At 41.5% G+C, this 65,192-nt stretch overlaps 1 long non-coding RNA gene across 1 annotated transcript; it reads right to left on the bottom strand.

Moving 5' to 3' along the window:
* Positions 1-22,199: 22,199 nt before the first annotated feature.
* Positions 22,200-34,180, bottom strand: LOC138987813 (uncharacterized). The gene is made up of 3 exons (XR_011464107.1): positions 34,009-34,180; positions 24,962-25,074; positions 22,200-22,277 (listed from the first exon to the last, which is right to left on the bottom strand). It is a non-coding gene; the product is annotated as an uncharacterized lncRNA (long non-coding RNA).
* Positions 34,181-65,192: the final 31,012 nt, after the last annotated feature.

The raw sequence follows: 65,192 nt of genomic DNA, 5'->3' as shown, positions 1-65,192 counted from the left end.
ATACATATGTATGTAAATACACAGGAAAGGGTCTAAAAAATACACATCAAACTCTCATAGCAATCACTGCTGAGAAAGAGGTGGTTTAGGAAAAGGATACATTTTAAAGAACCTTCCTGAGAACCTTCTGAAAAACAAATATCGTGTATTAACATATATATGGAATCTAGAAGAACCAACCTATTTGCAGGGCAGGAACAGAGATGCAGACAGAGAGAATGGACTTGTAGACACAGCATGGGAAGGAGAGAGTGGGGCAAATTGAGAAAGTAGTGAGAGTCAATTCCTAGGTAGGTCGGTAAGAAGTCCAGGGAGCTCAGATCCCCAGGAGAGGGGGGCCTGGGGTTCTTGAGGAGATAGGGCTCTGGAATTCTCAGGGAGGAGGAAAGGACAAACATCTTTTTCCTCTACATTCTTTAGTCTTAGTCACATAAAACATTTTTTTCTTTAAGCCCCGAACTGATGATTACACAACAAACAACTCAGTTCAAACTCTACTAGGGATTATATAACAATGTATCCTGCTTGAGGACAGTTTCTCCTTCCTGAAACCCTTCTGACTAATCCTGTTATCTTAAAATGTACATTATGGGAGTGGGTCTGGTAAAATATTTACAACCTTGAGACATTCTTTTGATTTATTGTAATAACCAGTTTTAAAAGTATATAATTCCCTTGCTAAAGTCTAGCGAGGGGGGCACTGTCCATCCCCCTTCTGATGTCTATGTCAGAAGCTTTCTCTGTTCCTTTTCTTACTTTAATAAAACTCTGCTACACAAAAGCTCTTGAGTGATCAAGCCTGGTCCCTGGTCCCGAAGCTAAATCTTCTTTGGAGATCACAAATCAGACACCATTCACTGTAAGCTATCAGTAGCATTGACATATATACACTACCATGGTAAAATAGATGGTTCCTGGGAAGCTTCTGTATAACAAAGGGAGCTCAGCTGGGTGCTCTGTGATGACCAAGAGGGTTGGGGTCAGGGTGGAATGGGAGGGAGGCTTAAGAGGGAATGGTAGGTGTTAGTCACTCAGTCCTGTCCAACTCTCTGCAACCCCAGGGTCTATCCATCGAATTCTCCAGGCAAGAATATTGGAATGGATTGCCATTCTCTTCTTCAAGGGATCTTCCTGACCTAGAGATCGAACCCATGTCTCCTGCATTGCAGGCAAATTTTTTACCATCTGAGAATATACATATACTTATAGCTGTCTCTGGTGGCTCAGAGGATAAAGCATCTGCCTGCAATGCAGGAGACCTAGGTTCGATCCCTGGGTTGGGAAGATCCCCTGGAGAAGGAAATGGCAACCCACTCCAGTATTCTTGCCTGGAAAATCCCATGGACAGAGGAGCCTGGCGGGCTACAGTCCACAGGGTCGAAAAGAGTTGGACATGACTGAGCGACTTCACTCACTCATAGCTGTCTCACATCGTTGTACAGCAGAAACCAACACAACATAATGAAGCAATTAACAGTCAGTCAGTTCAATTGCTCAGTCATGTTTGACTCTTTGTGACCCCGTAGACTGCAGGATGACAGGCCTCCCTGTCCATCACCAACTCCCAGAGCCTACTCAAACTCATGTCCATTGAGTTGGTGATGCCATTCAACCATCTCATCCTCTGTCTGCCCCTTCTCCTCCTGCCTTCACTCTTTCCCAGCATCAGGGTCTTTGCAAATGAGTCAGTCCTTCATATCCGGTGGCCAAAGTACTGGAGTTTCAGCTTTGGCATCAGTCCTTCCAATGAATAGTCGGGACTGATTTCCTTTAGGATGGACTGGTTGGATCTCCTTGCAGTCCAAGGGACTCTCAAGAGTCTTCTCCAACACCACAGTTGAAAAGCATCAATTCTTCGGTGCTCAGCTTTCTTTATAGTCCAACTCTCACATCCATACAGGACACTGGATAAGCAATTATATTCCAATTTAAATTCCATATAAGCAATTATATTCAATTTTAAAAGTAAATTTTTAAAAAATTAAGTTATATTAAAAATAAAAGTACTTTTTCCTGTTGCTCTATGTCCTTACTTCTGTATTGCTTAAATTCTTAAGAACATACAATAATTTATGGATTGCTTTTTTAAAATTTTACTTTTCATTAAAAACTAAAAGCTGCATAAGTGAGAAAACTGAACATTGAAAGAGAATATGAGCTAGACGATCTGTAAATTTTTTCTCACTCAAAGGGAGGAAAAAAAAATTTTTTTTCTCTATAATCCAATCAATTTTTGGCTTCTAGAAAGGAAACAAAATCACTCAGAGAGATGTTTTGTTTGTGCACTGTGAAGTCAAGTGGGCCTTAGAAAGCATCACTACAAACTAAGTTAGTGGAGGTGATGGAATTCCAGTTGAGCTATTTCAAATCCTGAAAGATGATGCTGTGAAAGTGCTACACTCAATATGCCAACAAATTTGGAAAACTCAGCAGTGGCCACAGGACTGGAAAAGGTCAGTTTTCATTCCAATCCCAAAGAAAGGCAATGCCAAAGAATGCTCAAACTACCGCACATTTGCACTCATCTCACACGCTAGCAAAGTAATGCTCAAAATTCTCCAAGCCAGGCTTCAACAGTATGTGAACCGTGAACTTCCAGATGTTCAAGCTGGATTTAGAAAAGCCAGAGGAACCAGAGATCAACTTGCCAACATCCACTGGATTGTTGAAAAGCAATAGAGTTGTTGAAAAGCAAGAGAGTTCCAGAAAAACATCTACTTCTGCTTTATTGACTATGCCAAAGCCTTTGACTGTGTTGTGTGGATCACTAAACTGGAAAATTCTTAAAGACATGTGAATACTAGACCACCTGACCTGCCTCCTGAGAAATCTGTGTGAAGGTCAAGAAGCAACAGTGAGAACTGGACATGGAACAACAGACTGGTTCCAAATTGGGAATTTGTCACCCTGCTTATTTAACTTATATGCAGAGTACATCATGTGAAATGCCAGGCTGGATGAAGAACAAGCTGTAATCAAGATTGCTGGGAGAAATATTAATAACCTCAGATATGCAGATGACACCACCCTTATGGCAGAAAGTGAAGAAGAATTAAAGAGCTTCTTGATGAAAGTGAAAATGGAGGATGAAAAAGTTGGCTTAAGGCTCAACATTCAGAAAACGAAGATCATGGCATCTGATCCCATCACTTTAGGCAAATAGATGGGGAAACAATGGAAACAGTGACAGACTTTATTTTGGGGGGCTCCAAAATCACTACAGATGATGACTGCAGCCATGAAATTAAAAGATGCTTGTTCCTTGGAAGGAAAGCTATGACCAACCTAGACAGCATATCAAAAAGCAGAGACATTACTTTGCCAACAAAGGTCTGTCTAGTCAAAGCCATGGTTTTTCCAGTAGTCATGTATGGATGTGAGAGTTGGACTATAAAGAAGGCTGAGCACCAAAGAATTGATGCTTTTGAACTGTGGTGTTGGAGAAGATTCTTGAGAGTCCCTTGGACTGCAAGGAGATCCAACCAGTCCATCCTAAAGGAATGGTTGGAATGGTTCAGTCCTGAATACTCATTGGAAGGACTGATGCCAAAGCTGAAACCAGTACTTTGGCCACCTGATGCAAAGAACTGACTCATTGGAAAAGACCCTGATGCTGGGAAAGATTGAAGGCAGGAGGAGAAGGGGCCGACAGAGGATGAGACGGTTGGATGGCATCACTGACTCGATGGACATGAATTTGAGTAAGCTCCAGGAGTTGGTGATGGACAAGGAAGCCTGTCATGCTGCAGTCCATGGGGTTGCAAAGAGTTGGACACAGCTGAGCAACTGAACTGAACTTGTCATGTCTTTAAAATTGAAATCCTTTGTAAAGTCCTATCTCGCTTGTTAACAAGCTTCATTAAGAATGTTAGACTACCCAGCATTAATCTCCACATACCCCAGCCTTCCTAACTGGGCAACTCAGAGACTAGCTTATTTATTGTGTGAAATGTTCATTGTAAGTGCATTCTCTTATGCTCACATTGCCAGCACACATAAGCACTTTCATGTAAGTTCAATCTGCCTCGGATGAAATCATCCTTTACTTTTAAAACCATGAGTATATGATCAATGATGTTACCAAATCCAAAGATCACTGAGGAAAGGAAAAAAAAAGAATAGTTATACTAAAAATATATATATAGTTCAAAACATAGCTTTTATAGAAAGTATTTCTATATTCTGAGCACTCTTTATAATGTAAGAAAATTTTCTGTATTAAATAAATAAGAGAGTAGGGATCTTGTTTCTTTTATTTTATAATTCTTATGGAAACTTCTTTATTTTACTATATATATAAACACTTGAAACTATAAAATAGTGTCGCTTCAATTCCATTTATTAAGAGCTGAACTAGGAATGAAACTGGGATCTGGATTCCAAAACGATGAGTTAGTCATGCTTCCTCCCCGCAAAAAGCTTGTAATATGGTAAGAAACACAGAAGTAAAAGTGGGTGAATTTAATCAAATGGGTAACCAACTTTAAAAAGATAGAAATGTAATGAGACAGAGAAAATTGTGTTTTCCTGGAACTCTCTCAAGGTTAACATGTGAGGTTGGAGGACAGACTTGGAGAGAATAAAGGAGATCAGGGAAAGAAGGAGATGAGAACCAGAGGGAGACAGGTGATGGATTATTCACCACCCCTCCACCCACACTGTGGTCTTATCCAGTGGTGTGTGTGGCTGGAGGTGTTAACTCCTAGTGGTCCTGCCTTTTATTCTCCTCTCTGGGCCCTCAGCCTCTCCTCCAAACCTGTGTGGGCAAAGTGTCAGGAGAGAGAGATATTGTAGATGCAGGTTGTTTTTTTTTTTTTTTTTTTTTTTTGAAGTATAGTTGATTGACAATGTTGTGTTACTGTCTGCCATACAACAAAGTGATTCAGTTATACATATATATGCTTTTTTTTTTTTACATTCTTTTTCATTATGGTTTATCACCAGATATTGGATGTAGTTCCCTATACTATATGGGCTATTGAATGGGCTTCCCTGGTGGCTCAGATGGTAAAGAATCTGCCTGCAATTTGGGAGATCTGGGTTTGATCTCTGGTAAGAAAGATCTAGAGACGGGAATGGCAACCCACTCAAGTATTCTTGCCTGGAGAATTCCATGGACAGAGGAGCCTTGTGGACTACAGTTCATGGAGTCACAAAGAGTTGGACATGACTGAGCGACTAACACTTTCACTTTACTTTTCTTGCTATACAGTAAGACCTTGTTGTTTAGCCATTTTATATACAATAGTTTGTATCTACTGACCCCAAACTCCCACTCCATCACCCCCAATCCCCTCCCCCTTGGCAACCACAAGTCTGATCTCTATGTCTGTAAGTCTCTTTCGACTTCATAGGTAAGTTTATTTGTGTCATATTTTACATTCCACATATAAGTGATATTATATGATATGTGTTTTTTCTGACTTACTTCACTTAGTTTAATGATCTCTAGTTCCATCCATGTTGCTGGAAATAGCATGATTTCATTCTTTTTTATGGCTGAGTAGCATTCCATTGTATATATATACCACATTTTCTCTATCAATCAATGAACATTTAGGTTGCTTCCATGACTTGGCTATTGTGAATAGTCCTGCTATGAACATAGGGGTGTACGTATCTTTTGGAATTACAGTTTTGTCTGGATATATACCCAGGAGTGGGATTGCTGGATCACATGACAACTCTATTTTTAGTTTTTTGAGGAACCTCCATACTGTTTTCCATAATGGCTGCACCAATTTACATTCCCACCAACAGTACAGGAGAATTCTCTTTTCTTCACACCCTCTCCAGCATTTGTTATTTAGACTTCATGTATGGATGTGAGAGCTGGACTGTTAAGAAGGCTAAGCACCGAAGAATTGATGCTTTTGAACTGTGGTGTTGGAGAAGACTCTTGAGAGTCCCTTGGACTGCAAGGAGATCCAACCAGTCCATTCTGAAGGAGATCAGCCCTGGGATTTCTTTGGAGGAAATGATGCTAAAGCTGAAACTCCAGTACTTTGGACACCTCATGCAAAGAGTTGACTCATTGGAAAAGACTCTGATGCTGGGAGGGATTGGGGGCAGGAGGAGAAGGGGACGACAGAGGATGAGATGGCTGGATGGCATCACTGACTCGATGGACGTGAGTCTGAGTGAACTCCGGGAGTTGGTGATGGACAGGGAGGCCTGGCGTGCTGGGATTCATGGGTGTCACAAAGAGTCAGACACGACTGAGCGACTGAACTAAACTGAACTGAAGTGATAGCCATTCTGACCAGTGTGAGGTGGTATCTCACTGTAGTTTCAATTTGTATTTCTCCAATAACTAGCAATGTTGAGAATCTTTTCATGTGCCTGTTGGCCATCTGTATGCCTTCTTTGGAGAAATGTTTACTTAGTTCTTCTGCTCATTTATCTATTGAGTCATTCATTTGTTTTGTTGTTGTTGAGTTGTACGAACTGTTTGTATATTTTAGAAATTAAGCCCTTGTTGGTTACACGGTTTGCAAATATTTTCTCCCATTCTGCAGATTGTCTTTTCTTTTTGATTATGGTCTCTTTTGCTGGGAAGCACTTTTATTTTAATCAATCCTGCAAAGGAACTGCAAACTGAGTGAGTTGCTTGTTAAGGCCAGAAACACACTGAAATCCATAATGTGTAGACAAAATACTTAAAAAAAAAAAAAAAAAAAAGCGTTGTTAAATTCGTGGATTTCCACTATACTCTCTCTTCCTTGAGAGGCTGGCACTTCTCTACTGAACTCCAGACCTACATCCCTCATCACCAGAGTCAATCTCCTCATCTTTGCCCAGCAAACCTGCCTTCCTATCTTAGCAGATCAAACACCATCAGCTACTTTACGTTCACCAGAAACAGTGAAGTTAGTCTTTACTCCTCTACAGTGAGTCCCTGTCTGATTAAGTCTACCTACTGAGCATCTTTCAAATGCAACTCTGTAATCTTGGTGCTCCCGGTCACTGCCTTAGTTCAGATCCTTAGCATAGCCCCCTTCCTTCCACAGTAGCTCTCTGTGGTGTCTCAGCTCCAGTCTCATCAGCCTTTAGCTGTTCATCTTTCTATTGCTGCCAATGACCTTTCTAAAATGGTCATTGGATTATGTTATATTACAATTCTTCAGTGCTATCATCCACCAACACAAAGTTCAAACTTTTTAACATGGTGAACAAAGTGTGTGATGATCTTTTTCTGCCAGGTTTTTCAGTCTTGTCTCCCATCAATCCCTACATGCAAATCCTATCCTTGACATGTATTCTGAGTCTGAGAGCCACGTGTACTTTTGCTAGGTCAAATGCTATAGTGAACCCTAGAGACACAAGAGTGAGCCAAGAGAGGATGGCCCAGTCCTCCTGGAACTTAGAGTGCCCTTGCAGGACCCCAAGGAGAGGGAAGCACCCTCTCCTTGCCCTCTGCACCTCTACACCTGCTTTTTACCTGCCCCACATCCTGGCTTGTCAGAGGCATAGCCTCGCTGGCACAGCCAATGACTGACTGTGTGAGAGAATTACTTAACCCCTCCAGGCCTCATCTATAACATGACTAGGTAGCCCACGTGATCTTTAAAATTTCTCCCAATTTTTGCAAGTTATAAATCTAAAGAATACTTCTAAATTTCCAAATTAGAGAAGAAAGAGTTCTCAGAAATGTCCCAACAAATAGTGATGTTTAAACTCTTGTAAACAGCACTGTGAACATGTTGAAACTGCCAAGTTTTCTTTTGCCATAAAAGAAGGGATCCAGATTTCAAGCAAGATATGTTCTCCACTGACTCTTAAGCTGCAACACCTAATTAAGGTGTAGCTTTATCTAACTAACGCCCTTTGTAAATTAGAAAACACTAAAGAAAATGTTTCTGTCATTCCTCTGTGCCTGTGCTATTTTTCCATGAAGTCATTATATAAGTGCCTTCCCTGAATTTCAAGGGAAAGGAAGATGACCTTGCCTCTGAAAAGCTGTTTCTTTTGTGTCTAACGAAAGGAAAGTGGGCCTTTGGCATTTTTTTGCTGGATACCTCAAATCCAAATTTATACCACTGAATTACAAATAAGTCTCCTGGAATAGGATCAGACAGTGCCAAACTGTCTTCAACCCAAAATAAAGCTAGCTTTGATGTATTTTTAACCTAGGTTCATAAATTAACTTTCAGAGAAAAACCCATATTTCAAGCTGAAATAAAACTGTGAAACACATATAATTAACCAAATCATGGACAGTTTTCATTTTGATTCTTTCACTAGACTTTTAAAGGGAAAATGTTATCAGATGAGTTTTTAAATGTATTATTATTGTGCTGGTATCAATTTCCCAGTTTTGATATTGAACTAGGGTTATATGTTTACTTCAATAGCTAAGGGAAGTTGGATGAAGGATACATGTGACTCTCTTTACAATTTTTGCAACTTCCTATGAGTTTATAAGGGGCTTCCCTGGTGGCTCAGATGGTAAAGAATCTGCCTGCAATGCAGGAGACTGGGTTTAATCCCTAGGTCGGAAAGATCCACTGGAGAAGGGAATGGCAGCCCATTCCAGTATTTTTGCCTGGAGAATTCTACGGACAGACCCTAGGGTCACAAACAGTCAGACACGACTGAGCAACTATATAGGATAGGATGAGTTTATAATTATTTCAAAATAAAAGCCAGGGTCCACCTAATGAATTAATGAATCTAATCAGGGATCCCCAATGGTTGTTAACATCACAAAAGACAGATAATTGAGTATCATACATCTCCTAGTAGAAGCATAAGTCCATCCATGAATAGTGAGTGAAAGTCACTCAGTCATGTCCAACTCTCTGTGACCTCATGGATATACAGTCTGTGGAATTCTCCAGGCCAGAATACTGGAGTGGGTAGCCGTTCCCTTCTCCAAGGGATCTTCCCAATCCAGGATGGAACCCAGGTCTCCTGCACTGCAGGCAGATTCTTTAAGAGCTGAGCCACCAGGGAAGCCCAAGAATACTGGAGTGGGTAGCCTATCCATTTCTAGCAGATCTTCCCAACCCAGAAATCAAACCAGGGTCTCCTGTATTGCAGATGAATTCTTTACCAGATTGTTTACTCATCCATGAATGAGTCTTACCAAAGGAGCCATGAATGTAATCCAATCTCCATCCAATGACCAATTTGTAGGAAAATAAACAGCAGAAGAATAGACTGAGAGATATCACAAGGAGGTACAATCAGCAAGATCCAGATAACGGGAAAATCTACAGAACAAATGATCTTATTTCTTCAACAAATAAGTTGCAAAGAGAGACAACAGAGACAGAGGTGGGGAAAATCTGGGGATAAGAGCCTTAAAGACACATCAACCAGCCTCAATGCATGAGCCTTATTTAGATTCTGCTTTGAACAAACTGTTAAGACTAAAAATCCTATTGGATTTAAGAACTGATTAGGCATTTTAACACTCATTGAATATCTTATCATTTTTTAATATTAACTTAAAAAAAAGTCCACATTTTATATGTATAAAACTTTTATTGAAGTTTATTAATGGCATCTTCCTGAGTGTTTAAGTGTTTTTGTATGGAGGGTGCAGTCCCTGAATTGTGGTAACTAGATGCAATAATGGAGAAGGCACTGGCGACCCACTCCAGTACTCTTGCCTGGAAACTCCCATGGACGGAGGAACCTGGTAGGCTGCAGTCCATGGGGTCGCTAAGAGTCGGATATGACTGAGCGACTTCACTTTCATTTTTCACTTTCATGCATTGGAGAAGGAAATGGCAACCCACTCCAGTGTTCATGCCGGGAGTATCCCAGGGACAGCAGAGCCTGATGGGCTGCCATCTATGGGGTCGCACAGAGTCAGACACGACTTAGCAGCAGCAGCAGCAGACACAATAACGACCTAAAGCCCTGGCCTGCAGGGAGCACCTGGTCACCATGAGGAAAAGAAAGCAGGAAGGTTGAGAATCAGACACTGATTTAAATTTGTCTTCCTCTTCCAGTGAGTTTCCACAACTCTCCAATTGAAATATTAAACACTTGGCAAAGCTAAATACCAGACAGGTTTCTTTCATCAGCCTGGGTGGTTCCAGGTGTGCAGGAGTGAAGAATACCCAAATAGAAAACACTCTGCTCCATTAGTCTGAGATGTGGTTGAGAAGAAACTTCGATTACCACTCCTGTTCTTAAGTGTTTATTATCTGGACAAATTATCACTTCCACCTAAGTCTCCTACAGTTCTCAGAAAAAAAAAAAAAAAAATAGTGAGTGTTTTCGGATCAGATCAGATCAGTCGCTCAGTCATGTCCGACTCTTTGTGACCCCATGAATCGCAGCACACCAGGCCTCCCAGTCCATCACCAACTCCCGGAGTTCACTCAGACTCACATCCATCGAGTCAGTGATGCCATCCAGCCATCTCATCCTCTGTCGTCCCCTTCTCCTCCTGCCCCCAATCCCTCCCAGCATCAGTCTTTTCCAATGAGTCAACTCTTCGCATGAGGTGGCCAAAGTACTGGAGTTTCAGCTTCAGCATCATTCCTTAGGGCAGTGCTAACTAAATTTTAATTTTAGAAGTCTCAATATGTTAAGTATGTTTTGTTCAGGAATTTTTCAGCAAGACTTTGTTGACAACTACCTCTTTCACAAATACTTCTCTGTGTGATACTTGATGTCCTTTGGGAATTTGAGAGTAGAGATGAAAGTTTACTAAACCTAGTTCTCAGGAAATAGCTGAGATTTTATGAACACACCAAGACTTCCCAAGGAGAAACTGAATTGGGGTGATGTCCCTAATCCTTCCTTTTAATGGGGCTGCTCAGCTGTAATAAAGGATGGGAGATCCCTTGGGATGGCAGCCAGAGAGAGAAAAGGAGGTGGCTCTTATGGTTGGTTTTTTAAATCTCAGAGACAGAGGTATATAGATTTATATGGAATTCATGCATTTGCCCCCACTCCAGTACTCCTGCCTGGAAAATCCCATGGATGAAGGGGCCTGGTAGGCTGCAGTCCATGGGGTCCCTAAGAGTCGGACACAACTGAGCCACTTCACTTTCACTTTTCACTTTCATGCATTGGAGGAGGAAATGGCAACCCACTCCAGAATTCTTGCCTGGAGAATCCCAGGGACAGGGGAGCCTGGTGGGCTTCCATCTATGGGGTCACACAGAGTCAGACACGACAGAAGCGACTTAGCAGCAGCAGCAGCAGCATGCATTTGCATATAAACCCAAATATCAGTCTCTGTCACCCACCCCACACACCCCCACATTCCCCCCTGCCCTGCTCAAAAGGAACCTCCCTCCAGTATGATTTTCCTTTCATCAGCTCCTGCATGAAATTTGAGCTGCAGCTTCTCTGTACCTAAAATTTTAAATGTTTACCTTTAACATTTTAAGTCCTTAATCCTTCTAGAATTGGTTTCTGTCTATTATACAAGTAGTAATCCATTTTTTTTCAATAGAGACAGCCAATTTCCTAACACTTTCTATTGAATGCTGCATTTTTCACTGCAGATCTGAAATATGTCATATATCCTTCCACGTACAAATGGGTCTATTTCTGGACTCTCTTTTCTGCTTCATTAACCTGTTTATCTCTCCATGCACCAATTCCACATTATCGAAATACTACACATTGCACAAGATTTATAGTAGAATCTGTTTCCCATCTCATTATTCTTCAGCAATATATTAGCCATTTTTAATTCTTTGCTTCTCAACTTAAATTTAAGAGTAAGTTTTTCAAGGTCACCATGAACTCCTTTTAGGTTTTTTACTGGAATTTTATTGAACCTAATTGATCGATTTGGGGATAAATTGCTTTTTAATGTTATTCCTTCTATTCTTGAAAATAATATGACTCCTCGTTTTTAAATGTCTTCCAGTAAATTTTTATTATTTTCCCCATAACAGTCCCACGTATCTTTGGTGAGGTTCATATCTAGGAACATTTTATTTTGTTAGCTAATATAAATGTTAGACATTAAAACTCTGTTTTTTTAACTATTTGCTGTTGATGTATAGAAACACATATGATTTTTGTATAAAAGTTTTGTAACCAGCAATCTTATAAAATTCTCTTATTAACTCTAATAATTTTCTATAGGTTCTTAGAGGCTAAACAATCATATCATTTGAAAATAATTACAATTTCCCTAAGCCCTTTCAAGTTCTGTATTTTCTTTTTCTTGGCTTGTTATTTGGATAAGATATCTAGTACAAAGTTGAACAGAAATGTAATAGCATAATTCTTGCCTTTTAAACAGAATGTTTTTAACCATTCATCATTAAATATTGTGTCAGTTCTTCACCAGATCCACCCCTTCATAGCCTGCTCTGTGATGCCAAGGCTGGGAACCTATAAATACATACTACATTTCCCAGACACCAACTTTTTGTTAGATTCTGCCAATGAGAGATTGGAAGGCAAAAGAAGGGAAGACAGAACTTCCTGATTTCTAGTTCCTGTTGACATTCGTCCTATAGATGACAGCTTCAGCTACTAAGACTTTTGACAACCCAAGCACTAAACCCCAGGATGCCTCCTCAGTGAGGAAAACAGTAGTTCTGCAGCACCACCTCTGAATCACTGACCATACGGGCCCCTTATGGGCCGGAAGGTGGCCTTACTTAGAGATATTAAGATATGCAAGTGTATTAAATGAGTTGAGAATATTCCTTCTTTTTCTATTTCTAAAATAGTCTAAATGTGATTAATAATATTTTACTTGAATGTTCAGTAGAACTTGCCAGTAAAGCCATCTGGCCTAGTGTTTTCTTTCAGGGACAATGTTGAACTACTGATTTAATTTCTTAAATCATTATAAGACCATTTAGGTTTTCTATTTTTTTTATAGAAAGAAAGACTCTTTTGAGAATTTGTGTTTTTCAAAAAATGTGTTCATTTCAACTAAAACATTTATAGACAAAATGTTTTTCATCATAGTCTTGAATTTTCTTTTTAATCTCTACATCATCTGTGGTGATAGTCTCTTTTTTTCTTCCAAATATTTTTTTTGTGCCTTCTCTCCTTTTTTAATATTCTTCTCAGAGGTTTGTCATTTTACTAATCCTTCAAAAATACAATTTTGTCTCTTTTGATACTTTCTATGATATCTTTGTTTTCTATCTACTGTATTTTTATAGCAGATATCTACATGCTATCTGCTATATTTTTACAGCATGTGTGCATTCATGACTATACTTTTTTTCACAGTACTGTTTTGGCTTCATCTTACAAATTGTTTGCTTTATGTTATTGTTTAGCATTGTTTTTATTATAATTTCTTCTTTAATCCATAAACTTTAGATTTGTGTTTTTTAAATTTTACAAAATTGTGGGTACAATATTCTACCTATGTCCTTTAGACCAAGATTGTCAATTACATTGCTAAAATCTGCAATTTTGATTTTTTTATCTGCTTAATTTATTAATTACTGGGAAAGAGAGGTTAAAATCTCCAACTCAGTTACCAGATATGCCTGGCAGCTCGACCTCTTGTCTCTTTGCCTTTCTGTCAATTTTGCTTTATATATTTTAAAGTATGTTGTTAATGTATATCAGCTGAGAATTTTCATATCTCCATGGCAAACTGAACGTTTATCATTGTGTGGCAACACTCCATCTCTAATAATAAATACTCTTTATCTTAAAGTCTCTTTTGTCTTACTCGATATAGTATATCATCTTATCCTGATTTGTGAACTTTATTATAGTTATCAATCTACATAAGGAGTTGAAAATGGTAGCCATATCCCAGTCTCTTTGATCAAGAGGCCAAAATGACTCCAGCACCTTTTTCTTTCCTTGCTAAAGCATGATAGCATCCAAATAAGTATGGGTGGTTTTTCCTTGCAAGTACTTTCAAATAATCACCTTTGCCCCCATGGCAACAAGGCAGACTCCTCCTCCAGGCTTCCATTCGTGGCCCTATGGCAATATAGATGCCTATATCCACTATATGACAAATATAGGCACTGCTCCTTTATTGCTGGTGGCCAAATTATCACTTTCTGAAAGCTGCATTGGATGAGGTTCCATCTGCTCTGGGTAACAAGGCCCCTAAAAGGGTCCTATATGTATAGTTGTCTTTTTTATCAATTAAAGCATACAAATAACCTCTTCCAAATATCTTAAGTTGAAACAGTATCCTTTTACTAACTCATCTATCAAGATTATTATCAACATAAATCTACTAATCTTACCGAATAAGATGGCTGCTGCTGCTGCTAAGTCGCTTCAGTCGTGTCCGACTCTGTTCGACCCCATAGATGGCAGCCCACCAGGCTCCCCCTCCCTGGGATTCTCCAGGCAAGAATTCTGGAGTGGGTTGCCATTTCCTCCTCCAATGCATGAAAGTGAAAAGTGAAAGTGAAGTCACTCAGTCGTGTCCAACTTGTAGCGACCCCATGGACTGCAGCCCACCAGGCTCCTCCATCCATGGGATTTTCCAGGCAAAAGTACTAGAGTGGGGTGCCATTGCCTTCTCCGAAGATGGCTACCATACCTAACTAAATGTTAGAAGATAGTTAACTGTAAATCGCTTTGGATATCAAAAAGCTTTCTTCTAATCATGTGTCTTTCATGATGACCTGCAGTGAGTGTAAGGTATAGCAGAGATGACACAATGAAGGGGGAAAGTATGCTTCAGAACAAAGTCTCAGTTCTCTGATTTGGCAGCTGTGTGACCGTGGGCATGTTAAGTAATCTCCCTTTCCTAGTTCTTCATCTGTAAGATGAGGATAAAAAGATATACCTGAAGGGACTTCCCTGGTGGTCCAGTGGTTAAGGCTCTGCACTTCCACTACAGGGGGCCTCAGGTTTGATCCCTGGTTGAGAAACTAAGATCCCACATCCACATACCACACATATCTCAAAAGGCTGATAATGGACCAGCTCCACCCCTTGCCTGTCGTTACTGAAATAAGTCCAGATTATGCCTAAGCAGAACAGCACGGAGTTAAAATCCAGTGAAGTCTTGCCGTGCTCACAGGACTGAACTATTAGCTGAAACTTGAATCATCAAGTTTTAAGTTAAAAAACCAAAAGGCACTGCTGATATTCCTCAATGCTAAATAAACTCCACACTCACATTTTTGAATTGATAAAGCTAAAAAAACTAATAGCTATGACATGGCCTGAAATCTTGGCAACTTTAAGTTAGGATTCAGAAGATGTTAGAGAGCAGCACCTGCTGGCAAACTGAGATACTGCAGCCCACTGGGTCTTCCAGTGAAAGTGAGGCCAGTGAAAATCCTTTGTCCCAAAAGTGGCCCTACATTCATACAGAGGGGCAATCCTCCCGCCCGTCTCTCGATCATCCCTCAATAACCAAGACCTGCCTGTCTGCCTCCCAAACAGCTCTCAGGGTCTTCCACCTTCCACACTTGGTCCCCATGCTCACCACCCCAGTCCAAGCTGCCACCATTACCTCCTGGATTCCAGGAACAACCTCCTCAGTGATTTCCCAGATTTCAGTCTGTTTTCCACCGGAAATAGTCCTTTTTGTGTGGTCTTTTTTACACAGCACCATTATGATCCTGTCACTCCCTACCCAGCAATTTCTTATTGAAGAGGTTAATCTTTTACTGAGTTACCAGATTTTTCTCTTCACCATGGTTGTCCATCCCTCCAGCACCATCTCTCCACACAGCTTCCCTCCACTCTCTGCTCCAGCCACAGTGAATGTCCCTCAGTTCTGGTCAGCTCATACACACACCCTGTATCCTGCTCTTCCCTCCACAACCTATTATCCCCTTTACCTTAAATCTCTTCATCCCCATCCCACTCGCCTACCTCTTACTCACCCTTCCCTTAACTTTCATTCCCGTGGGAGGACTTTTTTGACCTCTCTAGAACGGATCAGGTTCACTTGCTCTAAATTTGAAACTTGTTCACCTATTAAACCTGCTGTGTAATTGTCAGCCACCCCGTCTAAAATGTAAGCTTTGCGAGGACAAAACACATTACTGTTCTGTTCACCATGGTAACCTCAGCACATGGTATAGTGCCTTAGCAAAAACTTAATAAATAGTTGTTAAGGTGTTGAATTGAATTGAAATCTAGTATATATTCAATTGAACTACAAAAATAGCCTTTCTAAGGTCAAAATGGTCAAATATTGGCAATTATATATGTTCAACCTAATAAATGCTGGGAGAAGAAAGGAGCCTTTGGAGTTACTGAAAAAAAATCAATAAATGTCTTTCTAAAATGGTACTTTTTAGATTTTCACTGAAATCCATATCCTGGGCCATATCTGTGTGCATGCTCTGCGTCTTCAGTCGTGTCCCACTCTTTGCGACCTTATGGACTATAGTCCACAAGCCTCCTCTGTCCATGGGATTTTCCAGGCAAGAATACTGGAGTGGGTTGCCATGCCCTCCTCCAGGGGACCTCCCTGATCCAAGGACTGAACCAGCATCTGCTGCACCGTAAGCAGATTCTTTACCACTGAGCCATGGGGGAAGCCCATCCTGGGCCATATACACAATTAGAAATCCATGAATTCGGAAAGTGACCTTCAAAAGGAAAAACCAAACATCTGTGCTAGCCCTTAAAAACGCAACTACCAAAAGTTCATTTTCTGACCTTCGTGAGTATTTTGGCTAAAAATAACTTTCTGACCTCACTGTGCCAAAGTGCTGATGATAATTGGCCATGTGCACGAAGGAGTTAAATCTAGAACATTTCTCATTCTGCCAAATGCTCATTGCAGCTGTTACCTTATCCGTCATTCAACATGTCTCCCAAATGGACATCGTCATTCATCCTGTCCAGCCCCAGACCATTTCCTTCATCTGAACAGGCAATTCAAAAGAAGCAAGCCTCTGGTTAAATAAATGCATCTGTATTTCCTCTAGAATTTGTTCATACTTTCAGATAAACAAGCTCAGTGAGAGAGAACAGGGTAACAGGCTCCAGGACAAAAGGAAGTCTGTCAGACAGATGTTGCTTTGTGCAGCCGACCATGCCTTAAAAGCTTCACATAAGACTAACAGAAGGCAGAGGGCCAGGGTAGAAGGGAAATTTTTTTTAGCCTATTTAGTGCTTTCTCTACTTTTAAATGAAGAGGGAGCCTGGTCCAATTTCCAGGTACAATGGATTCCTCACAAACTTTCAGTGATTTGGATACTTTTAAGTATTATAGTCCCTATTTTAAATTCCAAATTTTAAATTATTTATTCTTGCTAAAATATACTGGCTTTCTACTTCTGTTTATTACTGTTATGGCTGAAAACAGATTTTCTTACTTAACCTCCATTCCCTGTGTCTTACTGGTCCCCAAATAATTATAGTTTATGCTAAAACTTATCCCACTTTCTTCCCAAGGGAAGGATGTAGAAAAAAAGAAAGAAGAGCAAGACAAAGCCTTGGGGGTCACCAACATTTAGAGTCTGGTTAGAGATGGAAAGGCCAGTAAAGGAGATGGAAAAGTAACAGCCAAAGTAAATCATTAAATTGTCCTAATTAATAGCATAAAAATGATACAATCTAAATGTCACAAAATGCCATATATTAAATCAAGAATGGAATACCTATGTAACTGAAATCCATGAAGACATTAAAATGATTATGAAGACCTGTGTTTATTGATTTTGGAGGATAGTTATGAGACATTAAATGAAAAAGTGAGTCTCAAAACAGCATATATAGTATGATTTCACTTTTTTAAGTTAAAAAATCTGGAAAGATAAATGCCAAAATGATAGTGATAGATTTTTGCAAATGTTCTGTTTCTGGTTTTCCTACAAAGAACATGTTACATGAATAAATAAGAAATAAGAAATTTCTTTTATTTATTAATTGGGGTAAGGATTGAAAGGGCTTCCCTGGTGGCTCAATGATAAAGAATTCCTCTGCCAGTGCAGGAGACTCGGGTTCAGTCCCTGAGTAAAGAAGATTCCATAGGGAAGGAAATGGCAACCCCCTCCAGTATTCTTGCCTAGGAAATCCCATGTTCGAGACTGGTGAACTATAATCCATGCATGCATGCTCAGGCACTTCAGTCATATCCAACTCTTTGCAACGCTATAGACTAGCCCACCAGGCTCCTCTGTCCAACTGGAATGGGTTGCCATACCCTCGTCCAGGGGATCTTCCCGACCCAGGGATCAAACCTGAGTCTCCTGTACTGCAGGGGGATTCTTTACCCACTGAGCCACCTGGTAAGCCCTGGACTATAGCCCATGGGGTCGCAAAAGAGTCGGACATGACTTAGTGACTAAACACCAACAGCAAAGGATAGAAAAGGTGCTATGTGCCTGCAAAGTTAAGGGCTTGTCCATCAATGCCCTTACATTTCAACCATGGAAGTTTAGCCTTGATTAGTCTTAATCTCCCTCACTGAGCCTTACATTTTGTAGGTTGCAGTAGAAGTAACTAAAGTTAGGAAAGTTGGTAAAAATTTAAAATGCAACTATGTCATCTAAGAGAATAATATTTTATACTGGCATTTTTCAAATATTTTTAGCCACAGAAGTTTTATTCAAATTCAATATTTTGGGAAATCCAAAAGCAGGCTAAAATAGACCCAGAGGGAGGGTATGGGGAGGGAGGAGGGAAGAGGGTTCAGGATGGGGAACACAGGTATACCTGTGGCGGATTCATTTCGATATTTGGCAAAACTAATACAATATTGTAAAGTTTAAAAATAAAATAAAATTTAAAAAATAAATAAATAAAATAAAATAGAACTACTGCAATTGAGGGGAGTAAGGAGAAAGTAGACCCCAACCAGTTTGAGTTCCCATGGGAAGAATAATAATATCACAATAGTAATAGAGAGGCAGCATCCTGTAAGGAACAGACCATATATCCAGGAGCAGATTGCCTGGGCTCCAATTCTGGCCCTACCACTAACCAGCTCTGTATGTTTAAGCACTTACTATGTGCCAGGCAATGCGCCAAGTGCTTTGTATGTATTGTCTCCGTTAATTATCAGAGGACACAGAGAGGTTGATTAAATTATTCTAGATCCCACAGAAGAGCAGGAACCTGAACTGGCGTCTAATTTCAGAGCCCATGCTCTTTTGTCCCGTTTTTATTGAAGTATAGTTGATTTACAATGTTGTGTTAATTTCTGGTATACAGCAAAGTGATTCAGTTGTACCTTCATATTCTTTTTCTTCTCCAGTATGGTTTACTACAGGATATTGTATATAGTTCACTGTGCTACACAGTAGGACCTTGTTGTTTTATCTGTTTTATATGTAGTCGTTTGTATCCGCTAATTCCAAATTCGTAATTTATCCTTCCCTACCTCCTTTCCCATTTGGTAAGCGTAAGTTTGTTTACTATGCCTGTGAGTCTGCTTTTGTAAATAAGTTCACTTTTAGATTCCACTTATGAGTGATATCATATGGTATCTGCCTTTCTCTGTCTAACTTACTTCACTTAGTATGATAATCTCTAGGTTCATCCATGAGGCTTCCCTGGTAGCCCAGCTGGTAAAGAATCTGCCTGCAATGCAGGAGACACCAGTTCAATTCCTGGGTCAGGAAGTTCTCCTAGAGAAGGGATAGGCTACCCACTCCAGTATTCTTCGGCTTTCCTGGTGGTTCAGACAGTAAAGAATCCTCCTGCAATGCAAGAGACCTGGGTTCGATGCCTGGGTTGGGAAGATCCCCTGGAGGAGGGCATGGCAACCCACTCCAGTATTCTTGCCTAGAGAATCCCCAGGGACAGAGCAGACTGCCAGGCTACAGTCCACGGGGTCACAAAGAGTCAGACACGACTGAGAGACTAAGCACAGTACACAGGTTCATTCATGTTGCTGCAGATGGCATTATTTCATTCTTTTGTAGGCATTGAACTGCTTAGTTCATGGTAACAGGACAGTTACAACCATTTCCAAAGCTGCTAGCTTTTCTGTAGTTATACAGAGCAGTCGTTTTAAGTAAAAGAAAAGACCCGGAGAGGGAGCAGGACAAAAACAGGTTGTCTCCTCATAGTATTTTCATCTGTAGAAGGGCTCCAAGTAGACTTATATCAACTTCATAAATCCTGAGAAAATGAAGTTTCATTATTGCTGTATTTAATTAAGCTCTCTTACAAGTTCCCATCTCCCTTCTAAGCAGAAGGAGGGAACGAGACATTTTAGTTCAAGCCTATAATCTCAGTCCAATGCTCAAATCTAAACAAAGTCCTTAGATCATTTGATGTCTTTAGGATAAATATTCTGCACTTTCCAGGTGGCACTAGTGGTAAAGAACATGCTTGCCAATACAGGAGACATAAGAGACACGGGTTTGATCCCTGGGTTGGGAAGATCCCCTGTAGAAGGGCATCGCAACCCACTCCAATAGTCTTGCCTGGAGAATCCCATGGACACAGGAGTCTGGCAGGCTATGGTCCATGGGATCACAAAAAGTCAGTACATGACTGAAGCAACTTAGCATGCACAGGATAAATATTCAGATGTTCAGATGTCCTTGCTTCTTCTCTTCACCAAAATGATGTTCAAGGAAGAGGAGGAATCCTTGGTTCCAGACAGTGTCCCCTGCTTCAAAATGCCCAGCCTGGACTTGTTCCTGAACTGATAACCTTCAGGAAGCAGACAGCCACTGGAGGGTTCTAGTGTCTCCTGCAGAAGACCCTAGCTGAGCAGTTCCATGATGGCCTGGTGGTTCTCCCTGGTTGACTCACATGAGCTCTGCCACATCCTTCCTCTGGCTGCCGGTCTATGTGGCCAAAGGGGGCTCGCCTTCCTCTTGTCGTGCCAGATGCCAAGGCAGGGCCTATGACTCTCATTCGATTTGGCCTCCTTCCCCATCAGGTCGGGGGAGGCACATGGACCCTTCTCAGTCTCCTCCATACCACATAACTTGATACAGGAAATGCCTGGGAGAAGGAGATAATCCAGTCACGTTCCAGAGTCCCAAGACTAAAATGAACCATCACCCTCCATCCTGGTAGGTAATGACCCAACACACCCATCTCCCACCTGCCTCCTTTTTTTCTTTCCACAATCCCTAAAGCCAGAAGAGGTGAATTTTTATTTACCTCCCTTTCCTCACTTGCTAGGACTTGCCATCATCGCTTTATTCTCCTCCTCCCAGATTGCAGGCTCATGGCTAAGCCTTCCTGGAGAACAGAATTCAAGACAGGAAAAGATCATCTTTACCAACTAACATAAACCAAATTTGAAGTTTTATCGTAAAGATGAACCTCATTTTTCTGAGAAGAAAAGATCTCTACCAAATTCTCAGAGAGCTCTCTTAAAACCAGGCAAGGAATGATTTAGGGGTATCCTTGTATAAAGTCAACACAAATGGCATTTGAATTTGTACATAATTTGGATGCATAAGTATATCTATAGCAACAAGGTGTGCAAAACTTGTGAATCCCCTGACTCGGACCACAGGAGAACAGGATGTGACTATTATGGTAATGAGCTCATTAATATCATGAATACAATTAACAAATGAGGTTGATTATCACTGGCAAGCATTCATTACAAAGAGATAAGCTGCTGTGCTCAACCACACAAGTAACTACTTTGCTGTGTTTGTCCGGAAGCATTCTTTTCATCTTTGCTCATTTATTACCGTTAAATGGATAAATGGCTGGGAATGTGGGCTCAGCTCATTACTTATATATATTACCTTGATTATAATTTGACCTCATGCACATTTCAGTTAGAAGAACCCTACAAAATATCACGTCTATTTATAATACAGCCGCACCTACCAAGTCTACAGAGAAACAACATCCTAATTGGAAAGAATAAAGGTTACCTTTGAGCGTAAACTGCACATTCATTAAGTCATCGATTTTATTCCTTTCTAATTATTGGTGGTTGTGCATCTCCTAGTAACTGAGATAAAGCTGTTTTTCCTCCTAACAACTCCTGAGAAATGGAAACCCTAAAGATCAGATAAGTGGATTGGGAGGATGTAGTTTTAACATGCAGTTTATTGGGGCCGTCGAAAATTAAGAAATATGTAGGATTCAAACTCTAACTTCCTTAAGTTCTGTGGCCAAAGGTCTGTTTTTACATCACTTCTTCTCTATCTGTGTCATTAGAGATACATCTTCTTTGAAGTTCAGAGTAAAATAATATTGTTGCCAATACACCCAAAATTAAATGTGCATGCATGTATGCTAAGTCTCTTCAGTCTTACCCAACACTTTGCGACCCTATGGACTGTAGCCCTCCAGGCTCCTCTGTCCATGGGATTCTCCAGGCAAGAATATGGAGTGGGTTGCCATGCCCTCCTCCAGGAATCTTCCCGACCCAAGGATCGAACCCGTTTCTCTTTATGCCTCCTGCATGGGCAGGCAGGTTCTTTACTACCAGCATCACCTGAGAAGCCCTAAAATTAAATACACATCTTGTCAATGGCAGTTTTTCTTGCTACCCATCTATAAGAAGTGAAGACATGGTTCACAGCTGTGGGTCTTGAACTCTTTGAAGAAAAGAATAAAGTTCATCTCCACTGGGAAACTTCCCGATCACCAACCCTCAGCACCATCCTCTCTCACAGTAACCTAAGTTGTCTCCCTGCTCATCTCATCCTGCCTCCCATTCACTGAATCACCCGTTGTATTAGTCTGCTCAGGCTGTCATCACAAAATATCACAGGCTGGGTGGCTTAAATGACAGACAGATACTTTCTCACAATTCTGGAGGCTGAAAGACAAAGACAAGGGTGCCAGCATGGCTGGGTTCTGGGAGAGCTCTCTCCTCAGGTGGCGGATGGCTGACTTCTTGCCATGTCCTCCAGTGGTGAAGAGACACCTCTGATGTCTCTTCCTCTTCTTATAATGGCACCAGTTCTATCAGATCAAGGTCCCACCCTTGTGCCCTCATTTAAACGATCACCTCCTTACAGGCCCTGTATCCAATGCAGTCACACAAGGCCTGGGACTTCCATATGTGAATGGGAGGGGGATACGATTCAGCTCATACCTCCCGTGGCCTGGCATCCTCAATTACAATCTATACCCTGTGTGGGGAGATTGGCTGGTAGGTAGCAAGGCTCAGCCAACTCACCATTTTTGTCATTTGGCTCCTGAAATAACTTCTCCAGGTGGCCCCTTGCAGAGACCAAGACATAAATTTCGCAGGGAAACTGTAAGGGTTGATGGAGTATGGAAGGTGTCAGTTAGCCAAAAGATTTAGCCGTGATTATCTGAGCAAAAAAATGGCTCTGACTGTGCTCTGACTGTGGAAGGATGAACACAGGGTTACACTTCAGAGTGGATTGTCACCTGCATCCTCAGATCTGAGAAGCACTGGAAACGTCTTCTAAAAACGTTTCTCTCGTTGGCCTGATGCTTTCACCATTAGAGATGCATTCCATTGGCTTAAGGAAAAGAGGCCCAATGTAGCTCTCAGTTAATAGAACACGGAAGGAGAAGAGACTGTTTCTTAATTGGTTTTTCTTTGTTTGTTTGTTTTTATTGTAAGAGCTTCTAGGGAAGGAACAGCATTTTGCTCACTTTGAGCTCTTACTTCACCTACCATGGTGACTTGCACAAAAATGGTGCTCATTAAATATGTCTTGAGTGACTGCATATTACCCTGAAGGAATTGAATTTCTTTCACTTCCACAAGCCAAGTGCTGAGTAGAAACTATTCTCTTCATTGTTCTCTATGTCTCTGAATATATTTGCCCATTTCATTTGCACTTCCTGAGCCAAACTGAGTGTGATGCCACAAAGGTCAAGCAATAAAACAACCTAAGCAGTCACATATTAATACTCACTTATTCCTAGACTTCTCCCCCACTTTGTGAGTATGTTAAATAGAACACAAGTTAGTTCCTACTTGGTGTGCATCTGTATAACAGGAAGTCATTGTGGGCCACAGGATAATCACAACCAATATGCCATTCACGTTGCAAATAAATCTACTCTTAAGCATTCTAACCACTGATTCATTTATTGTATTTTCTGGTTGTTTTTATATCGGACAGCTAAAGTTTCTGCCTTCTTCAGTTTGTGGCATTAGAAAAATATTTGTTTTGAAATTGCATCTCTTAGCTAGAGGAGTTGGCACTAAAAGAATGGACAAGTTAACATGGCCAGAAGAAGGCCTTGCCCCGCAAAGGCACAGACTCCGTGTTTCTGACAAGGATGGGGCAGCAGGAGAAGGTGTCAGGCCATGGCCAAGGTGAGGCAATGCTCAGTGACTTGGACCCACATTGAGCTCTTCTCTAAATGCTAGTTTTTGACCCATCTGGTTGAGAAGAAGAAACAGAATCTCCCTCAAATTAGCATAAGAAAAGCAGCTCTGTTCAAAAGGTATATCTCTTGGGGAATCCAAGGACAAAAAATAGGAAAATTGGAAAATCAGGACAAAAATAAAAACAAACCTCAGAGGACAAAACCAGAGCTTGTTGGGGACCCTCTGCAGCACAAGTTCCCTGACCTTTACACCAACACCACAGTAAAAATGTCTGGGCTCTTCTGTCTGTCTCTGTGACTTAGTCCCTTCAATTGCTAAGTGTGGCCCTGGAACATACATCATTGCATCACCTGAACTTGTCAGAATACAGAATCTCAGGCCCCACCCCAGCCCTACTTAACCAGCATCTGCCTTTTAGCAAGATCCTTGGACGAGGAGAGAGAGATACATAGAGAGATAGAGAAACGATATAATAGGCGGGGTCCTTGGCAATGGACTGACCACCCCTGAGGCAAGAGGTCACACTTGATTGAATTATCTTTAGGGTATATAAACCAAAGGCCATGAGCAAGAAGAAAAGTGAGGGATGTCAAGCAAATTGGCTTACCTGCGTATTTGAAATGTGTTTCTGAGCTCAGCGGAGCCTGAGTACATTTTGAGTGTTTCGCCCCTGCAAGAGTCTCTACGGTGGGCTGTTACCACATTTGTGCCCATTTCCTGAATTAGGCATCCTTGTTTCTCAGGTGACAAGCAATGTCAAGTGTCATTAGCAGAGTGAATGTTTGTGAGCACTGCTGTCCCACCAGAAGAATGCACTCAACGCACACAGAAAATGAAAGAGAAAAGGGAGCTCTTTATAATTCTCACCACTTCAGCGATGCAGTAATGAGCTCTCACCGCCTCTCTTCTTTTCTAAAATCCGAATCCTTCCAAAGCAGGATGTGCACTGATGCTTTCATCTTGGGTGGTGGTTTCTATACCTGCAGGTACAGAACAGAGCTCCATGTCATTTTCTCCTCAGGATTTAAACCTAACGTGAGGAGGCAAGCCTGTGGGTAGCTAATTAATAGATTTTTTTTTTTTTTTTTACAATTGCATGTATCTGGAATTTTCTGATTAAATTTCTGAGCCAATTAAAAATGAGACCAAAAGATTAATAAGCATTTTCTTCCTGCCTTGTGGAGTTGAAAACTGGCTGGGGAAGCCCCCAGGCAAACTCCTGAGTTGGGAGACACACCATAATAGAGTGGAAGGCTGTGGGCACAAGGGTTCAAAATAGGCACCGTTTCTCCCCTTTCTCTCTCTCTCTTCCTCTCCCTCCCCTCTCTCCCACTCAATAAAGCGCTAATCTCTCTGTATCTGTGCTCTAGTTTTCAGCACACAGAAGCTTTTTTCTTATCTACTAACAGCCAGAAATACAGAACCCTCCCGGCGCCCCAGGATCACAGGATTTCTACTATACCCCAAAAGTCCATTTTCCGTGTCCTGCCAGTCAACACATTCAATGGGTCCTGCTCCCTGGGGACAGACAGCCTGCAACCTGCCCTATCCTCCTGGGGCTCCTGCCCTGAGCACACCCTCTCTTCTTATCAGAAGAGGCATTGGCAACTCACTTTTGTTAAGAATGTTCAGAAGCAACCATGTGCTAAAGGGAGTTTAGGACCTAACAGAGGCTCTCTCTGTGATGTCATTTTTATAAATATAAGGAGTCAGAGGGAAGAGAGCTTCAAAGAAAAAATGTACTAAAATGATGCCCAGAACAGCATCTGCAGGTTAATACTTTTTCAAACCGTGTGGTTCTAGTGGGTGTTTCCAACACGTCCCAAGAGGAGGGCGCCTGCCCCAAGATGGGCCAATCATAAAGTCTCAACCCTATCACTGGGATTGGCCCAGGAATAGACATGTGACCCAAGTCAAGCCTATCAGAATTTTACTCTGGATTTTTTTCAAACCTGAGAGGTGGAAAGAGTCTTTCCTCTCATCTTGGAAATGTAAATATGCCAGGTTGGAACTACAGCAACTGCAACCCCAGGCACATGAGAAGCCAGTCTGAGCAGATGCTCAAAGGTGATGCTCAAAGAAGCCAAGACAAGCAATGAAGAGCAGGAGAGCCCTTACATGCCCAAGTCCCTGGTGCCAGTTTTCCCCAATGCCCACTCTGGCCCTGCCCTTGTCTACTTTCCCTAGTTCAAGTTCAGTTTCTTTCATTTGCCACCAGGAGAGCACTAGCTAATAGGTCCAGGACCTCCACTGCTGCTATAGATGCTCTCACTGAAACCTGCTCCCTCCCTTTTAAAACAGAAATGCTACCTTATGAACAGGCAGAATTGCTAGAATTGTAAAGATTCACATCACAATGCAACCAGAAGATTTAAAGGGATAAGAAAAGATGAAGAAAAAACAAAGACAACTGTCCAAGCATTTTATGTCAGGATCTAATTGCCATTTTACACAAGTCTCTATCATTAATGGAATATTCCTAGATTTTTCTATTTATATGGATTGCACACAGCACACTCACACTCACATCAACAGAGAGCATTCAGTAGTGAAAGTGTGTTTTAGTCATTCAGTTCCGTCTGACTCCTTGCAACCCCATGGACTGTAGCCCACCAGGTTCCTCTGTCTGTGGGATTTCCCAGGCAAGAATACTGGAGTGGGTTGCCATGCCCTCCTTCAGGGACTCTTCCTGACCCAGGGATTGAACTCAGGTCTCCTGCGTTGCAGGCGAATTCTTTGCCATTAGGTCCTTGCCAACGCAGAGTATAGAGGACTGAACTGAACATCCCTTGAGTTCAACAGAGACGGTGAGTCAGCAGAGAACATGTGACTTTGGTGACCAGTCACTTAACTCTGGGACTCTGTTTCCTCATCTGAAAAAGGACTTTAATAAAGAAGGAAATTGGGGGTGAGGCAGCTGTTAGAACTAATAAACAGGGACTTCCTTGGCAGCCAGTGGTTAAAACTCCACACTTCCACTGCAGGGCTGCAGGTTCAATCCCTGATCAAAGAACTAAGATCCCACACATGTTGCATGGTCCAGCCAAAAAATAAAAAAATTAAAAATAATAAAGTAAATTTAGAAAGAACTAATAAACTCAGCAAATAGCTGGATATAAAGTTAACACACAAAAATCGGTTGCCATTTCTGTACACTAACAGTGACCAATCTAAAAAGGGAATTATAAAAATAATTTTATTTAAAATATTATCAAAAAATAAAATAGGAATTGATCAAGTAGGTAAAAGATTTGTACGATGAAAACTACATAATATTGCTGAAAGGAATTACAGAAGACATGAATAAATGAAAATATCCTTTGGATGTGATAACTTCATGGACTGGAAAACTTAATGTTGGAAAACTTAATTTTAACAAAAATGTCAGTATTACCCAAAGCAATCCACAGACTCAATGCAGTCCCTATCAAAATCCTAAAGATATATTTTTAAGAAATAGAAAAATCCATCCTAAAATTTATATGGAATCTCAAGGGAGAGTAAACCAAGGTTCATGCATTCTCAGGTCAACTCCAAGTCAGAACAAGCCCTTTGACAAAAATTTCTCAGGGACCTACAGCAAAGATGTCTAGGACTGTTTAATCCCAAGCAGGCATCACAATTTATTGTAAAACCAAATTTATTAAAACAGGATAGCACTGGCCTAAGACTCAAGATAAATCCATAGTTTCGAGTAGAAAACTATGAAAAAAATCTTAAATAAAAGTTAATGTAGAGACTTCCCTGGTGGTCCAGTGGTTGAGAGTCTGCCTGCCAATTCAGGGGACACAGTTTGATCTCAGTTCCGGGAGGATGCCACATGCCATGGAGCAGCTACGCCCGTGTGTCAGAGCTACTGAGCCCATGTGCTACAGCTACGGAGGCTGACAAACCTAGACCCCATGCTCCGCAGCAAGAAAAGCCACTGCGAAGAGAATCCAGTGCGCAGCAGTGAAGACCCTGTGTGGCCAAAAATAAAACCAAATAAATACAAATAATTTTTTTAAAAAAAGAATTAATGTGGCTTATTCCATAGACTTAGGTATAAATTCAGTTACAGCTCTTCTACTTGTCTAACTAATTGCTCAAGTTTCCCACCTTAGTAAGAAATTAGTAAGAAATTCATAATCTTCAGATTTTCCTTCATTCCAGCCAAATTGCTCAGGAACTGCAAGGGCCTATAGCATCCAAGAGAATTGGGGTTCAGTCTGCCACCCTCATCCTAGCAGAATGGGAACTGGGTCTAATCAAGTCACTGTTTCCATTGTTTCTCATTGTAATACAGTAGTCTTACTGAAAAAAGGATTCTATATATTTTGCCAGCTGTTGCTAGCCCACTGCTACAGTAAGATTTTTGTGGATCCAGGTTTCTGCATAGGCAGCTTCTTCAAGGAATACTCTTTGTGCTAAGTTCAGTCAAGAGCACCAAACTTCTTGGGGCTCTCAAGATTGCAGTTCCTAGTGGTCTGTTTTCTCCATTCCCCTTAGAGCCACCTTCCAGGGTACCAGATAAACACTTAATAGAGTAGAAGGAGGCCAAAGTAGGTAGTAAATACTAAAAGACTTTTGCTGGCTTTTGTCCCCAATTTCTAGGAGATGACCTCCTAAATCTTCAGAATTTCCTGATGATAGGAGTGTCTTTGGTATTCATGGTGGGCCCATCAGACCACACATCATTGTTTATGCTAACAAAGTGATTCCCGTGGACCTCTAAGGTGACTGAGAATAGGGGCTGGCCATACCAGAAAGAACCAACTGTGTGATTAGAGGGCTGTGCTTTAAAACACATGCTATTAGCCCAATCTCTAGGTAGGGAAGGGAGACTGGAGATTTAGCCACATGCCAGTGATTAAATCAACCATACCTATGTATGACACCTTGATAAAAACACCAAAGCATGGTGAGAAATGGCCATGGGACCTCTGAATTTGCAGCTGGCGCTTGAAACTGAGGGCACTCTTATAGATGACTGTGCTTTTCCCTCAAATAAATAGAGGACTTAGAAGTAACGCAGGCAAGAAAATGTGGCAGTAAAGATGGACAGTAGTGGACAGGTTCAAGAGACAGAGTGAAATCAATAGGACTTAATGATGGATATTGTCATACACAATCCTAAAATGCAAATTTTTAAAAAACAATGAGCTATCAATCTTACTGTTACAGAAGAATTTTTAAATAGGAATTATAAAAACATGATTTTTTAAATCATAACCAAATAATACCTATATGTATCACTGCATAATAAGGATAAGGAAAAGCAAATAACTCTAATCTTTATTTTCATGTGCACTATTTCACACAAATCACATCAGTCAGGGACTAATAGATATAACCTCAGGGAAAGCAAACTATAAACCATAATAGAGATTTCTTATTTTTTAAGTCATTAACATTATAATCTCGTGTCATCTATCATAAGACTTGTCACTATCATACAAGCCTCAGAACTGTGCCTAATTGACTGAGTAGAAAATAGCTTTAAATTTCTATCTCCCTTTTTCTGTGGTTGAAATTTAAATCAGGCCAGTATTACAGTGCTCATCAATGAGTTTGCCCAAAGGAAAAACCTTAAGAGAAGGTTATATAATGAAAGAGCTAGCGCAAGAGCCACTGCACAGCACCACCTACAAATGAAACCTGTAACAGAGGCTCAAGAGCTTACTTTGTACTGTGAAGTTGGAAAAAATTGAGAACATAAGGTCTTTAAACTGCAAAGGTCCTGGGACTCCCCGTGGTGGTCCAGTGGCTAAGACTCCACTCTCCCAGTGCAGGGGGCCTGGGTTCAACCTCTAGTCAAGGAACTTGATCCCACATGAGCAACTGAAGATCTCGCATGCTACCACATGCCACAATGGAGACTGAAGATCCTGCATGCCACAAGTGAGACCCCACGACAGCCAAAGAAGTAAATAAATATTTTTAAAAACACTCTACTTCTGTCAAAATAAAATCAAAGCTAATAGTCCTCAATGGCTTTGAGAATCAACTGGCCAAAGAGGCAGATTGTCACATGTGTCCATATCCCATGGATACAATCAACAGGAAAGACTGGAAAGGTAGGCACTTGAGAAATTGTTTCTCCACAATTAGGGGTATGGAGAACTGCAGGGAAAATGAAATGTTCCCTGTGCAGCTTTCTTTAAACATCTTTATTTCTGTCCCTGAGCAACCCGGATGTCTGCAAACCACACCAGCCCATGAGGTCACAGTAACAACACCCACATATTGCTGTTTCCTAGCCTAGTGCTATTAGGCTATGCAGCTGCCACTTCAAAGCCTCTCCCATTCTGAGACTCTCCGCGTGTTGTTATGCTCAGACAAAAGTCTGTTCACATCCCCCTGCTCCAAATGTCCACTGTCAAAGAGCCACTTGAGGGAGGTATCCTGACCCTGCCACAGCTGCCCATGTCCTCATACTCTGAGGGCCACCCTGGGAGAATGGCCTCATGCCCAGTGCTGACACCCAGATTTCCAAGCAGGAGCAGCTGGTTCGCCAAGGCTCGCAACATCCTTCATCAAAGTGATCCCTTCTCTTCTGCTGTCTCCCTCCCTGCTGCCTAAAATACATTTTACTTACTCTCAGAGTCAGACCAACAGCAACAGATGGCCATGCCAATCCCAAGCCACATATCCCTCGGGAGCCCAAGCAGGGCTCAGTTCTGTGCAGACACGGGGAATAAGCTCAGAGAGAGGGATGCAGTAAAGTATTAACACTTGATGAATCTGGAAGACAAAGCTTATACATCTATTCATTGTTCTAGGATTTCCATTTCTCTGTAGATTTGAAATATTTCAAAATAAAAAGTTGAAGGAACAATTTAAAAATAAAAGGTCTACAGAAGATAGAAATCAAATTGCTTTAATGATTACATCCTAAATATGGTTCAATATATAGGACTTCCAAGGTGGCTCAGTGGGAAAGAATCTGCCTGCGATGCAGGATATGCAGGAGACATGGCTTCAATCCCTGGGTCGGGAAGATCCCCTGGAGGAGGAAATGGCAACCCACTCCAGTATTCTTTTTTTTTTTTAATTGAAGGATAATTGCTTTACAGAATTTTGTTGTTTTCTGTCAAACCTCAGCATGAATCAGCCATAGGTATACATTTATCCCCTCCCTTTTGAAACTCCCTCCTGTCTCCCTCTCCACCCCACCCCTCTAGGTTGATACAGAGCCCCTGTTTGAGTTTCCTGAGACATACAGCAAATTCCTGCTGGTTATCTATTTTACATATGGTAATGTAAGTTTCCATGTTACTCTTTCCATACATCCCACCCTCTCCTCCCCTCTCCCCATGTCCATAAGTCTATTTCCTATGTCTGTTTCTCCATTGCTGCCCTGTAAATAAATTTTTCAGTACCATTTTTCTAGATTCCGGATATATTGTTAGAATACAATGTTTATTTTTCACTTTCTGACTTACTTCACTCTGCATAATGGGTTCTAGGTTCATCCACCTCATTAAAACTGACTCAAATGTGTTCCTTTTTATGGCTGAGTAATATTCCATTGTGTATATGTACCACAACTTCTTTATCCATTCATCTGTCCGTGGACATCTGGATTGCTTCCATGTTCTAGCTATTGTAAATAGTGTTGCAATGAATAATGAGATACATGTGTCTCTTTCGATTTTGGTTTCCTTAGGGTATGTGTCTAGGAGTGGGATTGCTGGGTCATATGGTGGTTTTATTCCTAGCTTTTTAGGGAATCTCCATACCACCTTCCAGTTTACATTCCCACCAACAATGCAAGAGCATTCCCTTTTCTCCACGCCCTCTCCAGCATTTATTGTTTGTAAACTTTTTGATGATGGCCATTCTGACCAGTGTGAGGTGATATCTCATTGTAGTTTGGATTTGCATCTCTCTAATAATAAGCAATGCTGAGCATCTTTGCATGTGTTTGTGCCATCTGTATGTCTTCTCCACTCCAGTATTCTTGCCTGCAGAATCTAATGGACCGAGGAGCCTGATGGGCTACAGTCCACGGGGGTCACAAAGAGTCAGATGCAACTTAGCAACTGAGCGTGCACCTGGCACACACATATAGTTCATAATCATTAAAACGAGAATGGTGATGGCCTGGGCTAGGGCAGTGACAGTGAGCGTAGAAGCTAGGTTTGAGAGAGAGATGTCTGGCTGGAAACAAGAGGATGTGATTTATTGGATATGTGGTATGAGGGAGGGAGGAGTCAAGGGTGACACTATGATATACAGGTTGGGACAGATGATTCAAGAGGAGGACAACACATGTGGACACGGAACAGAGGAAGAGGGTGGGATGAATTGTGAGACTGGGATTGAGGTATGTGCAGTGTCGTGCACAAAACAGATAGCTAGTGGGAACCTGATATATAGCACCGGGAGCTCAGCTCGGTGCTCTCTGGTGACCTAGAGGGGTGGAATGGGGGGCGGGGGGGTCCAAAAGGAAGGGACTGCATGTATACATGTAGCTGGTTCGCTTCATTGTGCAGCAGAAACTAGCACAGCATTGTAATGCAACTGTACCCCCAATCGAAAGTTAATAAAAGAAGAGGACAAGAGATCAATTCTGTTTGGACAGGACATTCAGGTGGGGATGGTCACAAGGCACACTGGACCATGAACAGAGCTGAATTTATGAGGAGTTAGGAGTCAGTAGAAGCTGGAGCCAGTGCATGCATCGGGTCCTCCACAAAAAGTAAGGAAAGGAGAAGAAAGGGAACTGAGGACAACGCTCAGAGAGGCTGAGGGGAATCCCTCATTTCCAAGACAAAGCGCTCCATGTGAATCCCACACACTATGTTGTCTCCCTGTATAATTCATTCCTGGGCAAATTCTGCTCCTCATTAACATTTCTTCTTTCCTTAGATTGTTTTTTATTATTTCAGTTTTATTATGCTGGTACAAAAGCCAAGTACTCCTCCTAATAAATGGCCTTTTTCATCTGTTATATCACCCAAATGAATTCAAGCACTTATAATTAGCAAGGTTTACATAACAGGTATAATTTCTTGATAATAAAGTCAGGCCATTATCGTTGGTTTTTCTTAATGGGAGCATTTTGTTTTTGAAATAAACAGCAGGCATTAACCAAAGATATCTGGATAGTAATAATATCCAACTCTGATCATAACCCGTTTGCTACTCTCTTGAAACTAATCATAATTCTACAACAAAATAAAAACATTAGGGGATTAATAAAAGCCATTTTATCAGACAAGGCTCATTCTTCTTTAGTGCTATATTTGTCACACAAGGGAAAATTACTTTATTACATGGATAGCAATGCATTTATGACAAGGCACTTGAAAAATAAGTCTGACACTCATTTTGAAATGAAATTCCATTTCTTAGTAGTCAAAAGCCATGCAGTCATCAAAATCCCTTAAAGAGGAAAAAAAAAAAAAACTGCATGCTTTTAGTGCTTTTAAGGGCTTTGTTCTTAAATAAAAGGACTTAGTAGGTGCAAGTATTAACAGTTTAGACTGTTGATATATGGTTTAAGTTAAATCAGAAATGAAATTCAGTACTATGGTCATACCATATCAAAATAATTAGCAAAAGAAAGGATTTTTTTAATTAATCAGTAATTTTATATAGGCAAGCAGATAATTTCAAGGAAGGGGGAGGGGAGAAAAGCCACTTCTTCACTTAGAAGATAAATGGATAAATCACTGGTCTTGTCACCTGTGTGTCACTGGCTTACCCCACCAGCCACTTAGGAAACGCCAAGGTTCTGCAAAGTATCAGCTACCCTACCCCAGTTCCACCCCTGAACAAGTATGTCTAATCAGGGTGGAAGAGACTACCCATCAGAATGGTCTCCCATTTCATAATACAAAGTTGTAACTGGAAAGCATCTGCCCAGCCTGGAAAACCCAGTTCCCACTCCTTTTGCACCTAGGTAGAAACTCATAAGCCATTCTCACCGTGAAGTGTGCTACTTCTGGACCTGGGCTTTTAAGAAGGCAGGCATCTCTGCTCCAGACTCTCTTTTTTCCCTCCTCTACCAGCTCGATGCAGATGACAACTAGATCCGAGAGAACTGCAGAATCTCCAGGTGGAAGTCTCCTGGGCCCCTGAATCAACGCATGGAGAACCATCCACTCTCCACTGGCCTGCATGTGAACAAAATATAAATTCTTACTGCATCTGAGCCATTATGCATTTTGGGTATATATGTTGCAGCAAGTTATCCTTTGTAAGATACCAGAGATGACGTGTATGTGCTACTCATAGACAAGTCAAATCCACTATCCAGTCAGCTACTGTGTACCATAGCTTTTTTCTATTTTCTGCTCTACTCCTTGAACATGAGGCATCCCATTGTCAACTAGGTACCACTACATCTACTGGGCTTCCCTCCTCATGACCTCAGTCAGCAACATGTGCCGCTTCTGTTGGGATCACCAGACTGGCTGCCACAGCCACTGAGTACCTCTGCCTCCACTGGTACTTCTGCATAATCTGGGTACCGCATATGCTCTGACCTGACACCACCACCCTTTCTGTATGCTGCTACCTCTCCAGCTAGAGCCCATAAAGTACTGAAACGCCTCCAAGGTCTGTGAGGAAAAATAAGTGAGAGGGGTTTTGCAGGTGGCTCAGTGGTAACGAGTCCACCTGTCAATGCAGGAGATATGGGTTTGATCCCTGGGTCTGAAAGATCCCCCGGAGAAGGAAAGGGCAACCCACTCCAGTATTCTCACCTGGAAATCCCATGGTCAGAAGAGCCTGACAGGCTAAGGTCCATGAGGTCGCAAAGAGTTGGATACGACTTAGTAACTAAACAACAACAACAATATAAGTGAGAATGTCTCTCCGTTTCAAAGTCATTTGGCTTCAAGCAACTGAAAGAGAAAACCCAGTTCATGGTGACTTAAGCAATAAAAGCATTTTCTTACCTCATGTGACAAGAATTCCAAATATGCTGAACTCCAGATTGGGTGCACAGCTCCCCAACACCATCAAACATCTTATTTCTTTCTATCTTGACTTTGTCGTTCTCCTCTGTCAGCTTCTCATTCTGAGTTATCACAAGATAATGGCCACCAGCCCAAGCAGTATATCCCCATACAACAACAGTCGGGTAAAAAAATAGGAGACGTTTTTCCCAGAAGCCCAACTGCAGATATCTCCCACCATAACATTGGCCTTACATACATAGCCACCCTGACTCCAGAGAGCACTGGAAAAGGAAAACCCTGTTGAAAGGAATGAGATTGCCAAGGAACTTCCTTGGCAGTCCAGTGGTTAGAACTCTGGGCTTCCAATGCCAGGGGCACAGGTTCAAACCCTGGTCCTAGAACTAAGCTGCTACATGCCCCACAGCTCAGGTGAGAAATTGTTTTTTTAAAAAAAGGAATGATATTGCCATTCATGACTAAAACCCATCATGATTTTAGTCCCTAACTTGGTGCTGCCGGCCCCCTCCCCCAAAAAAAAAAATTGTGTTTACCATAAAGGAGAGAAATGGCTATTGGGGGTGGAGAGGTAACCCACAATGGCTGCCAGATTCTGATACCACCACACTGCCTCCCACACAGGCAGAGCAGTTGAAAGCTTCTCTGCCTTCTGTGACCCACACCTGTGCCCCTGGGGAACCGGCCAGGTACAAGGTTAAGTGGGAGACATCTGCCCTCTATGTTACACACACACATTTGCTGTGTCTATGGCTTTGATAGTGGGTCAACCATTATTAAGCCTGTCTCTTAATATGATCGCTCATCTAGTCATAAAATGGCTTCCTCGCAGTGGCACCCCTCCAGTTTGAGAAATGAGCTCACCGTACCTGTGTATACTATACCTCATAATAGTCATCATTTGGCCTCAAGCCGCAGATTACCAGCCCAGTCGTATCACTTCTCATTTTTGTCTTGACACAGCTGGGCTTCAAATTGACAAGCATATTGTTTTTGATACATAGAAAAAACACTGGTCAGAATGTGTTAGAAAAAAAAGAGCCTTCTCCAAAAAGAAAATATCATTGGTGTTCAAGTCGCCTTAATAATAAACACTAATAATGACAACAAATTGTTTGTTCAATATTAACTGCATTTAACTGTGAGACAAATCAAAGATCGCCATAGGGAACACTTGGCTTGCTAGGAATGGTATGTTTTAATAATTCTGAGAGAAAAATTCTAATTCATCCACAACGTCAAAGGGTAACATTTCCCAGGGGAAATGAAATTAATCATAGCAAAGGAAAATGCAACTGAGTTAAATGCATTTTTTTTATGCTATTAATACTTTTATTCTACTTTTCTGAGTGAATTCCCAAAGTGATGGGCTCTTGTTGGCAAAAAAACTCCAGAACAATCTGAGATGAGGCTTTCTGATCACCCACGCTTCATATCTGGGCCAATTCACAGGCCTTTGAGACAAGACAGATAGCGCCGCTGACACTAGGTTTCCAAAAGAGAGAGTGAATTTTTTAAAGCACATTATCTATCAAGGTGGTAACAGGTAAGATGTCTTTGGGGCTTCAGTTTAGGTCGGTGATTTCTAATCTACATAAATTTCCTTGGAACTGACTGTAAACTAGTTAAATGGTTGGCTGGTGACAAAAAGATGAGGAAAATAATGCATGCATATAAAGCAGCACAAAAGCTTTGGAGGGATTTGTATCTGTTCTGTAATTATGTTGGCGCATGGGAAATTAAAATTCTTGTTGGCCTCTCCCTTCGCTTTCTCCCACCCTCCAGGCCCCCTCATCTTGTCCCCAATAAATGAGCTCTTGGAGGAAAAGGTAGTTTGAGGTGGAAGAAAGCAAAGAGAAAGATGAGAGAGCAGGATGAAAAGACAGCCCAGCGAGAGCCTCCCTGTTCCCCAGTGAGGCACGGGGCTCTCACACAAGCAGGAAAGGCTGTTTTAATTAAAACCTGTGGTCGGTTCAAGGAAGAAAGTAGTTCAGATGAATAGTTTTCCTCATACATCCCTCATTACAGCTTGCACTTTGGGCTGTTTATGTTATTTCTCTAGACCAGGGGTGAACAGGGACAAATCTAGCCCAGCACCTGTGTTTGTATCACCCTCAAGAATGGTTTTTACATTTTTTACACAAATATCTACATATTACTCCCAGTTTTTCCTCTTAGCCTGCCAAGTCTAAAACACTTACTCTCTGGCCCTTTAAGAAAAAGGTTTCCACTCTTTCCTCTAGTTGAGACCTCCAGGGGGCAGCACTGCTCAGTACATTCCTTTTCTTTTTTTTAATCTCTTGGATTCTATAATGCCTGATGGTTAGATTTTTTTAAGTTCCAAAAGAGAATGCTAAATGCAGGAAGACATTTAAAAAAAAGAAGAACCTAAGGCTTCAGTTCAGTTCAGTCGCTCAGTCGTGTCCGACTCTTTGCGACCCCATGAATCACAGCACGCCAGGCCTCCCTGTCCATCACCAACTCCCAGAGTTCACTCAGACTCACGTCCATCGAGGCAGTGATGCCATCCAGCCATCTCATCCTCTGTTGTCCCCTTCTCCTCCTGCCCCCAATCCCTCCCAGCATCAGAGTCTTTTCCAATGAGTCAACTCTTCACATGAGGTGGCCAAAGTACTGGAGTTTCAGCTTTAGCATCATTCCTTCCAAAGAATCCCAGGCTGATTTCCTTCAGAATGGACTGGTTGGATCTCCTTGCAGTCCAAGGGACTCTCAAGGGTCTTAGAGGTGCTAATTGGCTGGTCAAAAGTCGGTAAAGGGAGACACAGCAGACTCCTACCTTGGAAGAATCTGTGTCCCAACTTGGAGAGGATAGTAAGAAGTTTTATAGTAATGGTGCAAAGAGGGTGTGATCAGCTTGTGGACGTACTTCTGATGGATTGGTGGTGAGGTAAGTAGGAGCCAGCATCACCAACCTTCAGGTTCCAACTGGTCTGGGGTCTTAAATGCTTGTGGGCAGAGTACCATCCTTAATCCGTAAACTTCTCCCACCTGTAGTGGGTTTCAGAGATACTGTAGTTCAGCTGCAAAACAGCTCAAAGATATTGTTGTGTGTATCCATTGATAGGGAAGGGCTTCCCTGATGGCTCAGTGGGTAAAGAATCTGCCTGCAATGCAAGAGACACAGCAGATGTGAGTTTGATCCCTGGGTTGGGAAGATCCCCTGGAAAAGGAAATGGCAACCCACCCCAGTATTCTTGCCTGGAAAATCCCATGGACAGAGGATCCTGGCAGACGGGCCACAGTGCAAAGGGTTGCAAAGAATAGGACACGACTTAGCAACTAAACACACTTTTTAATAGGGAACCAGGACCATGCCCTAGAGTTGCACTATTGTTTCTCTTGACTTTCTCCCTGGTCTCCCTCCTTTCCCTAATTAGCAACTGCTTGAATATGCCCATTGGAATTCAGGGAAGGTCTGGAGGCTGATTTTCCAAAAATCAAAAAAACAAGGGACACAGGAAGGCTTTGTGCCCAGGAACTCCACACGACCCTGCAAAGGGTACCTTGATGGAGAGAGGCCAACGCGTTTTTTAAAAAAGCAAACAAACAAACTAATCTTATTCCTAAGGAGAGGTACAGTTTGAGACTCAATCCCTGGGTAAGTGACAATCCTGACATTGTCCTAAACAATATATTTATGATTATATGGGCCTTTGGGGAGGCACTGCAAAACACTTACTGTGAGGCTCAAAACTGATTTATGACGTACTTAATGGTAAACTGAGAGAGGAGAAACACATTGAGAAAATAAAATAAATTTCTTTCATTATGTTTACTAAGAATTACACCAGGGAGAACATAATTTGTTTGGTACATTTTATGCCCATTTTGAATGTCTCAAGTGATAAGAATTTCTGACTCTTTCCTTGGGGGAGGTAGGGACTATCCCTAAGCTAATACTTTTCATTGTCATTCATGTTTTCCAGGCAATAGTTCAAGGTATAATAGGTTTACTCACCACTCTACACAGATGCTGAATTGAAACCTTTCTAATAATACCCAAACTGTATTCTAATTTTTTGCTATGCTTTCAAAAGCTTGGGGATATAAAATCTTGATGTGTATATTTTAACAAATATTGATGCTTTCTTTGGAATTTGGGAGGCAAGTGTCAATGGATTGGATATAACTAAATGAATTGGATAGAACTAAACACTTTGACCTGTCATCTGGTCAGTTGTGATTAGCCTAGGTGATATTGCATAGGTGAACTGTGCTTTTATGTTACCTAGACAGTGTTAGAGAGAAACCCTTCATTCCTCTCCAGAGTGCTCTTTTGAAAGTCTTGCTGCTCTAGTTAGTTCAATGCTATTTATTTTTACTTGTGTTCATTACTTTAGTCCTCAGGAGTAATGTTCAATGTTTAGCAACAATAAATTTTATTTCCCACGTGACAGCCTGGTTACAAAGCTGATACAAATCCCTCTAAATCTTTCGTGTCGCCTAGTATGCATTCATTATTTTCTTCATCTTTTTGTCACCAGCCAACCATTTAACTCATTTACAGTCAGTTCCAAAGTAATTTATGTAGATTAGGAATCAAGAGTAGGCAAAGCCCTCCAGGCATCTCACTTGGCCCTCTCAGCTGTGGATTGGGGTCTTCCTCTATCAAACCAACCCCTCATCCAAGCTCTTCAGAGCTGCGATGCTGGCTTATTTAACTTCCACCGTCAGAACACACACTCTCTAATCATAATCAATCGACAAACAATTATTTATTTCTAGCCATGTAATGCTCTCCTAAGAAGTTGCTCCGGGTAAAAAAATCAATAAATAAAACCAAAATAAGTGACAACAGATGGCAAGAAGGCAATATGAAACAAGTGATTTTTCAGAGTTGATTTAAATGCTTAGCTAAGCATTCCAGAAAGTCTTGTCATTTCAAAAGCGAGTGTTGTACATACAGGGTAGAGGGAATCAAGTGGTCCTCAACGAAACTGTCTCTCGGTATTAATTTATCAAAGGGTGGACCAAGACAACCTACATTAAAATATATTTTGACTATTCAAGCTGTTTTGGACAGTTTTTAAATATTACTCCTGTAAAAGTCAAAATGGAATTAGTACTGCTAAGAGAGCTCTCTAAAATAGAGCTGAGAGACCACTGAGAAAATGTGCATGTACACATCTCGACTGGATGGTATCTAACCTTTTTGTTAATCAACAACTTATATTTCAAATCGCATATCTCATAGAAAAAAAGAACAGGGAATCAGGTCAGGTTGTATGAAAAAATAATAAAATGCAGGCTTGTCCTGGTTGCTCTGTTAACACCTGGGACAGGCTCTCCCTGACATCAGGCACTGCAGCAGCCCTTGTCGGCTGCCCCTTGCCAGACGCACCCTGGGCACAGTTGGCACATCCAGGGGCCATCAGGAGCAGCAGCTCTTCTTGCAGGAGGTGTATCTGTAGGTTTCACAGCTGCAGGAGCAGCTGGGGTCCATTTGGAGGAGAGGTGAGGCTGGGGGTGCAAAGCCAGAAAGCAGGCTCACTTGTCTGGTGGGAGGTGTGTTGGAGCCGAGGAACCCAGGTACCCTAAAGGAATCAGACCTTTAGGCTGCATCATCTCATCACTGGCAACCAGACATCTACCCAGTGTTCCAGAGACTCAAGATAGGTATCAGACCTCGACTGTAAAACAGCTCGTGACAGCCAATTTACTGCATCCTTACCCTGAAACAACTCATGGTAGCCATCCCTTAAGGACAAATATTTCCTTCCCTGTGTCAGACACAGTTTTTGGCCTTGTAAGCCTCTGACTCTTTCTCTTCCCCAGAATGTTTTCATTTTTACCTAAATCTGTGTCTCCAGAATTACAGTTCTTGTGATTCCAGATAAAGCTCTTTTCTTATTTGCAGCCTTCTGCACTGGGGGACAGGGTTGTTGCTATTGTTGACACTCCAATACAAAAAAATCTCCTTGTCTATTTAGGGTATATCAGAAATGGACAATGCAGTTTCTCTAAGGTAAAGTCGATCATCAAATATTTATTGACTTCAGGTCAGTTCAGTTGCTCAGTCGTGTCTGACTCTTTGTGACCCCATGAACCACAGCACACCAGGCCTCCCTGTCCATCACCAACTCCCAGAGTTTACCCAAACTCGCGTCCATTGAGTCAGTGATACCATCCAACCATCTCATCCTCTGTTGTCCCCTTTTCCTCCTGCCTTAAATCTTTCCAAGTATCAGGGTCTTTTCAAATGAGTTAGCTCTTTGCATCAGGTGGCCAAAGTATTGGAGTTTCAGCTTCAATATCAGTCCTTCCAATGAACACCCAGGACTGATCTCCTTTAGGATGAACTGGTTGGATCTCCTTGCAGTCCAAGGGACTCTCAAGAGTCTTCAACACCACAGTTCAAAAGCCTCAATTCTTATGCACTCAGCTTTCTTTATGGTCCAACTCTCACATTCATAGATGACTACTGGAAAAAAACATAGCCTTGGCTAGATGGACCTTTGTTGGCAAAGTAATGTCTCTGCTTTTGAATATGCTGTCTAGGTTGGTCATAACTTTCCTTCCAAGGAGTAAGCGTCTTTTAATTTCATGGCTGCATTCACCATCTGCAGTGATTTTGGAGCCCAAAAAAATAATCAGCCACTGTTTCCACCGTTTCCCCATCTATTTGCCATGAAGAGATGAGACCGGATGCCATGATCTTAGTTTTTGGAATGTTGAGCTTTAAGCCAACTTTTTCACTCTCCTCTTTCACTTTCATCAAGAGGCTCTTTAGTTCTTCTTCACTTTCTGCCATAAGGGTGGTGTCATCTGCGTATCTGAGATTATTGATATTTCTCCCAGCAATCTTGATTCCAGCTTGTGCTTCTTCCAACCCAGCGTTTCTCATGATGTACTCTGCATATAAATTAAATAAGCAGGGTGACAATATACAGCCTTAATGAACTCCTTTTCCTATTTGGAACCAGTCTGTTTTTCTATGTCTATTTCTAACTGTTGCTTCCTGACGTGCATACAGATTTCTCAAGAGGCAGATCAGGTGGTCTGGTATTCCCATCTCTTTCAGAATTTTCCACAGTTTATTGTGATCCACACGGTCAAAGGCTTTGGCATAATCAATAAAGCAGAAATAGATGTTTTTCTGGAACTCTCTCACTTTTTTGATGATCCAGCGGATATTGGCAATTTGATCTCTGGTTCCTCTGCTTTTTCTAAAACCAGCTTGAACATCTGGAAGTTCATGGTTCATGTATTGCTGAAGCCTGGCTTGGAGAATTTTGAGCATTACCTTACTAGCGTGTGAGATGAGTGCAATTGTGCGGTAGTTTGAGCATTCTTTGGCATTGCCTTTCTTTGGGATTGGAATGAAAACTGACCTTTTCCAGTCCTGTGGCCACTGCTGAGTTTTCCATATTTGCTGGCATATTGAGTGCAGCACTTCCACAGCATCATCTTTAGGATTTGAAATAGCTCAACTGGAATTCCATCACCTCACTAGCTTTGTTGAGAGTCACTGTTTACTCTGTCTTATGTTGAGAGCTATAGAGAATGTCATAAATGGACTCAAAGAAGTGATGATTGAAGACCCCTTAATACAAAGTTGTCAACAAGAAGGCCAAATCCAAAAGGATGGAAAGCGTGGAGGGAAAGAGAGGTGTATCTATATATCCCTTTCTTCTCCTGTTTTATCCCCAAAGCTTTCCCAGCCACCACCCATCAAATTGAACTTGATGTATTAGGACATGGGTGCCATCAGACCTTTTAAAGCAGAAATAGAATAAAGCCATTGTCATACCATTTTTTCATGGGGTTCTCAAAGCAAGAATCCTGAAGTGGTCTGTCATTCCTTTTCCAGCAACAAAACTAAGACACTTACACGTTGGAAGAAAAGCTATGACAATCCAAGAGAGCATATTAAAAAGCAAAGACAAAGTGATGTATAGTCAAAGCTATGGTTTTTCCAGTAGTCATGTACAGATGTGAGAATAGGACCATAAAGAAGGCTAAGCACTGAAGAATCAATGCTATTGAATTATGGTGTTAGAGAAGACTTTTGAGGGTCCCTTGGACAGCAAGGAGATCAAACCAGTCAATCCTAAAGGAAATCAGTCCTGAATGTTTACTGGAAGGACTGATGCTGAAGCTGAAGCTCCAATACTTTGGCCACCTGATGTGAAGAACCAACTCATTGGTAAAGAAGCTGATGCTTGGAAAGATTGAGGGCAGGAAAAGAAGGGAGAGACAGAGGATGAGATGGTTGGATGGCATCACTGACTCACTGGACATGAGTTTGAGCAAACTCTGGAAGACAGTGAAGGACAGGGAAGCCTGGCATGCTGCAGTCCACAGGGTCGCAAAGAGTCTTAAATAGCATGAACAAGGATAAGGCCATAGAAACAAGAGCAACCAACTTTTCTTGTAAACAAGTTCTGGATGGCATTTGCAAAGCTCTGCCCAAATTTTCTGTGGCTCTAATGAAGTAAGCCACACACACACACACAAAACCCTGCCTCCAAATGAGATTGTATCTAGACCATGTTCAGCAGACTCATGCTTTATTTATGCCTTTTTAAAATTACATTATTAAAGAAAAAAATCTTTGAAAAGCCCAAATTTATAACTGTGTCCTTTTAGAAATTAGGTCATGAGAAGTTGAGTCAAAACAAAAGATTTAAGACTGCCCAATCCAAAGCAACACAACCAAAACCTTCATCAAGGGTAAAAATTCACCCAAACAGAATTATGGTGTTGAGAAGATAAAACCTATATATCAAATTTTCTTACTGAAACGATTAGGATGTTTTGGAATTTTATTATATTTGACCATCTAGTCATTAGTTAAATATGTAATTTTTTAATCCACCATTATTTTACCATGCCTTCAAGTTTAAAAAAATATTGTGGGTCATGGTTTTCTTTTGAGTTAGTAATTAATCTGTTCCTATTGAAGTTGATTTTCCACACCTCTTTTCATACTGGAAGTTTCTTTCCAAATTATTTCATCTTCTGGACCATTCTAAATAGCAATAGGCCGAGCTTCATTAATAAACGCCTAACAGTTCTCTCACCTCTTCATCAGGGGTGCTCGGGGTCAGTGTCGGGAGGATGTGTGCAGTCTTTCCCCAGCTTCTGTGCTTTTATGGTGACTAGAAGCAGCCAAACTCCCTTGGCTAGTTTGCATGTTAAAGGTAGTACTGGCAGGTGTCTGGTTGAAGATCTAAAAGCTCCTCTCTTGTATGTACAAGGGCAAACTCTCTTCAGTGACATGAATTGAAATAAGAAGCATATTCAATAAACTTCAATAACCCTTTGTACCCACTTTTTTAAGCCAGAAAACCTGTATTAGAGAAAGTTTGGACCTAATGTTTTCTACTGTGTCACTCTGCCCAACTTGCCTTAGTTGTCAACATAAAACCTTTTAATGTGTCCCTGCTTCCTGATTCTACCAAACAGAGGCAGAAAACTCCAAGTCTGGTTTTTTAATTGTTTTTTCACTTCTTTTCAATTTCTAATTCCACTTGCAGATCACTCACTTGTTTTTTATACAGAGCAGAAGTGCTTGAATTATGCATAAAACCTTTTAAAAGGCATTTTTTCAGATAAAACACTTTGTATTATTAAGCATTGTAAAATTATTATTGCACATCACTTTTATTATGTAGCTCATTTTAAATGGGCCAGAATATTTAATCATCCAAGAAAAGCCATAGTTTATAGCTTAAAATTGAAAATATATCTGCACATTTTTTCCATAAAATATGCATGCATGATTTTCAGCTCCATTTAACTAATGTGTTTTGGAAATATGTTACAATAGTAAATGCAACAAATCTCAGTTGAGGGAAAAAAAGTAATATAAAAAGTTGATTAATAGCAATGTATACTTTTTTTCATTTTACAGAAGTCCCTATTATGAAATATGAATCATTTTACATAGATAACCTCTGTATTTCTGTGCCATTTATCTAAACTGTAGTATATTACAACTCTGGGTGCAGAATTGCAAATTACGTCAAAGAAACAGTCAAAACAACATAAATTACCCATAATGCACTTGCAAAGAAAACGTTGCAACTGTTAAAGAATTAAAGAGTAATCCAAAAAAAATCAGATAATGCCTACAGCCTGGATATAAGTAGGATCAGAAATGTAATACATTTGCAATTATATTATTGAAAATTATTTCTTAGTTGAACTAGTGATGTAAAAATGGAAACTGTGAGGTCATTTGGATTAATGATCTTCATAGTCAGATCCTGGTAAGCATCTAAAACATGTATGGCCCTGTATGTAAAACACATTTCCTAGATGGCATCACTTTTCTCAGATGTAACTTCACAGTAAAACTGAGCCAGTCTTTAAAACATGTATTAAAAAATTTGTATGGGAGCACATTTCCGTAAGGCAAAATTGGTTTGTGGTTTCTACTGTAAGAAAGAGAATTACTGTGCACAGTATAGGAAGTCTAATTTTATGGTCTGCATGACTGGGTAGTAGCTAGAGTTTTCAGCTCCACCACACATGTCATGAATAACAATACGTTGAATTTACATAGCTATTTCCTCAGTGGAATTCCAAGACCACATAATCTCATTTAGACTCATAAGATCTCTCCCAGGAACCATGAAGTAAGAAATATCTCCATTTTAAACAACGGAAAAGGAGGAGGCATATAGAGATTGAACCACATCTGGCACCAAAGAGATTAAAAAATATAATACTTTCCTAATAATGGCAGAACTTCCAACAATCCACTCAGAGAGATTCCAAGAGTGCAGACCCTGCTGACCACGCACAGGTGCCACACTTTCACAGTGGCCAACTCAGACCACTGCTGTAAAACAGACGAGCCTCAGTATTGGGAGAACCAGACTTCCCCATTTTCAACACTGACCCTGCACCTTTTTACACCCAGACCACTACCAACTACCACCACCTCTCACACCGCCTATCCCTACCTCAGGATTGTGCTTAGTCGCTTAGTTATGTATGACTGTGACCCCATGGACTGTGGCCTGCCAGGCTCCTCTGTCCATGGGGATTCTCCAGGCAAGAATACTGGAGTGGGTTGCCATGCCCTCCTCCAGGGGATCTTCCCAACCCAGGGATCAAACCCAGGTCTCCTGTACTGCAGGCAGATTCTTTACCATCTGAGATACCAGGGAAGCCCTATGCCTTCTATTAATAGGGCCCAGCACTCATCCCTTGGTTCAGCCCTTAATGGCTCTGGTCTTCCTAGACTTTGGCTTCTGCAAACTAGATCTTCTTCCCTGCTCTTACCATTGATTAGCATATCTAAACACAGGACTCTCCTCCTCACCTTGGACTTCTGGGCCTCAGGTCTCCTTCCTGACTTCTCCTTCCACATGGGAACTGTTGATCATCTTTCAGCCCAGCCTGAGACTCAACATTCCCACACATTACTCCATAGGCTAGACGCTAGCCAGCCCACCTGCAGTCTGGATCTGCATGGCCCCAGCTGCCACTTGAGGGCAAGCAGCTCCTGTAGCAGTGGACTCTAACATACTTCTATATGACTGATGGCCTGAACACCGGGGTAAGGAGGACAGAATCACAGACCTAGACCCCAGACAGCCTTGCCATTCTGTGGCCATGGCTGTACTGCCCAGTGACCAGCCAGCAATGCTAGTCATCTTCACGTTCTTCAACACAGAGGGGACGTGAAGGCAATTAGTGGCTGGACAAATAGCTCCAAGAGGTAGGTTCTGCAAGCAATGAAATGTAGCAAAATATTAATACAATCTTCCTAGGAGATGCAGCATTGAGTAATTGTGGTCTTCTTGCTCAAAATCTAGCCCCAGGCCTGTATTGCTCTTGTAATCATTTATATCACCACCAAAACAAAACAAAAAACTAGCAGCATGGGGGGCTTTTCTGCTGAGAAACTAACCAGTTTCCTAAGATGCTCATCTGTTGTCAGTGAGCAACTTGCAAACCACTTTGAGACAGGCAGGATACTGCCTCTTGGGAAGGTAGAGAGGTCAGTTTGACTGTTTAACTTGGCCTTAAAAATTATGCCCCATAAATGCTGATATTTTTCTCTTGGTGCTGATCCTCCCTGGCCATTTCCTGACTTGATTCCACCTTGTTCTTATAGCTTCTCACCATCACTCCAGACACTGCTCTGCAGCGCTGGTTACCAGTGAGCCAAGCCCCAGGCTGAACCAATTAGTGCCTCATCCATCTGAATACACTTAAGTTCAATGCTCTAGTGCCCTGGTCAGCGGAGAAGGCAATGGCACCCCACTCCAGTACTTTTGCCTGGAAAATCCCATGGATGGAGGAGTCTGGTAGGCTGCAGTCCATGGGGTCGCTAAGATTGGACACAGCTGAGCGACTTCACTTTCACTTTTCACTTTCATGCATTGGAGAAGGAAATGGCAACCCACTCCAGTGTTCTTGCCTGAAGAATCCCAGGGACGGGGGCGCCTGGTGGGCTGCCACCTATGGGGTCGCACAGAGTCGGACATGACTGAAGCGACTTAGCAGCAGCAGCCCTGGTCAGTAGCCTCTCCCAATTGAGCAATTGGTTTAAGTGATTTTCAATCATCACTGTCCATTTACACTCACTCCTGACCTCTCCAACCAAAAAGCAAAAATCTAAGAATTGTATGTTTCTTATATATTTTTTCACTGAACATCCATTTCCCTTATTTTTTCTTCAGTACATAATTTTGTTCAGTATTGGAAGTGAACCTAGCTGAAAAATTCTCCTTCCTGGACTCCCCTGCAGTTAGGGTGGCCCTGAGACACAGTTGCCTTTTTTTTTTTTTTGGCTGCACTGAGTCTTCATTATTGCTCAAAGGCTTTCTCTAGTTGCAGTGAGCGGGGGCTACTCTCTACTTGCGGTGCAGGGGTTTCCCATTGTGGTAGCTTCTCTTGTTGCAGAGCACAGCCTCTAGAGTATATGGGCTTCAGTAATTGTGGCACACAGGCTTCAGTTGCCCCCAGGGCATGTGGAATCTTCCTGGACTAGGGATCAAACCCATTTCCCTGCACCCACAGCAGAGTCTCAATCACTGGGCCACCAGGGAAGTCCTGAGACCCAGATCTTAACTCTAGGTGCAGAAGGAAGTCTTTGGAGAGAGCATCCCTTTCCAAACACCAAAGATAGAGGCAAACAGGCTGGGCACTTCTTCCAGTATAGAATGTGTAGTTGGAGCCAGAGATAGAAAAGTGAACTCACAATCATTAGGCAACACACCTGAAGATAAACACTAAGGATGAAGAAGGAGCTAGGACTCTGATGCATTGTGTGGGTGCTTCCCCAGCCATGGACTGCCCACCTCTGGACTTATTATAAGAAAAAATAAATAAAACCCCTGTTTGGTTAAGGCATGCGGTCAGATATTTCTATTCTTCTATTACTTGTAATCAAATGCCTTCCTACCTTATACTTGCTTTCTTCTTTGCCCATGGAATTTCTACTAGACTGGTCTATAATTGTCACATCCTAATGGCCAAAGCTCAGGTCTTATTTTCACACTTCCTGGCTTTTTACTTTTTAGCTGGAAACATATGCAACATTTGACCTATAAGACTAAAGCCCCTTCATCTTTTGCAAAAGCACAATAATGATGAAATAAAATAATATTTAAGCATGAATACTTCAACTATACACCCTGGCTTAAACCAAGGGAACTGGAGAACAAAGAAAGCAAATCATTTCATCAAGATTTAAAGAAGAGAAGATCAAGGTTTACATCTTCTCTTCATTATTCACTATTTGTACAGACATGAGCCACCCACTTAACTCTCTCCAAGCTTCAGTTTGTCTATAAAATGGAGATAACAATAATGTCTACTCATAGTTGCCATCACTCAATGAAAAAGCAGACATATGAACAATAATAGTTATTATTGACTGTAATAATTATCTAAGAGTCTTTTCATCATGTGAATAAAAATGCATTTTGACCTATTTTCTTTTCTGAATGTATTTTCTACAATTTTTATAATACCCTCCCCACCATTTCCAGAAAAAAGGATAAGGTAAAGGAGTTAGAAGCTATCTTTCCTGTGAATGCTCGATTCTAATTAGAATCCTAAGAAGGATTCCTCCAGCTGTGGATTGGATGCATTGATAACACAATGCATCTAGGGACACATTGATAATCCAGCCCATACCAGTGAAGCGCAAAAGAGCAGATACCCTCCCCCTGTATGACGTAAAAACCGAGCACCCAAAGCCAACTAAAACCAGAAAATTGGAAATTTTCTAGTGAGCACGTTTTTTTCTAGTAAGCACATTCATTAAGGGGGGTTTCTTTCCCTTTGTATACCACGAATTCATCTATTCTTCACCATGCCTTAAACAGAGATTATCCTCTACGTTATATGAGTGTGTGCCATATTACTACAATTTTTTGGAAACTATAGAAAAAGCAAAACCAATCTGTAAAATTTGTCTTCTTTCTCTTCCTCCTTTCATTTTTCTACTTATTAATAATTGACCATAAATATCCAGAAACTACAAAGATTCGGTTAGAATTTGATATATGTCTTATAAATTTACAGAAGAAAGTACCTGAAACCAAGGACAAAGGGATTCTTAAGGATGCTGAAAAGCAGTGCATGTTTCTAAGAATCTTCTCACAATGACAACAGCTCTCCTCAAGTTGTCATTGTCATTTCCATAATGCTTAGATCCTGAGATTTTAAAGTGCATGTATTGTCTGCAATACACAGCACCGGGCTGACGAGGGCTACAAACATTTCCTTGTAGAGTTTGGGCTTTTGTCCCTTCTGTCAAGGTTGGTGAGTGTCACTGTCTTCATTGCTGCCTGCGTTTCATGCAGATCTGGACATTAACTTCTGTACCAATTTCTATGAATACTCATTGCAACCTTGTTGATCATCAAGCCTGACAAGGTTAAACTTGAGAACGTGAAAGTCGGCTGAAAGCAGACTGGAGAAGTGTGCTCAGACAAGTGTCTGGATGTTCCCAAGCCTGGGAAGAGAAAGTGCTGGTGCCTCTCCTCGCATCCCTGAAGCCTGAATCGAGCCCCCCGGGCCTGGCCCCCAGCTCTGTCCCCCCTGGGGAACTGGCCCCCAGCTCTGTTCCCCTGGGAACTGGCCCCCAGCTCTGTTCCCCCCTGGGGAACTGGCCCCCAGCTCTGTCCCCCTGGGAACTGGCCCCCAGCTCTGTCCCCCCTGGGGAACTGGCCCCCAGCTCTGTTCCCCTGGGGAACTGGCCCCGAGTCTAGTCTTGTCACCTTTCCTGCCACTGAGGCACGGGCTGTGTGAAGGAAAGCAGGTCATTTGGAGTCTCGGACAGAGAGGATATTTGTGCAACTGCTTACCTTCTCTAAAATGCCATTGCTTTTCCTACTTAACAGCTTTAAAATGTAAAAATTAGTAACAGTGTATGGGTACCTTCTCAAGGTTTTGGGCTAGGGGATAGAAGAAGCTAAACAGAATGACTCCTCCCCAGACCAGCTTGTTATCAAGAGCCTTAAATATCTAGATCCTTCAACACGACCATCTCCCACCTCCTCCACCTCCTCCAGTTAGTGACTATACTTGCCTGTTTTCTTGATACCAGTCCCTGGGTGAAACAGCTGGTGTACTATACTACTGTACTTTTCAGAGTACTGTGCTGTACTCTGAACCCCATTATACATGGGGTTTTTTGTTGTTGTTGTTTATTTTTATATTTGTTTGGTTTTTATGTATTATTTGCATGAAAAGTATCATAAACTTATTACAGTACAGTACTATAAAGCTAACTGTGTTAGTTGTGTACCCAGGCTAAACTTTGTTGGACTTACAAGCAAATTGGACTTAGGAATGTGCTCTTATTTGTTCGTATGTTGGGGACTACTATAATTATCATCCCCATTTTATAGATGAAAAGCTAGAGAGGAAAAGCAAATGCTTTGCCCAGGATTCCACAGCAAATGAACTACTAAGTGGCAAAGCTGGGAGTTGAACCTCAGTAGTCTGCTCTGACTTTCCCCAAGCGAGCCCCATGATCTTGGAGACTGTGGGGGAGGGGAGGTGACAAGTTTTATTAGTCCATTTGGGTATACATTTCAAGCCACTTTCACTAACCGAGCTCTAAGAATAATGAAGTTATTTGGTTACTCCAATCGGACTCCTGTGTCTATTTCTCAATTGTTTCAGAATTTAGATGGAAAGGGTTGCAAATTGCTTGCTCCTTCAGAAACCCCAACACTGACCTTGTCCGCTTTTACTGAAGTAGGATAAAGGATTGAAATTAGATAACCCTGTCTTTCCAATTTACTCCAAACTGGGGACACTTAGCTCAGTTAGGGAGCATTCATGCTTCTCCTGTCCAGTGACTAGACTTTCTTCCTCAACACTTGGATCATCACTATATCAAGGACTCCCTAATTTCCCTGGTCCTCCAGCAGCCTTCCCACAGTTCAAATTTCTTATATAATCTGGGTTTCCTTCCACTATGACTAAGTAGAGGAGATGGGAGTCCCTTATTGATGGGTTAGCCCAGGTTCTCTGAGGGTCCACACACCCAATTACACATCTCACCCATCATTCAAGTTCCAAGTGCACTCCTCTTACTCCATGAGCACACGACAGCCCGCTTTGTTCTCTCACCCACTTTACATGTGTGTGTACATGCTTAGTTGCTCAGTTGTGTCTGACTCTGCAACCCCTTGGATTGTAGCCTGCCAGGCTCCTCTGTCCATGGGATTCTCCAGACAAGAATACTGGAGTGGGTAGCGATTCCCTTCTCCGGGGGATCTTCCCAACCCAGGGATTGAACCTGGGTCTCCTGCATTGCAGGTGAATTCTTTACCATCTGAGCCACCAGGGAAGCTCACTGTAAACTTATAATCTAAAGCAAAAGCTTTCAACAATTATTTATTGGGTACCATTTGCACCTTGGAAATACCATCTGAAGTACCATTTGCTCTTTGGAAGAAAAGCTATGACCAACCTAGACAGCACATTAAAAAGCAGAGACATTACTTTGCCAACAAAGGTCAATCTAGTCAAAGCTATGGTTTTTCCAGTGGTCATTTATGGATGTGAGAGTTGGACTGTGAAGAAAGCTGAGCACCAAAGAATTGATGCTTTTGAACTGTGGTGTTGGAGAAGACTCTTGAGAGTCCCTTGGACTGCAAGGAGATCCAATCAGTCAATCCTAAAGGAAATCAGTCCTGAATATTCATTGGAAGGACTGATGCTGAAGCTGAAACTCCAATGCTTTGGCCACCTGATGTGAAGAGCCCACACATTGGTAAAGATTGTGATGCTGAGAAGCATTGAGGACAGGAGGAAAGAGGGCAACAGAGGATGAGATGGCCGGATGGCATCACCAACTTGATGGCCATGAGTTTGAGTTTGAATTTGAGTTGGTGATGGACAGGGAGGCCTAGTGTGCTGCAGTCCATGGAGTTGCAAAGAGTCAGACACAACTGAGCAACTGAACTAAACTGAACCATTTGAAGTGAACTGAAAGTTGCTCGGTCATGTCCGACTCTTTGCAACACCATGGATTGTATAGTCCACGGAATTCTCCAGGCCAGAATACTGGAATGGGTAGCCTTTCCCTTCTCCAGCGGATCTTTCTGACCCAGGAATCGAACAGGAGTCTCCTGCATTGCAGGTGGATTCTTTACCAACTGAGCTATCAGGGAAGCCCAAGTACCATTTATGCACCTAGAATTCAGCAGCAAAGAAGAGATAAATGTGGCTTTTCTGTGGCTGGCCTCACTTACAATTCATTCAGCCTGAGTAAACAGCTGTAAGGGTATATGAATCTACATTTTTCTTCTCTAAGTTCCAGAAAAGCTGAGTGCCACTCAGGACTAAGCCAGAAAGTTTTGGAAAAGTTTATTCTATGTTCAAAAATAGGAAGGCCCATACAATTATCCAGTAGATAATGATTTCAATTAGAGATTTTGCCTTAGCTCTCGGATAGCTTTCATGGGGCCTACAAATCTTCTGATGTTGTTTGCAAATTTTTTGTGCATATACGTCTGTGCATTTTACTCTGGAAAGGGTCTTTAGAATCTCTAGACCTCCATGAACCAGGTAAGGTTAAGAAACCATTGCTTTAGAGCAACTGTGATGAACGGACTCCTAAGGGAGAATCTGGTAGGATTTCTTCACACTCTGAGTCCTGGGGCTCTGGTCATACCACTAAAGAGACATGAAGCCAACTTGATGCCAGGGTACCATGGGTACAGAACATGCAACACTCTGGGTACCAAGCCAGGAGCACTATGGATACTGAGCCCACAGGGTCTTCTGTCTGTCCTTCTGCACAGCAACTACTGAAGGCATTTCCCCTAGGCTTTCTCTCCCTCAAAACTCCTCTTTCTGCTCTTCAATGTAGGGGAAGAAAGAGGTAGACAAGACATCACACACTGAGAGCATAAAAATCTGTGATTAAAATCTCTCCAATCAAAAAGAGGTTAAGTTTCCCTTTCACTTTATATTTTAATTTAACAAAATAAAATTTCAAAACCTTAATGTAACTTTATTATAACTTAACTTGTAGCACAAAAATAGTAAAGAGGCACTGAAACATTATCAGTCTCTCAGTTTGGAGAGTCTTTTTTTAAATATCCTGGAAAGTTGTGAGGCCATATAAAAATTCATAATATAATGATAAACTCATCATAGCTACAACAAGTCATGTTTTTGCTAAAATAAGGTGCTTATATTCAAGTTTGGATAAATTTAAAAAATAACTCTCTTTCTGGCTTACTTCACTCTGTATAATAGGCTCAGTAACTAATGCATGTATATGGAATTTAGAAAGATGGTAACAATAACCGTGTATACGAGACAGCAAAAGAGACACTGATGTATAGAACAGTCTTTTGGACTCTGTGGGAGAGGGAGAGGGTGGGATGATTTGGGAGAATGGCATTGAAACATGTATAATATCATATATGAAATGAGTCACCAGTCCAGGTTCAATGCTTGGGGCTGGTGCACTGGGATGACCCAGAGGGATGGTATGGGGAGGGAGGAGGGAGGAGGGTTCAGGATGGGGAACACGTGTATACCTGTGGCGGATTCATGTTGATATATGGCAAAACCAATACAATATTGTAAAGTTAAAAATAAAAAAAATAATAATAACTCTCCCACTTTCCTCAATTTTCTGTATTTTTCACCTCCTTCTTTATATTTAAATACCCACCTTGCTATACTTCTGTTGCTTTCTTAAATTGTATTTTTTAAATTGGTAAATACATATATCTCCAAAGGGGAGAAAGACATGCTACAATTTGCACAGAATTTCACATGCCAAAACACAGCCTGGGGTTTCCTTTCTACTCTTAAAAAAGTGAAATATTAACTTTCTAAGTGAAAGCTTCTAGAAGGGTAGCTTGAAATTTAAACATAATGACCTCCTAAACAACCCACCAGGGTAAAAATGGTTGCAACCCACAGCTGCTACAAACTGCCTGCAATTCAAAACGTTCTCAAAGCTCTTCCTTCGCAGGACCTACATCTAAAGCAATCATTTTGCCAATCTTTCTTTTAAGGTTTTGGTTTTTAGGATTGATGTAGAGTAAACCTGTGATAGGATGACAGAGAGTATGGTGTCCCTTTCCACTGAGAGCTAATGTAAGAGAGTTCACCATACGGAGGTGGGGGCACAGGCGGCACAGACTGGCAGCAAACTTCCTCTTCAGGAGAAATCGGCTTTTCTCTGATGGGCTCTTTGGTTATGAAAGGGAAAGCACACAATAGGGTGATCAAGGACAAGACAATGAGAGAGCTGAATTGTTCCACACATTTTAGTGAAAGGAATGTTGAGTTGCCAGAAGCAAGGAGGGAATTGCAGATTAGAGAGGCAAAGAGAGGAGAGAAGGAGGAGAGGAAACTGGCAGTTGGCAGAGGGCCAGGGAGCTGGACTTTTCAAAACAAGAAGGAAAAATAAGCAGTTTTTAAGTCATCTGCTATAGGTATTTTGTTTCAATGCAATCCTCATTTTTAACCATAAAATTTTTATGAAATTCCCTGTTTTTGTGAGCAGTGTCTGAGGTAGATGAAGAAGTCCCCATGCTCTGCATTTTGATTGACTCAGGACATAAACAAGAGGACAGACACAGGAGTCGAGACAACAGTGAATCTGAAAATTCTGAGAAGCAGGAAATAGACCAATACATGACTAAGAAGACCAAGTTCTCCCCTGGAAATTGTCAGAGGGATGCTGTGTCACTTGGATTTTGTCAGACAAGCAGAACCACCATGTGGGATTTACTATGGGGATCGCCTCTTATACAGTAGTGGGAGCTGCTGAGGAATTCTGCGGAAGGCTGTTGGTCTCCTTGATTGTTGTGGGCCTGAAGTCTCTGTAGAGCCTCGGAACCATCGGTTGGGAGGAAGAGCTGGGCATGAAAAGGGGAGAGCGAGGACAAACTGGAGCCCTCATGCCTTGTTACCTCTGACCTCAGTGACATAGGTGGTCTACAGAAGGAGCTGGTGCTCTTCACCACACATACAGAACCACACATACACCTGGCCCAGGATTCCAAGAAACTGAAGGAGGTGATCCAGCAGGAGCTGGAGGAGCTATGGGTTTGGCTGCTGCCTTGTACTACCAAGATGTGCCAATAGATCAGGGACAGCATGCCTGAAATCCAAGGGTGACTGGTGGCTAAAGACCCTGATGCTAGAAAAGATTGAGGGCAGGAAGCAAAAGGGGCAACAGAGGATAAGATGGTTGGATGGCATCACTGACTCAAAGGACAGTTTGAGCAAACTCCAGGAGATGATGAAGGACAGGGAGGCTGGGTGTGCTACAGTTGGTGGGGTCTCAAAGAGTTAGACATGACTTAGTGACTGACAACAACAATGATGGGCAATGGTGAAAGGAATCACTCCCAACTTTCACAGTGTTTTCCTGGACCCATGGATCCTAGTAATACAAGGAATAGCATCATACACTGGTCACTGATTTAAAGCATATACCACACCCTGGAGGGTTGGTGTTCTCCAGCTGTTCTCCAGCTGTTGCTTAACCTACAAGGTGTTGCTATCCAGCTGGCATGGAAAATAAATCAGCAAATGGCTAGTCTGGCATTCTAACAGACCAGTGACCTCTGGTCAATGAGGGACACAGTAAGATCAGTGAATTTCATTAGCATGAGTCCACGGCTGCACTTCAATTACTAGTAAATGAGTTCCTTGGTCAGGAGGAATGCTGTGGGAATACCTTGACATGAATCATACTCTGTAACTCCACAGATGGTGGTTTTGGCAAAAGCATTGACAGCAAGGAAAACAAATTCATATCAAGAGTGTCACTTCCAGTAAGAACCAAGTACTGCCTCTTCCAAGATGGATGTGGTCCAATGTACAATAATCAACCCATCACTAGGTCTCATCATCCTGGGGACTGGTGCCATGTAGTGGGGCTCAGAGTTGGTCTCTGCTATCGGCTGGTTGGGCACTCAGCAGTGACTGTAAACAGATCAGCCTTAGTGAGCAGAAGTCCATGTCGTTGAGTTCATACATAACCTCCATCTCTGACGCCATGGCCACTTTGTTCATGAGCCCATTGGGCAAGGATGGATTGACTTGTGAAAGAACCTGATTGACGTCCACAGAGCAGGGCATCTTTTCCATCTGATTGTTAAGATTCTCCTCTACTGAGGTTGCTCTTTCATGAACGGTCACATCTTCATGCCCTATGACCATTCAGAAAGATCTATCCACACCTCTCCTTGTCATCAATTTTCCAGTTGTGTTGCTTCTTAGGCAAACACATTCCAGCCCATAACACTGACTATCTTATCAAACCATTAGCCATGGTCTATGAATCAGCATGGATTTCCCAGGTGACACTAGTGGTAAAGAACCACTAGCAATGCAGGAGACATAAAAAATGCAAGTTCAATCCCTGGGTCAGGAAGATCTCCTGGAGGAGGGGATGGCAACCCACTCCAGTACTCTTGCCTGGAGAATCTCATGAACAGAGATCCGTAGGGTCTCAGAGAATCAGACCCAAATGAAGCAACTTAGCATGCATGGATCAGCAAAGAGCCATATCTCAAGGCATCTCTTCTTCCAGGGAAATAACTAGATGTACTCCTTGAATTACTGTCCAACAATAAGACTTTCCTTCACTACTGTACTTCAGAGCCACCTCAGGGGGCTAGTAGTACTTACTGAGCTATCTGCTTTGGTTTGGGCCACATATCATACAGATCTATAAACTAGGCCTGAATTTTATTTTCCTCAGTCAACATTAGTCATGGGGAACTCCCTATGAGGCTATTCATGTGAGTTGAGAAAACGGAAGCAAGATAGCAAGAGTGGGGGCCATGGGCATCTGTGCCACCTGTTCATTCAACTCACCTGTCCTTTCAGGACTTCTCAAGCTGTGCTGCAGGCCCAGCTTTATGATTTGGGGGGACAGCCAACACTCAGTTTATAACAGGCAGCTCAGGCTCATTTGATGGCCCATAGTTAAGTGTTGAGTTGCTAGTAAGACCTAGTTATAAGACATAAGCTGTTTCTCCAAAGAAAAACAGTCATCTACAAAAGATAGCAGAGTTTTGCTCCAAAATTCTGAAGGCAATATATGCTGTAGTTCACCTGTAGAGGCTGCCAAGGTGCACATACATCTTGATCTATAGTTCAGTTCAGTCGCTCAGTCATGTCTGACTCTTTGCAACCCCTTGGACTGCAGCATGCCAGGCTTCCCTATCTATCACCAACTCCCGGAGCTATGCCATCCAACCATCTTGCCTTCTGTTGTCCCCTTCTACTCCTGCCTTTAATCCTTCCCAGCATCAGGGTCTTTTCCCATGAGTCAGTTCTTCACATCAGGTGGCCAAAGTATTGGAGTTTCAGCATCAGTCCTTCCAATGTATATTCAGGACTGATTTCCTTTAGGATTGACTGACTGGATCTCCTTGCAGTCCAAAGGACTCTCAAGAGTCTTCTCCAACACCACAGTTCAAAAGCATCAGTTCTTCTGCACTCAGCTTTCTTTATAGTCCAACTTTCACATCCATACATGACTACTGGAAAAACTATAGCTTTGACTATGCAGACCTTTGTTGGCAAAGTAATGCCTCTGCTTTTTAATATGCTGTCTAGGTGGGTCAAAGCTTTCCTTCCAAGGAGCAAGCGTCTTTTAGTTTCATGGCTGCACTCACCATTTGCAGTGATTTTGGAGCCCCAAAAATAAAGTCTCTCACTGTTTCCATTGTTTCCTCATCTATTTGCCATGAAATGATTGGACTGGATGCCATGATCTTAGTTTTTTGAATGTTGAGTTTTAAGCCAACATTTTCACTCTCCTCTTTCACTTTCACTGTAAAACTCTTTCACTTTCACTATAGATCACTTTTTGATCTACAGAGACATGTCAGATACCATTGGATCCACTAGATCACATGGCAGAGTGCCCTACACAGCAATCTGGACTTATTTACAAAGACTTCTTTTTTGCTAAGGGATATTTTGGCCTATTTCTACAGTCACTTGAATATACACATGATACACAATCATTTGGGTTTTTTTACTCCACTAATTTAGAACTTAAGTAAGGAAAAATGGACTCTTTGTTGTATGTTCCTCAAATACTCTAACATATGGGATGCGGAGACTCTGGCTTCTCTTATTTAAATGTATAAGGAAAGGGTAGCTCCCTGAAGCAGGAGCTCTTCAGGACCCCCAGTGACACGTGTAAGATAATCTGACATGTGTAAGATATAGGTCCTAAAATGGAGGAAAGGGCTGAACAGTGAAGACCCTAAGACTACTTATCTGATGCCAACAATTTATCAGAAAGTAAAAAATTCAGTTAATTATCTCTTTGGTCTTTCTCACTGCACTAAGCACCCAGTTTGACTGATGGGCCCATCAGTCAGTTTGGTCCCACAGCCTATAAATAACAATCCTATGCTTCCATGAAAAGAAGAGCCTTCCATGAAATGGAGAAACAGTTTGACTGTGTGAACCCTATAATTTCAAACTCTTTGCTGCTTATCATATTTACTTTGTATTCATTCAGGCCAACCTGAACAGAAATGCTAATTTAACCCAGTTTAAAAAACAAAGTGGACAGAGATTTCACTTGAAACGGGATGATTTTTATTCTTGTCATCTCTGCCTCAGACACAAACATTTAATATTTAAATGTTACTCCATGTGAGATCTGGACTTTTCTGCATTTTGTGGCTATGACAGGATTCAAATTTGACTCCATCTTGTGTGAAAATATCATTTCAAAGTGTGTGCCCCAGGAGAATAACAAACCCAAGTCTTGGCATTTTTTAAAACGGACTTTTTTCAGAGGTCTCTTAAAATATGATTCATCCTGTCTCCTTCTAGACACCAGGAATTCAGCAATGACGCTTTTCATTTTCTCCAGAGCTTAGTTTGAATCTGTTACTAATGACTTACGATAAGCAGAATGATTAATTACAAAATGAAGATTATTGTGTCTACATTTAACACATTATTTTATAATATGTTAACCTTGCCCTTTTATTCTAAATTTAAATGCTACATTAATTGTGTCTAATTATAATTAGACTAGTTAAAACCTATCTGTTGTTTTCCTTTGTTATTAGTATAATCCTAAAAACACCTGCCCACCATCTACTAAATACTAGGGTTGCAGTGATTAATAGTAACAAATCCTGTGAAATCACTTTTTATCCTTAAGCAGTCTGAACAAATTGGGCCATTAAAATATCTTCACTTAAATGCTACACTGCTCTGGAATGTTTCATAAGGTTGCATAAATTCTGTCACTTCGCATCCCATAATTCACATAATATGACAAATGCAGTGCAGGGTTTAACCACTTAGCATCCATGACTGACCATGGCCTGGCAAAGCTTAGTGGTCATGTTGTTCATTTTAAAAATGTATAAAATTATGGTCTTTTCTATTTAAATATTTTTTTCTTAATTTTTACAATGCTGTGTTTGTTTCTGCCATACAACAACACAAATAAACCATAATTATACATGCATCTCCCTCCCTAGCCTCCCTCCCCTGCCTCCATTCCATCCCTCCAGGTCATCACAGAGCACCAGACTGGGCTCCCTGTGCTGCACAACAGCTTCTCACTTGCTAACCACCTTACACCTGGTAGTGTATTTATGTTGATGCTACTTTCTCCATTTGACCCCTGGCTCCTTCCCTCACTGTGTCCAAAAGTCTCTTCTCTACATCTGTGTCTCCATTCCTTCCCTGCAAATAGGTTCATCAATATCATTTTTCTAGATTCCATGTATATGCATTGCTACTGCTGCTACTGCCAAGTCACTTCAGTCGTGTCCAACTCTGTGCGACCCCATAGATGGCAGCCCACCAGGCTCCCCCGTCCTGGGATTCTCCAGGCAAGAACACTGGAGTGGGTTTCCATTTCCTTCTCCAGTGTGTGATGGTGAAAAGTGAAAGTGAAGTCACTCAGTTGTGTTCAACTCTCAGTGACCCCATGGACTGCAGCCTACCAGGCTCCTCCACCCATGGGATTTTCCAGGCAAGAGTGCTGGAGTGGGGTGCCATTGCCTTCTCCGATATATGCATTAATATACTATATTTGTTTTTCTCTAACTTACTTCACTCTGTATAACAGGCTCTAGGTTCATCCACCTCACTAGAACTGACTCAAATTCATTCTTTTTTATTTCTGAGTAATATTCCATCATATAAATATGCCACATCTTCTCTATTCATTCATCCGTCGATGGACATCTAGGTTGCTTCCATGTTCTGGCTCAAAATGGAAGACAATAATTGCAAATTAAACAACTGACAAAGGATTAATCTCCAGAATATATAAGCAGCTCATACCACTCAATATTAGGAAAACAAACAGCCCAATCAAAAAATGGGCAGAGGACCTAAACAGACATTTCTCCAAAAAAGACATGCAGATGGTCAATAAACACAGGAAAAGAAGCTCAGCGTCACTAATTATAAGAGAAAAAGCTACAATGAGGTATCCCCTTACACTAGTCAGAATAGCCATCATCAAAAAATCTACAAACAATAAATGCTGGTGAGGATGTGGATAAAAGGGAACCCTCCTACACTGTTGATGGGAATGTAAACTGATATAGCAATTACGGAGAACAGTATAGAGATTCCTTAGAAAACTAGGAACACATCTACCATATGACCCAGCAACCTCACTACTGGGCATATACCCTGAAAAAAACCATAAGCAAAAGAGACATATGTACCCCAATGTCCATGGAAATAATAGTTTTAAGATTTTCCTTAAAGATGATTTTCTTTATTGATCCTTCCAATCCATGAACATGGTATATTTCTCCATCTAATTAGTGTCCTCTTTGATTTCTTTCACCAGTGTTTTATAGTTTTCTCAATGGCACCCCATCCAGTTCTCTTGCCTGGAAAATCCCATGGGTGGAGGAGCCTGGTAGGCTGCAGTCCATGGGGTCGTGAAGAGTCGGACACGACTGAGCAACTTTACTTTCCCTTTTCACTTTCATGCATTGGAGAAGGAAGTGGCAACCCACTCCAGTGTTCTTGCCTGGAGAATCCCAGGGACAGGGGAGCCTGGTAGGCTGCCGTCTATGGGGTCGCACAGAGTCAGACACGACTGAGGCGACTTAGCAGCAGCATACACAGGTCTTTAGTTTCTTTAGGTAGATATATTCTTAAGTATTTTATTCTTTTCATTGCAATGGTGAATGGAATTGTTTCCTTAATTTCTCTTTCTGTTTTCTCATTATTAGTGTATAGGAATGCAAGGGATTTCTGTGTGTTGATTTTATATCCTGCAACTTTACTATATTCATTGATTAGTTCTAGTAATTTTCTGGTGGAGTCTTTAGGGTTTTCTATGTAGAGGATCAAGTCATCTGCAAACAGTGAGAGTTTTACTTCTTCTTTTCCAATTTGGACTCCTTTTATTTCTTTTCCTGCTCTGATTGCTGTGGCCAAAACTTCCAAAACTATGCAAACTAGTACAGCCACTATGGAGAACAGTGTGGAGATTCCTTAAAAAACTGGAAATAGAACTGCCTTATGATCCAGCAATCCCAATGCTGGGCATACACACTGAGGAAACCAGAATTGAAAGAGACACATGTACCCCAATGTTCATCGCAGCACTGTTTATAATAGCCAGGACATGGAAGCAACCTAGATGTCCATCAGCAGATGAATGGATAAGAAAGCTGTGGTACATATACACAATGAAGTATTACTCAGTCATTAAAAAGAATACATTTGAATCAGTTCTAATGAGGTGGATGAAACTGGAGCCTATTATACAGAGTGAAAGTGAAAGTGAAGTCGCTCAGTCGTGTCCGACTCTTTGCGACCCCATGGACTGCAGCCTACCAGGCTCCTCCACCCATGGGATTTTCCAGGCAAGAGTACTGGAGTAGGTTGCCATTTCCTTCTCCAGGGGATCTTCCCAACCCAGGGATCGAACCCAGGTCTCCTGAATTCCAGGCAGATGCTTTAACCTCTGAACCACCAGGAGACCCAGGTTCATACAGAGTGAAGTAAGCCAGAAAGAAAAACACCAATACAGTATACTAACGTATATATATGGAATTTAGAAAGATGGTAACAATAACCCTGTGTACGAGACAGCAAAAGAGACACTGATGTATAGAACAGTCTTTTGGACTCTGTGGGAGAGGGAGAGGGTGGGATGATTTGGGAGAATGGCATTGAAACATGTATAATATCATATATGAAACGAGTCGCCAGTCCAGGTTTGATGCACGATACTGGATGCTTGGGGCTGGGGCACTGGGACGACCCAGAGGGATGGTATGGGGAGGGAGGAGGGAGGAGGGTTCAGGATGGGGAACACGTGTATACCTGTGGTGGATTCATGTTGATATATGGCAAAACCAATACAATATTGTAAAGTTAAAAAAAAAAAATAGAATTAACAAACAAAAAAAAAAGATGATTTTCTTGTTTGGGTTGTCCCAGACTTTTTTAATATTCTCTATTGTAATAGTATTCAAATGACATCCTGAAGGAGAACTGACTTTAAGCAAATCTACTGTGTAACTTCTATCTTTTGACACATGCCAGAATGACCAGCTAATTCACACTTTAATTAGAGTTGGCTCTTTTGCTGTAGACCATTTATATGACTAAAAAGGTAATTAACAGAAATGTAGAAACATTAAGAAAAGCACAACTATGCCTCTATTTAGCTTTTGTTGTCAAAGTTTGTTATGGTCAGAAACATAACAAACATTTCTGCTCTGTGCTAAGTAGTCCAAGACAGGGCCTAGAGCAAGATTTCTGGAATCAGACTAGATTTGAATCTCAAATCCACCACTTTACTTTGTGACCTTTAGCCAGTTACTTAACCTCTCTGCTCTTAATTGTCTTTATCTGGAAATTGAGAAACATAAAAACACCTAGCTTGTGGGGGTTTTCTGAGGATGTAAGGCTTCGAACAATATTTGGCCTAAGGTAAATATTAATGTTAGCTAATGGCTCAGATCACAAACCCCTTATTGCCCAATTCAGACTTAAATTGAAAAAAGTAGGGAAAACCACTAGACCATTCAAGTATGACCTAAATCAAATCCCTTATGACTATACAGTGGAAATGAGAAATAGATTTGAGGGATGAGATCTGATAGATAGAGTGCCTGATGAACTATGGTTGGAGGTTTGTGACATTGTACAAGAGACAGGAATCAAGACCAACTCCAAGAAAAAGAAATGCAAAAAACCAAAATGGCTGTCCAAGGAGGCCTTATAAATAGCTGTGAAAAGGAGAGGAGCAAAAACAAAGGAGAAAAGGAAAGATATACCCATTTGAATGCAGAGTTCCAAAGAATAGCAAGGAGAGCTAAGAAAGCCTTCCTCAGCAATCAATGCAAAGAAATAGAGGAAAACAATAGAATGGGAAAGACTAGAGATCTCTTCAAGAAAATTAGAGATACCAAGGGAACATTTCATGCAAAGATGGGCTCAATAAAGGACAGAAATTATATGGACCTAACAGAAGCAGAAGATATTAAGCAGAGATGGCAAGAATACACAGAAGAACTATACAAAAAAGATCTTCATGACCCAGATAATCATGATGGTGTGATCACTCACACTCACCTAGAGCCAGACATCCTGGAATGTGAAGTCAAGTGGGTCTTAGGAAGCATCACTATGAACAAAGCTAGTGGAGGTGATGGAATTCCAGTTGAGCTATTTCAAATCCTAAAAGATGATGCTGTGAAAGTGCTACACTCAATATATCAGCAAATTTGGAAAATGCAGCAGTGGCCACAGGACTGGAAAAAGGTCAGTTTTCATTACAATCCCAAAGAAAGGCAATGCCGAAGAATGTTCAAACTACCTCACAATTGCACTCATCTCACACGCTAGTAAAGTAATGCTCAAAATTCTCCAAGCCAGGCTTCAGCAATACGTGAACCATGAACTTCCAGATGTTCAAGTGAGTTTTAGAAAAGGCAGAGGAACCAGAGATCAAATTGCCAACATCCTCTGGATCATAGAAAAAGCAAGAGAGTTCCAGAAAAACATCTATTTCTGATTTATTGACTATACCAAAGCCTTTGATTGTGTGGATCATAATAAACTGTAGAAAATTCTTAGAGAGATGGGAGTACCAGACCACCTGACCTGCCTCTTGAGAAATCTGTATGCAGGTCAGGAAGAAACAGTTAGAAATGGACATGGAGAGGAAGAGAGAGGGAGAGATCTCACTCAAGAAAGCTACCAGGGAGGGAGACAGGGCTGTTTCAGGCTCCGGAAAGATTTTATACTTGTGTGGCTCTCTCTGAAGGAAAAAAAAAAAGAAATGGACATGGAGCAACAGACTTGCTCCAAATAGGGAAAGGAGTATGTCAAGGTTGTATATTGTCACCCTGCTTATTTAATTTATATGCAGAGTACATCATGAGAAACGCTGGGCTGGAAGAAACACAAGCTGGAATCAAGATTGCAAGGAAAAATATCAATAACCTCAGATATGCAAATGACACCACCCTTATGGCAGAGAGTGAAGAAGAACTAAAGAGCCTCTTGATGAAAGTGAAAGAGGAGAGTGAAAAAGTTGGCTTAAAGCTCAGCATTCAGAAAATTAAGATCATGGCACCCGGTCCCATCACTTCATGGCAAATAGATGGGGAAACAGTGGAAACAGTGGCTGACTTTATTTTGGGGGGCTCCAAAATCACTGCAGATGGTGATTGCAGCCATGAAAGTAAAAGACACTTACTCCTTGGAAGGAAAGTTATGAC

Source organism: Bos mutus, chromosome 5, assembly GCF_027580195.1.
Source record: "Bos mutus isolate GX-2022 chromosome 5, NWIPB_WYAK_1.1, whole genome shotgun sequence".
Classification (NCBI taxonomy): Eukaryota; Metazoa; Chordata; class Mammalia; order Artiodactyla; family Bovidae; genus Bos; species Bos mutus.
Note: the sequence above shows the minus strand (reverse complement) of the source record. Positions and strands in the feature narration are given on the sequence as shown.